Source organism: Anolis sagrei, chromosome 2 (genome assembly GCF_037176765.1).
Source record: "Anolis sagrei isolate rAnoSag1 chromosome 2, rAnoSag1.mat, whole genome shotgun sequence".
Classification (NCBI taxonomy): Eukaryota; Metazoa; Chordata; class Lepidosauria; order Squamata; family Dactyloidae; genus Anolis; species Anolis sagrei.
The window spans coordinates 168,472,664-168,525,312 of NC_090022.1; the positions used below are offsets into that span (position 1 = coordinate 168,472,664).

Here is a 52,649-nt window from a genome sequence, read left to right on the forward strand (position 1 = left end):
TTTAAAAATGCCACTGTATTGTATCATAGGCTGCTTCATCACTTACAGCAATGGTTCTCAACCTGTGGGTCTCCAGATGTTTTGGCCTACAACTCCCAGAAATCCCAGCTAGTCTTCCAGCTGTTAGGATTTCTGGGAGTTGAAGGCCAACACATCTGGGAACCCACAGGTTGAGAACTACTGATTTACAGAAGAGTATGTGAAGGTATGGATGAGCTGTTCAAAATATATACCTTACCTATCACCTGATGATACCTCAAACAATAGTTTTCAGTAGAAAACATTCACACTTTCATTCAAGTGCTAAGATTGCTTTACCTGTTTTGTCTGAACTCGTTGACCCCTTTAATAGCACCTTCGCTTTCTAAGAGAGGATCCTTCCCTGTAAATACATTCCGCTAGTTCACATCAATATACTAGCATCACAACCAGGTACTAATTTCTTATGGCAATCTGATGTGTGCCATGGTAGTGACCCACTTCTTCAGGGAATATTGTAAAATCCCAGGTTGAGCAGGCCATATCTATTACCCTTGTGCTAAGCCATTCAACCTGTGTAAAACTGTGAACATAAATGTCTACACATTACAAGCCAAGAGAATTCCTTTATGTGAGTTGTGAACATGGATTTATAATCCTCCTGCAACGCTCCTGTTTGTCATGAGTCTAATCAGTGGAAAGAAACATCCTAGTAGACTGAGATCCAGCTATACTACAGACATCAAAGTTTCATCTGTTAACTTTCCCGTATTAGCAAGTTCTAACACACTTCTACATTCTGAATGAGATTGAGTGCCCTTCACGCAAATCCCAACCCAGTGACTTATCCATTCCAAGCAGTTCAAATTGGACAACAAAGTTCTACTCGTACAGTAATTCTTTTTACTGTTGTTCAGCTGCTCTCCATTGTTGGCAAGTTGGCAAGTTAGTGCAACGTATCATATATAGATTTAGCTGTCTAGCACCAAATGGCAAGATGGATCAGTTTTGATCCATGTTAGATAGGGATTTGGAAAGGGAGGAAAAGTAAGAAACCATCAAGCAAAACACAGGTGCCTGGATTATCAATGAAAAATTGCAAAAACTACTCTGCTGTACATGTTTAAAGTGTGAGAGAGGAAAAGAGCTTCTGCAAAGGAAATTCTAAGCCTCCAGAGAAATAAATGGAAAGCTTCCCTTTGAGATACATTATGGCTTGAAACAATACACCCCCCCCCCCAAAAAAAAAAACATCTGAAAGTGGTGAGGGGCTGCTATGTAGTAACAGATCATATGATTTTGCCTTTGAAGGCCCAACATTCAGTTTGTGGTGAAAACGGTAGCAAGGTGTTGGGATATAGAGAATGACCCACAACATAAGAATCAGAACAGTAATCACAGAACTGGACGTACCAACAGTCTTGATTCAGGTAATGTGTTCCCGTGATAAAATCAACATTGTGCATGGTAACCTATTGTTATCAGACCAGCTATCCTTTCTTCTTATTCTTTTTTTAATCTAGGCAAAGACAATGAAGGAAAACAGTAAGTGACTGGGAATGTCAGCAGTGAAGGTGCCATGACACCCCTTTCCAACACTTTGGCAAACTATTTCCAGCTACAGGGCATTTGTTATGGTAGCCCACCTCTAGGAGTGTTTCCAGCTAAGGCTTTTCTTCTGCAGTCACCCTACTTAAAACATATTCTCTTCCATTTCCCACCTTCCATTTTTTCCCTCTTTTTCTTGCAACAAAATAATCCATCAAGGACATCAAGTCGCAAAGTGCCTTTAGCACCAGGCTGTGCCATCACTGAGGAAAGAAAGGTCCAGATTGTATCATTCCTGAAAACTGTATCTGCTACAGAAATTATTCTTTGTTTATGTTATTCTTACATATAAAGAGAACTAATTTCGAAACTATTTCCCATGCTGGTTAAAATTAAACGTGTCAGGGTTGGGGGAGAGGGTGCTTTTTTAAAAAAACTTCAGGAACCTATGTATGGGCATATATATATATATATATATATATATCTCAGGACATGAGAGAAGCCTCCCACAAGGATGATAAAAACATCAAATCATCCGGGCGTCCCCTGGGCAATGTCCTTGCAGACGGCCAATTCTCTCACACCAGAAACGACTTGCCGTTTCTCAAGTTGCTCCTGACACGACAATATATATATATATATATATTGTTGTGTGTGTATATATATATATATTGCAGAAACACCAAATTTTAAGATAGAAAATTGTGTTTTGAGCTTAAAACTTCTGTGCAGAATGTTGGATTTTTGCACAATGGGGCATAAAGTCCAATCTACTTGTGCAAACTGAATTGCATTTTCTAGTGAGATATCTTGATGTCTTGTCAAGGACAAGAAAATCTGAAAATATCCTTCATGCCTCTGCACTATGGTTCGATTTTGAGTTTAAAGTTGTGACTGCCACTGCAACCGTCTCATACACCACAAAACAGCAGTAATTGCAATCTGGTTTAAGATATACCTAATGCCTATTTCCCATCTGAGTTTGCAGCATGGTTGGCAGTGTCAATGGTATTTCTGTTTACTCGGCTTCCAGGACTTAAAGATTAGTATACATTTAAAGAATTTTTGTTCTGAAAGCAATGTAGTTTGTTCCCATATTTAAGGGAGACTTAAGAATTTCATAGATTTAGAACTTCAGTTTTTCTGTGTCTTTTTGTGGTTGGGGGAGTAGAATTGTTTAACTATTAGTGTTAAATGCTAGTTATTTGTATTACTTGGACTGGATGGCCCATGAGGTCTCTTCCAACTCTTTGATTCTATGATTCTATGATTCTACTTTAGTAATAGTTGTAGATGTTTAGTATGCAATTTCATGTATCTGTAGTGTGTGGGTATTTTCTGCAAATAAAATAAAAATATATAATTTTTTTTTAAAATGTAGTTCTGCTTACTCTTGACACAGAAATAGGAGTTTTCTTCCCACATTCTAAAAGAAGTATATTATGGTCATTCTCGATGCCTTAAGCAGGGAATCATTGGAGATCAAATTTAATGAATCTATGAAGAGGCATACAGGACCTTAGCATGCATTGTGAGTGACCCATACATACTATCAAACACAGAGCTCAGAATGCATTCCTACTCTTGTTCTCCACATGCAAGTGGAATCTGACCTTGGAAGTCAGCCTCTTCAGTCTCTCCTCAGGAGATCAGAATCATGTGACATTTCTGTGGAGCATCTGTCTTAAACAGATTTAAGTGGATGCTTCTTGTGCTTGCTAAATCTTCAAAATAAGCTGCATTGCCAGTTCTACACAGTTTGGACTGGAAGTGTATGTGTCATTCATGCTCTGTAGGCAAATTAGCTCTAGAAAACAAGTGGAAAACAAGTACTGGGGTAGAGCAGCATGGGCCTCTACTCCTCTAGTTGTGTATACAGGTATGTATGTATTGTATATGTTACGGTAAGTGTAAGAACAGGGCTTATATAAGCAGCCCTGAGGCAAGCGTGATGCAGAAGCGAGAGCACAGGACAATGCTAGCATCCCATCTCAAAGGTGAGGGAGATGCAAGCAAGGAAGCTCTTTGAAATGGAGCGCCTCCCAACACACGAGGCAAACCTATGTTGGGTTGTCAGCAGTGGAACTGTTTAGTGGGTTCTCCTCCTCATGGTCTTCTGTAGAAATTCTTGCTCACTGGGCATCAAGAGCCTTCTGCTGTTGCTTCCGTCGGCAAAGTGGCCCTTGGGGATGACCAGAGCGGCGGAGGCGGCGTGGAGGCAAGCCAGCCATCTGGCGGCAGATCTCCTCTAGAAATAAACCAGAGGGACAGAAGGAAGAGACAAATTTTCAGTGTGTAGTTCTGCTTGCCTGCAAGTAATTTCGAAGTTATAGTAACCTGGGGGGCAGGAACCCATCATGGGTTTTTCTTGTCAAGATTTGTTAAGAGAGAGGTTGCATGACCAAAGTCACCTGGTAGACTTCTATGGCTGACTGGGGATTTGAATCCTGTCTCGAGAAACATAGACTTAGAACATCATCAAATGGGGAGAACTTAGTGTCCTAGAATGCGTTCACCCCGTCTAATGGGCGGAGTCCCATGCTGGCCATCACAGAGGCCCCACCCTCAACCTGGGTGAAAGGGTCATAGAATCATAGAATCCTAGAGTTGGAAGAGACCTCATGGGCCATCCAGTCCAACCCCCTGCCAAGAAGCAGGAATATTGCATTCAAATCACCCCTGACAGATGGCCATCCAGCCTCTGTTTAAAAGCTTCCAAAGAAGGAGCCTCCACCACCTGGATGCATTCCCCACAATATAGGAGGCTTCCCATGTTCTGCTGGCTCCAATGGAGCCAGCACAGGGCCTTGCCAGAAGTATTATGCTTTTCCCAGGTGATGAGGAAAGCATCGCCAAGAGGGAGCTTTGTGCAGGGCAACAGATTTGCCCCGATGCCCCTCGCCTTTCCCCTTGATGTCAGGCAAAGCAGGATGCCCCTATTCTTCAGCTATCAGAATGTGTATGAAGATAATTACATTCAGTCATGAATGGATTAGAGCAGGGGTCCTCAAACTACGGCCCAGGGGCCAGATACGGCCCTCCAAGGTCATTCACCCAGCCCTCACTCAGGGTCAACCTAAGTCTGAAACTACTTGAAAGCACACAACAACAACAACAACAACAACAACAACAACAGCAACAATTCTATCTCATCAGTCAAAAGCAGGCACACACTTCCCATTGAAATACTAATATTTTTTATATTTGTTAACATTGTTCTTTATTTGAATTATTGTATTGTTTTTAAGTGTGTGTTTGTTTTTGCACTACAAATAAGATATGTGCAGTGTGCATAGAAATTCATTCATGTTTTTTCCCAAATTATAATCCGGCCCTCCAACAGTTTGAGGGACTTTGGCCTGGCCCTCTGTTTAAAAGGTTTGGGAACCCCTGGATTAGAGAATGGGGTGGTGGCCATTCCTGGCATGCTTCCTATTTAGTGCTACATTACAATCACACCCGTTGGAATCCTTGCAATGGGAACAGATGGAGTGTAGAAAGAAGGACTTAAATCCCATTGCAAATCCCAAGTAATGTAGACACACTGAATGTAAGGTGTTTTCATTATAACAACTACCAAATCAATGGGCTTGTATTTGTTGGAAGAACGTGCAATTTCACTAAAAACCTGTGAACAGGAGGGAAAGTAAAGGCTTCCTTCCTCCTGTACCACTTTTCCATTTCAAATAATCTCATCCATTTCAAATAATCTCATCCCCAAATCAGTAGTGTGAGCAGTACAAGCAGAAGCCAACTCATATTCTGCAGATTTGCAGGTGCAATTACACTTAAATCCAAGCATGCCCCATAGAGTACAATTAAATTACTACATTATTTGAGAGAAAGCTGTTTTCACACAACACATGTTTATAAGCAAGGGTGTATTTGCCTTACCATTCTCAATATTTAGCAGTAATTGGGCTCATTATCACCCACATAAAGCTTTGCAATGAACTGGTCTCCTCATATCTATGATCCCTGTAATCGTTATCGTTATGCCCCCAACGCACTGTATAAGGACGGTGTCTTAATTTTGCTGAGAACAGATTGGGGTGGCACAGATGAACATTTAACAAGAATTTAATAGTAACAAAGTTCCAAATCCCACCTCCTCCCAGGGCTAATGAAAAGTCTTTGTAGGAAAGAGTATTAGTCTTGCTGAACCAATGCTTTGTTTACTTTGTTCTCTCTTGTGCTTCTTTCTTATTCTTTGCACATCTGTCTCTCATAGAATCATAGAGTTGGAAGAGACCTCATGGGCCATCCAGTCCAACTCCCTGCCAAGAAGCAAGAATATTGCATTCAAAGCACCCCTGACAGATGGCCATCCAAGCCTCTGTTTAAAAGCTTCCAAAGAAGGAGCCTCCACCACACTCCAGGACAGAGAGTTCCACTGCTGAACGGCTCTCACAGCCAGGAAGTTCTTCCTCATGTTCAGATGGAATCTCCTCTCTTGTAGTTTGAAGCCATTGTTCCGTGTCTTAGTCTCCAGGGAAGCATAAAACAAGCTTGCTCCCTCCTCCCTATGACTTCCTCTCACATATTTATACATGGCTATCACGTCTCCTCTCAGACTTCTCTTCTGCAGGCTAAACATGCCCAGCTCTTTAAGCCGCTCTTCATAGGGCTTGTTCTCCAGACCCTTGATCATTTTAGTCGCCCTCTTCTGGACACATTCCAGCTTGTCAATACCAGAATTGGACACAATATTCCAGATGTAGTCTAACCAAGGCAGAATAAAGGGTTACTTTAAAACATTACTTCCCTAGATCTAGACACTATGCTCCTATTGATGCAGGTCAAAATCCCATTGGCTTTTTTTGCCGCCACATTGTTGGCTTATGTTTAACTTGCTGTCCACGAGGACTCCAAGATCTTTTTCACATGTACTGCTCTCTCGCAAAAAGCTCAAATATAATGTGCTGAATGGTCCTTTCTCCCGCCCCTTCAACCCTCCTTGCATGTATGGCTGACTTCAAGGGTGTCAATGGGTCTGGCTACAAGGCTCTGCCTCTGGACATCCACACTTAAAGGACAGCCTTAAAGGAAAGGGGCTAACTTTGGAACCCTCCCACAATAACTATATACAGTGAAGGTGAAACTGTAGAAAATGGGGGGAGGCTCTGTGGTGGCATGATAGTTAAAACAACCTTGCAAGTAGGTTTGTATTATGGATCCACATAGCTGAGGAACTATGGATAATATTTGACTATGGCTTGGAAGTGGATTTGGGTAAGTGAAGCAGAGTAATCATTAGTATATGGCTAGATAAATAGCCACCAGACTGGCAATAGCTAAATGGATCATAAGTATACCATTTAATTTTTATTTTAATGTTCATGGTTTTAATTGTTATTTTTGCTATTGTATTTTATGAAGCGGCAATCAATTGTTGAATGAGTCCCCCTAGGGGTTGAGAAGGACGGGGTAAAAATGTTCGAAATAATAAATAAAATAAACAACTAAGGCTATAAAACACAGGCTGGCCTCTGAATTTATTGAATAAATTTAAACCAGAAGACAGTCTTGAAATTAGTGTTCAATGATGAACACTAGCCATGCAGGGTGTAGCGTTAGCTACTACTTACATCCTTCTGGATTCTGCCTATTTTGGAAAAAGTTACCTTTTTGGCCTACAGTTCCCAGAATCCGCAGCCAGCATGTCTACCACCTTGTCATATTTACTCACCCTGCATGGCTTCATCCTCTTTGCAAACAATGCGGGAGCAGATTTCCTTATTTATCATGTACGTCCGGCGGATGCTGTCAAAAGAAATTGTGGTGTGAGGAAAAGACAGACATGCAGCTGAACCAAACCCATGAAATGCTAAAATGGATATAAGCAAATAACTTCTGAAAAGTTCATTACTGTAAAAGTTGCAAAGCCTTAAGACCCACATAGGAGTTACATACATATTTATGGCTGATTCACACAGTTAGAGGAAAACAAAAACCTACTATTCCTATATGCTGCTGTTGCGGCGGAAAAAAGGAATTGAGGTGTAGGCCTCCACCAGAATATTTCATTTCTAAAGCTTTAGGACAGTGTTTCTCAACCTTCCTAATGCTGCGACCCCTTAATACAGTTGCTCATGTTGTTGTGACCCCCAACCATAAAATTATTTCCATTGCTACTTCATAACTGTAATTTTGCTACTGTTATGAATTGTCATATAAATATCTGATATGTAGGAAGTATTTCCATTCACTGGACCAAATTAGCACAAATACCCAAATATGGCCAAATTTGAATACTGGTGGGTTGTGGGGAGGATTGATTTTGTCATTTGGGAATTGTAGTTGCTGGGATTTATAGTTCACCTACAATCAAAGAGCATTCTGAATTCCATCAGTGCTGAAATTGAACCAAACTTGGCACACATTTCTCCCACGACCAACTGAAAATACTGGAAGGGTTTGGTGGGCAGTGTCCTTTCGTTTTGGAGCACTGTGGACTCAAGCAATGATGGATCTGGACCAAACTTGGCATGAACACTCAATATGTCCAAATGTGAACACTGGTGGAGTTCAGGGAAAATAGACCTTGATATTTGGGAGTTGTAGTTGATGGGATTTATAGTTCACCTATAATCAAAGAGAATTCTGAATCCCACCAAGAAGAGAATTGGGCCAAACTTCCCACACAGAAGCCACATGACCAACAGAAAATACTATGTTTTCTTATGGTCTTTAGTGACCCCTCTGACACCCCCTCACGACCCCCGCAGGGGTCCCGACCCCCAGATTGAGAAGCACTGCTTTAGGATGTTCCGAATAGCTGTGCATGCACAGGGAAACCCATTTGTACAATTTTCACAGATTCCATAAAGAAGAAGCAATATCATTTGATCATAAACTATGTTTTGAGAAGGAATCCACAAGCTAGTTGACTTCTTCTCCCTTACCTGGTAACACACAAATAACTGATGCATTGCTTCACAGGCTTGCGTACAGAGTACAGACGTGTGCATGGAAATTGCTCTTCATGGCAATCTGGAAGAAAGAAGAGATATGCTAATAATATTGATCTTTCAAAGATTTGAAAGATAGATAAATCATTTGGAGAGAGACTCACTAAGTGTGGCTGCCAATCGATTATATTAAAACCAGATGGACATTTTCCTAACTAATAAAAGGTAAAGGTTGTCCCCTGACATTAAGTCCAGTCATGTCTGACTCTGGGGTGCTCATCACCATTTCTAAGCCGAAGAGCCGGCGTTATTTACTTTTATTTATTTATTATTTATTTACTTTATTTCTATACCGCTTTTCTCAGCCCTTAGGCAACTCAAAGCAGTTTACACAACAATGCAAAATATCACAAAACAGTATAATGCAATTAAAACAGATTATAACATCAACAGTTAACAACAGTATAACAATCATAACGCCTCAACAATAAAATCAGAATCCACTCTCATTATCCATTGTTCCATATTCCTATGTTCATTTTCACTGTTTAGTCAAACGCTTGTTCGAATAGCCAGGTCTTCACCTTCCTCCGAAACGCCGATCTGATGTCTGCAGGTAGGGCATTCCACAGCCGAGGGGCCACCACTGAGAAGGCCCTGTCTCTCGTCCCCGCCAGGCACGCCTGCGATGCAAGCGGGACCGAGAACAGGGCCTTCCCAGACAATCTTAGTGTCCTGGTCGGTTCATAGGAGAAGATGCGTTCAGAGAGGTAAGTAGGGCCAGAACCGTTTGGGGCTTTATAGGCTAACGCCAGCACTTTGAATTGTGCCCGGTAGCAAACTGGCAGCCAGTGGAGCTGGCGCAACAGAGGAGTTGTATGCTCCCTGAGTGCCGCTCCAGTTAGCAACCTGGCTGCCGAGCGCTGGACCATTTGAAGCTTCCGAGCAGTCTTCAAAGGCAACCCCACATAGAGAGCGTTGCAGTAGTCTAAGCGGGGTTGTCACCTCCAAGGTCATGTGGCCGGCATGACTGCATGGAGCGCCGTTACCTTCCCGCTGGAGCGGTACCTATTGATCTACTCACTAATACAATTAGTAAAAATGGGAGTAGCTTGTAATAATATCTATAGTTTCCTCTTGCACTCTGAAATTTTATGCTATTACCATTATTTTCTTCAAAGTACTCTACTTAAGCTGTTGAGTTTCCCAAAGGCATGGCAGGGATTTGGACTAGCCCATGTGGTCTCTTCCAGCTCTATGATTCTATCTGGTTGATCAGTGAGAGAAGAGAGACTGGGTCATGGATGGGCAACTTTGGGACCTCTAGACCAGGGGTCCTCAAACTATGGCCCGGGGGCCGGATACAGCCCTCCAAAGTCATTTACCCGGCCCTTGCTCAGGGTCAACCTAAGACTTGAAATAACACAACAACAACAACAACCCTATCTCATCAGCCAAAAGCAGGCCCGCACTTCCCATTGAAATACTAATACATTTATATTTGTTAAAATTGTTCTTCATTTTTATTATTGTATTTTTAAGTGTTTTTGAACTACAAATAAGATATGTGCAGTGTGCATAGGAATTCATTCATGTTTTTTTCAAATTATAATCCGGCCCTCCAACAGTTTGAGGGACTGTGACCTAGCCCTTTGTTTAAAAAGTTTGAGGACCCTGCTCTAGACATTGCTTGACTGCCTGTTGCATCAATCTTAGCCAACATGGTGGGAATAGCAAGTGCTGCAATCAAGCAATATGCAGAGAGTCATAGTATCTGAAACGATAGATAGATTGGTTGGCCAGAGCGAAGACAGAAGGGAGCAGAAGACACTTCCATCTTGTCTTTACTAATAATATAATATAGTATATTGTATATACATATAATATTTATAATATTATAATGTAATACAATATAATACTAGTTATAATAATTCAATATTATAATTATAATTATATATTTACATTACATGTAATATTACTAATAATATTACAATATAATGGTATAGTGCAATATAGTAATAAATACTGATATTGTACTATGCTAATAATATAATATATTGTATGAAAATATATATTGTAAGCCGCTCTGAGTCCCCTTCGGGGTGAGAAGAGCGGCATATAAATGCCGTAAATAAATAGATAGATAGATAGATAGATAGATAGATATCACACTTTTCTCCTATATGACACCCAAAATGGCTTACAATACAGCTAAAGAAGTCTGAAATGCAATTCTTTTTAGAAAGCTTGCAACACAATACACTTAAAACATTAATCTGCAACTGATAAAAATACATTATTAATGATGAAAAATGACAAACAAGATTTAAGATGTGCTTGTCTTCCTTGCATATTAAAAACTGAAACACTCAATTCAGTACCCAAATCATTTAAAAGTTGGAGACCCATTTAAATAATATCTTTGTCAGTTGGTGAAACGACAGCAGGGAGGGGCAACTGACACTCCTTCGGCAGAGACTTCCATATTCTGGGAGCAGACGGTGTGAAGGCCCTTCTTCAAAGACTGTAACATTTTTATAGACTCATATAGGGAGATCCAGTCCTTCAGATAACCTGGACCTGAGCCGTATAGAGTTTTATGGGTCATGACAAGCACTTTGCATTCTGCCTTGAAACAGACTGGTAGTCAGTGAAGCTATCTCAGCAAGAAATTATATGTTACCTATGTTCAGTAGTCTAGCCGCAGTGTTTGGGACTTTCTGATGTTTCTGAAGAGTTCCCAAGGCAGCCAAATAAAGCAATCCTAGCTGGATGTAGCCGGGGAGAGGCAGATGAGCTCCCTCTATTAGCTCCAGCTCCTCATGCGGGGATATGAGAGAAGCCTCCCACAAGGATGATAAAACATCAAAAATCATCCAGGCGTCCCCTGGGCAACGTCCTTGCAGACGGCCAATTCTCTCACAACAGGAACGTTTGCTCCTGACACGACAAAAAAAGCTGGATGTAATCAAGGCACATTGTCTGACATCTCAAGGACATCTCAAAGAATAACTGCACTATTTTTGCCATGTCAGAAGAGTGATGTGATGATAATTAAATTATATTACCACAGCAGTCCAAGACATGCAAGCATCTACATAATGATAGGTGACATGGCACCCTTGAGCAACTACGAATGAGCCTACAGCTCCAGCCTCACTCTGTCTTGTGAATTAATATTCAGAGATGTGAAAGCTTATGAAATATGTTTCAATATGGAACTGTAAGGCACCCCATCAACAAACAGATGAATAATTCATATACTATCTGACAAAGCCTGGAAGGATCCAAGTCATCTCCAGATATATCAGAATTTGCCCTTCCTCTGGATTTTGCTTGCAAGGTCAATAAAGGGATGGCCCATGAGGTCTCTTCCAACTCTATGATGCTATGATTTTATGATTTAGGCTAAACATGTCCAGCTCTTTAAGCTGCTCCTCATAGGGCTTGTTCTCCAGACCTTCCTCTGGACACATTCCAGCTTGTCAACATCTCCCTTCAATTGTGGTGCCCAGAATTGGACACAGTATTCCAGATGTGGTTTAACCAAGGTAGAATAGAGGGGTAGCATGACTTCCCTGGACCTAGACACTATACTCCTATTGATGCAAGCTAAAATCTCATTAGCATTTTTTGCCGCCACATGACATTGTTGGCTCATGAGGACAAGATCTTTTTCACACGTACTGTTCTCAAGCCAGGCGTCCCCCATTCTGTATCTTTGCATTTCATTTTCTCTGCCTAAATGGAGTATCTTGCATTTGTCCCTGTTGAACTTCATTTTGTTAGTTTTGACCCATCTCTCTAATCTGTTAAGATCGTTTTGAATTCTGCTCCTATCCTCTGGAGTATTGGCTATCCCTCCCAATTTGGTGTCATCTGCAAACTTGATGATCATGCCTTCTAACCCTTCATCTAAGTCATTAATAAAGATGTTGAACAGGACCAGGCTCAGGACGAGACCTTGCTTATGGCACTCCACTCGTCACTTCTTTCCAGGATGAAGAGGAAGCATTGGTGAGCACCCTCTGGGTTCATTCACTTAACCAATTACAGATCCACCTAACCATAGTTTTGCCTAGCCCACATTGGACTAGTTTGTCTGCCAGAAGGTCATGGGGGACCTTGTCAAAGGCCTTACTGAAATCCAGATACACTACATCCACGGCATTCCCCGCATCTACCCAGCTTGTAACTCTATCGAAAAAAGAGACCAGATTAGTCTGGCATGACTTGTTTTTGGTAAATCTGTGTTGACTATTAGCGATGACCACATTTGTTTCTAAGTGTTTGCAGATCACTTCCTTAATGATCTTTTCCAGAATCTTGCCTGGTATTGACGTGAGGCTGACCGGGCGGTAATTGTTTGGGTCATCCTTTTTTCCCTTCTTGAAGATTGGGACCACATTGGCCCTCCTCCAGTCTGCTGGGACTATTGTAAGTTATCATAAATATTATAGATAGGAAAGCAATATGGTTTTTATATACAAACAACTTAAATATTCAATCTTGTGTTAAAAACCATCGAGTGCCTGGAATCTGTGAAATTAGACATATAACCAATTAATAAAATCCAGCCATACAAGGGAATTAATATTGATTGAATGGGGATTGCACATTGGGTCAGTAAGAACTAGTAAGCAAAAGAAAACTTACCAGGGGCAGGTGTCATAACATCACCTGTAATTAAAACAGGAAAATGTTTATACAAAATAAGCAATAGCATTGCTATTTACCTTAAGGACAAATGCAGAAAGAAATTAATTGGGTTGCTGTGAGGTTTTTTGGGTTGTATGCCCATGTTCCAGCAGCATTCTCTCCTAACATTTCACCTGCATCTGTGGCTGGCATCTTCAGAGGTTCTGTTGGCAGTGAAGCAAGTGGAGTGTGTGTGTGCGTGTGTGTGTGTTAAGTGTGGGAGAAAGAACCCTTGTCTGTGTAAAGCAATTGTAAATGTTGCTATTAGCAAGCTTGAATTAGCATTTGAGTAGCCATAAAGTTTGCAAAGTCAATTAGTGTAGGTATCTGCATAGAGGTAGCCTGACCTCTGTTGCCTGGAGGCATCCTATGTTTGTGAGGTGTTAACTAGGCCTTTATTGTTTACTGTGTGGAGTTCTCCTGTTTCTGGGTGGTGTTAATTATTTATTGTCTTTATTCTGGTGTTTTTTAATACTTGTAACCAGATTTTGTTCATTTTTATTGTTTCCTCCTTTCTGTTGAAATTGTCCATGTGCTTGTGGCTTCTCTGTGTAGTCTGACATAGTGGTTATCAGAGTGCTCCATAACTTCTGTGTTCAGGTTGGTTTATCATGTGCTCTGCTATAGCTGACTTTTCTGATTGAATTAGTCTGCAGTGTCTTTTATACTCTTTGATTTCTGTTTGGGTGTTGTGTTTGGTGGTCCCTATGTAGACTTGTCCATAGCTGCATGGTATATGGTAGCCTGCAGTAGTTAGAGGATCTCTCCGATCCTTAGCTGAATGTAGCATTTGTTGAGTTTTCTTAGTGGGTCTGTAGATTGTTTGTAGGTTATGTTTTTTTCATCAACTTCCCTATGCGGTCAGTGGTTCCCATGATGTATGATAAGAACACTTTTCCTCTGGGTGGATATTTGTCTTTATTCCCGGCCATACAGCATGGCCACATAACATGGCCATACAGCCCAAAAATCTCACAGCAACCCAGTCATTCCAGCCATGAAAGCCTTCGACAAGAAATTAATTACTCCCATTGGGGTGGGATCCATGTTGGAAGCTGAGAATTACCTCATCCTAAAGGGGGATTGAGGACTTAAAGAAATGATTTTTAGAAATATTTGATTCTAGGAAACTGCTTGAGAAAAACCTGCTTCATTGCTCAACTGGGGAGGTATGTCTCTGGGCAGATCATATAGCATATAATTAATAATCATGAAGACACAAGCTGACTGGACACTTAGAGGTTGTTGTCGTTGTTCATTCATTCAGTCGTTTCCGACTCTTTGTGACCTCATGGACCAGCCCACGCCAGAGCTCCCTGTTGGCCGTCAACACCCCCAGCTCCTTCAAGGTCAATCCAGTCACTTCAAGGATGCCATCCATCCACCTTGCCCTTCGTCGGCCCCTCTTCCTTTTTCCTTCCATTTTCCCCAGCATCATTGTCTTCTCTAGGCTTTACTTTCTTCTCATGATGTGGCCAAAGTACTTCATCTTTGCCTCTAATAGCCTTCCCTCCAATGAGCAGTCGGGCTTGATTTCCTGAAGTATGGACTGGTTGGATCTTCTTGCAGTCTCAGAACTTTCCTCCAGCACTACAATTCAAAGGCATCAATCTTCCTTCACTCAGCCTTCCCTAAGGTCCAGCTTTCACATCCGTAGGTGACTAGGGGGAATACCATTGCTTTTACTCTGTGGATCTTTGTTGCCAGTGTGATGTCTCTACACTTCACTATTTTATCTAGATTGGACATTGCTCTCCTTCCAAAAAGTAAGCATCTCATGATTTCCTGGCTGCTGACTGCGTCTGCAGCAATCTTTGTACCTAGAAATATAAAGTCTGTCACTGCCTCCATGTTTTCTCCCTCTATTTCCCAGTTGTCAATCATTCTTGTTGCCATAATCTTTTTTTATGTTTAACTGCAACCCAGTTTTTGCGCTTTCTTCTTTCACCTTGATTAGAAGGCTCTTCAGCTCCTCCGTGCTTTCGGCCATCAAAGTGGTGTCATCTTCATATCTAAGGTTGTTAATGTTTCTTCCAGCAATTTTCACCCCAGCCTTGCATTCATCAAGCCACGTACATCGCATGATGTGTTCTGCATACAAGTTGAATAGGTTGGGTGAGCGTATATAACCCTGCCGTACGTCTTTCCCAATTTTGAACCAGTCTGTTGTTCCGTGGTCAGTTCTTACTGTTGCTACTTGGTCCTTATACAGATTCCTCAGGAGAGAGAGAAGGTGATTTGTTATGCCCATACCACCAAGAACTTGCCACAATTTATTATGATCCACACAGTCAAAGGCTTTAGAATAGTCAATAAAACAGAAATAGATGTTTTTCTGAAACTCCCTGCCTTTCTCCATTATCCAGCGGATATTGGCAATTTGGTCTCTCGTTCCTCAGCCTTTTCTAAACCCAGCTTGTACATCTGACAACACTCTTAGATGTACTCAGGGTTTATCAGAAATCACCTGATTTCCAAGAAATGAAAGTTAAATAGAAACTTAGCATCACGCATGAGCACACTTCACCCAATCAGCTAGTAAGGATAGAACACCTGATTTATAAGAATTCACATGGTTTGAAGGAAATGGAAAGTTAACTCAGGGTAGCGGTTTCATTTTTACCTGCAGGAGCACGAACTGCCCACCTTTATTTTCCTGGCCAGAAAATAAATCTGGTTTTTTCACCTAATTGAGTTGCATTTGTTTTCTCTTCCTGCGCCTTCTCTGATCCTGTGTCTTCATGAATCCACTACAATTCCACAGTGGTGAAAGAAAACATCCCCCATACACAACATACTTTGAAAATTTGAGCTTGTCTTTAGAATGTTAGCATTTACTTCAGCATTTAAAATTCAAAAAGCATTTGAATTTGTCAGCATCACTTGACTGTAAGCAGTTATGGCTGTGCTGGAAAAACTTGTATCAAATATCAAAACGAAGCATCATTGCATGCCATTTCTTAAATGGCAAATTAAGTTCTGCTAAGTATGAAGAATCAAATATTTTACTAATGAAAGCAAAGGGGCACTAATTGTCACACAAATGTCCTATGACTGTTTAGCTCATATCTGAATCCTCAGAGAATTTGTAGGACATACGAGGGGCATTTTTAAAGTAAGGTCCATTGGAACATAAGTACACAACGAAAGTTTATTTCAAAAAAGTAAATTTATTTTCAGAAAGTACATACTTCACTCTATTTTTCGACATAGTTGCCAAGTTTGTTCAAACGCTTATCATACCTCTGAACCAATTTTAAAATACCCTCTTCATGAAAACTTGCTGCCACCAAAAGCAACCAAATCATCTGTAATCAAAGAAGGGCGACCGGAACGGTCCTCATCATGGACGTTGTCACGGCCATCTTTGAATTGTCGTACCCACTGACGCACTTTGCTTTCACTCATAACAGTATCACCGTACACTTCACAAATCTGTCGATGAATTTCTGCAGCAGGCAGGTTCCTTGCTGACAAAAACCGTATCACTGAGCGAACCTCACATGCGGAGGGTGAGTTGATAGTCGTAAACATTTTTAAAGCAAAGAGCAGAACCGTACAGGTTAGCTACAGAGCTGAAACTGAGCACAGTTGTTCCCGAGGCATGCCGGTACACGATGCACGTGCTCATTGCGGTATGCACGCGAACTACTACTGTCTACAACAAAACAGATCTTACTTAAAAAATACCCCTCGTATTTGATAGTACACAATACTTTGGTGCAGGGATCAGGAGCAAATTCCTGGCAGTGAATTTTGATATGTCTAAATATTCATGTCCACTTAAACTGCAGTCTCTGCAAGATCAAACCCTGGCCAGACATGGAGCTAAGTAATCTTCTGAATTGCGTCTGAGCTAATTCAAAGAAGGCGGCAGCATATCAGAGTGCCTCATACTTCAGAAGCAGCATGTGGGCATGTACTGCAAAATACATGCCCATTGCTTACCTTTTTCATCTGCTGCTGTTTCCCCAGGATCAGCTGCACCTACAGGGAGAAGAAATAATGTTACCACGAAGCATAATAATAAAAAAGGAAATGCTGTGGACAACCAATTGCACATATTGTTTTATTGTGTGCTTTACGTCACAAACCTATAGGTCACCGGTTAACTAGGGAGCTTCTCGCATTGTGTTTTACTCTGTTTCTGAGACCCTTTGAACACAATTCTGAATGGGTCTTATCACATGATGTTTGTGTCATTCCATCAATAATCTGATTCCATTAATCTGCAATACATTGCAGAAATTGAGTAATTTCACATGGGATTCCGATCATGTTTTTAAATTTTAAAATGGTTCTGAGACACTTTTTTTATGTGTGATCATAAAATCAGCATGCATCCCATCAGATAGAACCTCATGAAAATGACCATTTGAGACTTCCAGGCTATGTTACTGCATAATATAAAAGTAACATAAGGAGATATTCAAATGGATTTTTAGGAGCCAGCCTTCCATAAATAAGAATCAATATGCACCTCATCTGAATACAGTATGCATCCAGTCCTTTAAAAGTACGGGATGCATGCTGATATAAACTGAGCATAAACCAATGTGATTAAGTCCTAGGTCTGCCTGGTAACTACATTTGCAAACTCATTATACATATACTTGTGTGTAAGTCACCTCCTGTCATGCAAAAATTTGGGAGTCAAAATTATGGATTTTTATGTGATTCAAGGACAAGTCAAGAGGTCACTGTCATCTCAGAGGGCAAGTAAACCTTGGCCACTGATGCCATTTTCCTGCCAGAAGCGTATTTGCAGTGGAGAAGGCAGACTAGGTCTGTGCTTCTTTTAGATTCTCCCAGGATGGACTAAACTCATGACTTTCTCCATTCTGCTCAGAGAAGGGAATGGTTCCTTTTTTTGACAAGAGTTGAAGTTTGTGAGAAAGTTGACCCATTTTTGGGGGCTGACAAAAATTTCTAAACTTATACCTGAGTACATATAGGCAAGTTTTTTTATTCCTTAAGGTGCAATCTTTTTAAAGAATTTGAACAATACATCTAAATGCATTGTACATGGTCCTAACTATAGAGACAAATGTGGTGAAAAAATAAAGAACTTACCCAAAGTATCTACTGGATCATCTGTTGGATCTTGATTTAACACTCCTGAAAAAAAGAGGCAAGAGGCAGCAGGCTTATTAGGAATTGTTGATCTATGCACAGCTGGCTACTTTGTTGTGAGATCCGTCCAGACCCACAAAGGAGGTGGTCGTCCTCTGTCTCTTTGAGTGTGCTATGTGCCATCAAGTCATTTCTGACTTTCTCTCTCTCACACACACATAGATTGTGTTTCCACAGACAAATTCTCATTTCTACTTTTTTTAAAAATCCAGTGTATTTATGTGAAGAAGGTTACAGCAGCCAAGAGAGCATATCAGAAGAAACTAAGATGAGTGTGCCAGGTTACAACTGGTGTGAACTGCCTCTTTTAGATGTAATGGTTTATTAGTAGAATAAATATTTCCTTTTAGGGGCATTCTCAAGCTGTTTATGAAATAATACAGTCAACAGTATTTTTAATATACTTGACTATAGAGGTTGCATATCCCTTATCCTAAATGTTTGGGACCAGAAGCGTTTTAGATTTCAGTAGTCTCAGATTTTAAAACACCATACCTGTGTGAACATCAACATCCAAATAAGATATCTTGGAGATGGGACCCAAGCCTAAACATGAGATTCATTTATGTTCATTCATATCTTTTATGCATAGCCTAAAAGCAATTTTATACAATGTTGTAACATAATTTTGTGCATAAAACAAAGTGTATATACTTTGAACATCAGAAAGCAAAGCTGTTACTAAGGGCCCTTCCAAACAGGCCCTATATCCAGGATCCCAGGTTTTCTTATTTAAACTTGGTTATGTGAGTCCCCACTGCCAGATAACCTGGATTAAACAGAAAAGTTGGGATTAGAACCTGGGATATAGGACTTGTCTAGAAGGGCCCAAAGTGGTTTTTTGGATTTTGGAATTCCAGAGAAAGGGTGTTCAACCTGCACTTACTAATACAGTAACACTTTCCCCTAATTAATTAATCACGTACTTACAGTCAAGATCAAAGACAACTGTGCTGATGCTAATAATTGTTAAATTGTTTTTTGTTTTTTTAAATAATTTTTATTGCTCATTTTTCAAATATAACAGTGATAGAGCCTTTTATCAGAAAATCAAAAAAGAACAAGACTTTGGAAAAGGACAACAACAAAAAAGACTTAGTTCCTAAGGAAACAACAGACTCAGAAGAAGAGGGTATGGATTTAGCAAGAACCCTGGACCCATTCAAGATGAAAAAAAGTAGAGAAGAGACCTAGGCAGATATCCCCGGAAGACTATAGCAAACAATTCAACAAAACCAAGATGACTAAGGACTTAATTGATTTAGAGTTAGGAGATGGCTACAAAGATAATAACTAATAATGTAAACGGAAATAATGGCCCCAATAAAAGGAAACTGACATGTATCAGACAAAAACACTTCTCACATTTGGTAAACAAACAATTAGGAATATTATTTCATTCGTCCATTCCTGAAAAAAAACAAGGTGTTGCAATTTATATAAAGGACAAGCTTAAACCAGAATTAGCTTTTAAGGATAATGATGGTAGAATGGTGGGGGTCAAAATTAGACTGAATGACTTAAACATACTCATATGCAATATATATGCTCCTACAGGAGCTAAATCTGAATTTATCAAACTACTGAGGAAAACGATGCAAGAACAAAATTATGATAATTTAATTATTTTAGGAGACGTCAACGGGGTGATAGAAAGTGAGATGGATAGATCTAGGAAGAGAAAAAGAGACAGAGACCCCAAAGAGGGCAGGCTACCACGAAATTTCTTATACCTAGTATGGGAGGCCAGCAAGGCAGTTATGCAGGGCCACTTCATTCAGCAGGGGGCAATAAAAAATAAAAAGAGAAAAGAAGAACAACAAAGACTTGAAAAAAAATTAAAAGTCAAGGAAGATCAATTAAAACGCTGCCCAAGAAATCAAAAAATTAAATTAGAGATCGACCTAATCAGGAAATAAATCAATATGACTTTGTCAACTCAAATGGCCAGGACTCTTAAATACCTTAAAGCTCAGCATTTCACAAGTGCAAATAAGCCTGGGAAATTCCTAGCCAGAAGGCTAGAAAATAGAAAACAAAAATCATATATAACACAAATAATAGAAGAGGGGAAAAGCTACACAAGAGAAAAGGATATTGCTGCATAATTCAGAGAATTTTATAAAAAAAATTATACAGGAAAGATCAAGTTAGAAAAAGAGGACATAAATCATTTATTTCTAACCAAAAAATCTCAATAATAACAGATCTAGAGAAAGAATTTTTAAACACCCCGATCACGGAGGAAGAGGTAAAGAAAACTATTAATAAGTGAGCAAGCAACAAAGCGCCGGGCCCAGATGGGATAACAGCACAATACTACAAGATTCTTAAAGAGGAATTGACTAAATATTTGAAGGAGGATATGAATAATATTTTGTTAGGAAGAGGTCTCCCAAAAACGTGGCAAGAAGCCTACATAACATTAATACATAATGAGATCACAGACCCAACAAATATGAAAAACTATCGACCCATTTCTCTGCTAAACTGTGATTATAAAATATTTGCTAATATTTTAGCAGAAATGTTAAAATGATTTTGAATGAAAGAATTAAAAAAGACCAAAGTGGGTTTCTACCAAATAGGCAGATGAAAGACAATATAAGAACAATTTTAGCCATCATAGAATACTATGAAAAACATCCTCAAAAAGAAATAGGACTGCTCTTCCTAGATACTGAAAAGGCTTTCGATAATACAAACTGGGAATTCATGGCTTAAATAGTGAGAGAAATGGATATAGGTCATCAATTTCTAAATGCCATAACAGCCATCTATTCAAATCAATCAGCTAAAATTATAGTCAATGGTCTCCACATGGAAAAGATAGAAATCCAAAAAGGAGTTAGGCAAGGATGCCCCCTTTCCCCACTGTTATTTATATTAATGCTAGAAATCTTACTTGTTGAGATAAGAGCGGATAGAGAGCTACAAGGCACAAAAGTGAGAACAGAGGAGTACAAGGTTAGGGCATTCACATACGATGTGGTCTGTATCATCAAAAAATAGAGAATTTTGGGCTTTAAAATAAACAAAAACAAAAACAAATATTAACCAAAAATATAGGTAATGAAAGGAAAGAGGTCATAACAAAAATTTCCGGGATAGAAGTAGTGAAAAAAGTCAAATACTTGGGTATTTTAATCTCAACTTCCAACAGACATCTTCTAAAGGATAATTATGAAAACACCTGGTAAATTATGAAAACAAAACTAGAAAATTGGAAATATTTAAATTTGTCAATACTGGGTAGAATATCAGCAGTTAAAATGAGCGTACTACCTCGAATGATTTTTCTGTTTCAGATGATACCTATTATTAAGACGAATGCCTTTTTTAAAAAGTGGAACAAAGATATTTTAAATTTCATTTGGAACGGGAAAAAGCCCAGGATCAAATTCAAGACTATAACTGATTCTAAAAGCAGGGGAGGACTGGCACTACCTAACTTGCAATTGTATTTTGAAGTGTGTGCCCTGCCCTGGATAAAAGCTTGGGCCACATTAGATCAAAAGAAAATCCTAACACTCGAAGGATATGATATAAGGTGGGGATGGCATGCCTACTTATGGTACGGCAAAGCCAAGATAGAAAGGAATTTTTCAAATCATTATATTAGAGCGCCCCTGTTAAAAGTATGGAACAAATATAGAGAATTCTTATATGACAAAACGCCAATGTGGCTATCACCAGCAGAGGCTTTTCATAAAAGAGAAATCCCGAGTGAGAGATGGCTTAATTACAAACAAGTTTTAGTAAAGCATGACAATGAATGGTGTTTAAAATCCATGGATGAGTTAAGAGAAATAGATGGGAAGATGAGTTGGTTTCACTTCCTGCAATCCAAAGAACACTTCAAAGAAGACAAAAAATAGGTTTCAACGAAAAAGACACATGCTGGGATGCTATCATGAGCAAAGAAACAAAACTAATTAAGATCATAATTAAGTGGGATACCGAGAAAAGTCTAATTAAGGACAATAGGATCAAGTGGGCCATTGATATAGGGCACTCTATACTTTTAAAGGAATGGGAAAAGGTTTGGAATATCATACCAAGATTCACAAGAGCCATTAATATAATCGAAAACTGGCACAAAATGTTTTATAGATGGCATTATACCCCAGTACAATTAGTTAAGTATTACAAAAATTATAATAGTCTCTGCTGGAAATGTGGAAGGGAACCAGGTACATATTACCATTTATGGTGAGCTGCAAGAAAGTCAGAAAATTCTGGCTGATAATCTACACGCATACCCAAAATATAATCAAGCTAAAATACGAGATGAAGCCAGAATATTATTTGCTGAACATAATAGACCTCGAGATGAGGAAAAATGAGGAAAAGATCCTTCTATATCTTTCAGCGGCTGCAAGAACCCTGATAGCCCAGAAATGGAAAGGTAAAGAAATCCCCACCGCTGAGGGCTGGTTCTCTAAGATAACTGAGTTCATGAATATGGACAGGTTGTCACATATAATCAAGAATCAGAGCAAGAAAAGTCAAGTTAGTTGGGATCAACTCAGATTATATTTGAAGGGAACAATAAAACTAAATATATAAACTTAAATACAAGGAGTCCTCTAGGACAATAGAGACCTTCCGAAGCAAAACATTTCTTAAGAAGAACAAGACTGTACCTCTGTGGAATGAACCAGAAGTCAACCATCTCCCCCCCCCCCCCCCCCGCCAGCACAGGTCCCAGCTCTTCCCACCACTACACAACCTCTCAATCCCCTCCCCATTTCACTTTCTCCCTTCTCTACGACCTATCCAATTTCCCACTTTCATATAAGTCAGATTGTTCCCCCTCTATCACTGTTATATTTGAATAATTGTTAATTTGTTGTTATGCAAATTAAAAAATTGTAAATATATGAATTAGAAAAAAACGAGATACATGTGTGATCTGGTGGTCAGGGAGTCCTAGTAGAAGGGGTCTCAACAGCAGAATTCAAGCTTGCTCCCTCTACAATATGATATTCTTTCAAATAAAAAGAAACAACAAATGTAAGTTGGCAGAGTTTGTTAAAGTTTGCTCTCTAATCTACTTAGGATATTGTAGCATTAGCGTAATTGAGGGCAGTAGCACCAGAAGATTAAACTTCCAGGTCAGATGGCAATCAGTGAGCTGCTGGGAGGATGGGTAGTGCAGTGGCTAATGACACAACTGGATGTTCAGTTGCTGACATGCTCAAAAGGGAAATAAAAAATCCAAAAGTGCACAATACATATTTATAGGAACATCTAATGTGAAAACCTGACACAGGAAAAGCTAGGTGTCATACATTAAAAGGATGATAAAAACATCAAAATCATCCAGGCGTCCCCTGGGCAACGTCCTTTCAGACGGCCAATTCTCTCACACCAGGAGTCACTCCTGACACGACAAAAAAAAATACATTAAAAGGAGTATATAAACATTGCAGCACTTTGGGTGAATGATCTAATGTAGACATGAGTCAGAAAATTAAAAACTAAGAAGGAATGGGGCGGTGTTTATAGTGAGGAGAGATGTAGCAAAAGCAGTCAAAGAGATATGCAAAGTTTGACTGAAGTATATCAATTAGACTCAGGCCAAGTTTGGGTTGTTCGTAAGTTGAATTTGTATGTCAGTCAGAACAAGTACATTTTTAAAGTGTAACTCCAGCCAAAAATATATATTTTCAGCTTTGGAAAACACCCCTGTGACATTAGCTTTGCTATCTGTGCCTCTGGTCAAAAGATTTCACCTCACTTTCTGTTCCTGTGACAATTAGATGTTGAAAAAAATGGCTTGTTGTGAAAACAAGGATTGATTATAAAGCTTCAATTGAGACCCCTTTTCCCCATGATAACTCTCCCAGGGGTGAATTTCCCTTCTTAGGGGTAGATTTCTCTCATTTCCTGTTGTCCAATGAGATGTATTAGTCCCATATCTTCTTCTTCTTTCCTGCTCCTGCTCCTCTTCCTTTGTCTATGTCATCATATTCCCCATTTCTGTGTATGGTTGTGAAAGCTGGATTGTGAAGAAAACCAATAAGTAGGAGACAAACTCCTTTGAAATGTGGTGCTTGAGATCAGTTCAACAGATAAAATGTAAAAATAAATGAAACCTAGAACAAATCAAATCTAAACTCTTCTAGGACCTTATTATATTATGAAAACCACCATTTCTGAGACAGAATGATTTCGAACAGGTCCCATCACATGACATTTGCCCCATCCTGCCTGTATTCTGTTGGAATCTCTCTGCAAAGTGTCGCAAAAATGAATTATTTCCAGACAAAATTCTAATCGTGTTTTTTGAAATACTATCGATTTTTCTATTGCTGAAGTACTGTTTTTGTGTGTGACAGGAAAATCTGTTTCCCATCAGCAATGATACTTTTTACAAGTTCATAGAGTGATGTAGGGGGTATTTTGAATGGATTGGGAGGAGCCAGCCTTCTGTGGTATGATGAGTCAGAGCACAGTATTTCAAATCATCTGAATTGTAACAATCAGTTATGACGAGGAAAGTATATTCCCCCATCTCAATACAGTATGTATCCAGTCCTTAAAGATATGGAAGGATACTGATAAAAACAGATAATATCCCAATGTGATAAGGTCCCTAGATGCCAAAATGACTAAACTAAGACTGTTGTACTTTGGCCATATCATGAGTAGACAAGACTCGTTAGAAAATGTGATGTGGCGGCAAAAAAAGCCAATGGGATTTTGGCCTGCATCAATAGGAGCATAGTGTCTAGATCTAGGGAAGTCCTGCTACCCCTCTATTCCGCTTTGGTTAGACCACATCTGGAATATTGTGTCCAGTTCTGGGCACCACAATTCAAGAGAGATATTGACAAGCTGGAATGTGTCCAGAGGAGAGCGACTAAAATGATAAAAGGTCTGGAGAACAAGCCCTATGAGGAGCGGCTTAAGGAGCTGGTCATGTTTAGCCTGAAGAAGAGAAGGCTGAGAGGGGATATGATAGCCATGTATAAATATGTGAGAGGAAGCCACAGGAAGGAGGGAGCAAGCTTGTTTTCTGCTTCCCTGGAGACTAGGACGCGGAACAATGGCTTCAAACTACAAGAGAGGAGATTCCATCTGAACATGAGGAAGAACTTCCTGACTGTGAGAGCCGTTCAGCAGTGGAACTCTCTGCCCCGGAGTGTGGTGGAGGCTCCTTCTTTGGAAGCTTTTAAACAGAGGCTGGATGGCCATCTGTCAGGGATGATTTGAATGCAATATTCCTGCTTCTTGGCAGGGGGTTGGACTGGATGGCCCATGAGGTCTCTTCCAACTCTTTGATTCTATGATTCTATTCTAAAAGGGTTTGTTAAAATGGAGGACGATGGGGAAAAAGGAAGACCACATTCCAGATGGATGGACTCAATCAGGAAACACAGCCTCGCATCTGCAAGACATGAGTAATTTCTGAATGCTGATTATCTAGTTTAAACTGGATTATTTCACTTGTAGACTCACATAATTGCGGTTAATCAGATAATATGCATTCAGAAAATTGATTTTATGGCCTGAGAGTATATTTACATTGGTCTCTTGGTATCCACTGGGGTTTAGTTCCAGCTCCCCTCCCCCTTCTCCCTGTAGATATCAAAATCTGTAGATCTCAAGTCCCGTTATATATAGTGAATGGTTGAAGTGAATGGCTGAATTTGGATGGCCAACTGCACTCTTCCCTTCTGTATGCAAACTGAGAGGGAAAGTACAAAGCCAGGTGTTTCATGACCTGCCATAACACAAGAGATCATTTCACATTACATAATGATAGCACTGTGGTTTTGTTTTAACTGCTATGGCATACCTCCTGTGGAATGCAATTGGCATTTTAGGAAGGAATAATTAGACTCTTAAAGCAGTGCTTCTGATCAAACAATTACAAACCCCACAATTCCACAGAATCATGCCATAGCATTAAAAGGGAATCATAGTGGTGTATTGCTGTGAAAAGTCTAGGGCAAAGGACTCAGTCCTGAAATAAATGCAAAAAGTGGTTGCATCTCTATGCCTTCATGGCTAAATGGAACCTCCATGTCCAGCAACTCTTTATCCCAATGAAAGATACTCTTTGAATCTAATTAGTAACATTGGTAGGAGTGGAGAAGTCATCATCTTCCCCTCATGATATTTCCCCACAGCTGCTTGGAAATGTTGAAGGGAGAACATACATGGATGATTGGCATTATGTGCACTCAATCCATAGCCAATTCTGAAATTAACAATGAAGCATATGGGTGCTAAATTTTGCAATTGGCTGGGAGAAGATTTGATGCTTTAAAGGGGATGTTAAACTGTCTAATGAAAAGTCTTCCTTGACCTAAAATAACCCAGCAGGGTTCAAAATGTAGCAGACCTGCTCCCCAGCACTTGAAAACATAGAGAACACTGAGGGATCTGGAGGAACCCCGGTGCTATCATGTAGAGAATGTAGACAACCATCTCACATGGCATGATCATCAAGTCTGCAGATGACACCAAATTGGGAGGGATAGCCAATACTCTAGAGGAGAGGAGCAGAATTCAAAACGATCTTGACAGATTAACAAAATGAAGTTCAACAGGGACAAATGCAAGATACTCCACTTAGGCAGGAAAAAAAACGAAATGCAAAGATACAGAATGCGGGACGCCTGGCTCGAGAGCAGTATGTGTGAAAAAGATCTTGGAGTCCTCGTGGACAGCAAGTTAAAAATGAGCCAACAATGCCATGTGGCGGCAAAAAAAGCCAATGGGATTTTGGCCTGCATCAATAGGAGTATAGTGTCTAGAGCTAGGGAAGTAATGCTACCCCTCTATTCTGCCTGGGTTAGACCACACCTAGAATATTGTGTCCAATTCTGGGCACTGCAATTGAATGTGTCCAGAGGAGGGCAACTAAAATGATCAAGGGTCTGGAGAACAAGCCCTATGAGGAGCGACTTAAAGAGCTGGGCATGTTTAGCTTGAAGAAGAGAAGGCTGAGAGGAGACATGATAGCCATGGTCGCCTTAGTGGGCTCCATCAGTGGCAGTTTCTTAGATGTGTAGAAACACTTATTTTATTGTGTGTGATGAGGTTTTGTCTGTACTGGCAAACTAACCTGTAGTGTTGTGCTAATGAAAAATTCAGGAGCTCCATGTTGGGGTGGTGGTCAACACCCATAGAAAATACCCCACGACTAAATATGATTTTAATATTGACTAAATTAAAAAAAACACACACAAGCTCTTCAAAAGTATCTCAAAGCAGATTTATCTGCAAAAAGCAGTCTACTTCATCTGAAGCTGAACTGAACCAGAAGACTGCGAGAGACTTGCCTACATTTTGAAAGGAAGCCCTATCTCAATTTAACAGAATTAAGCTTTTCCCTACATTTATGTCTGATAATGAGAAATAGTACACCAGAGACCACAAAGATAGTCCTTAAATCATTTAATTCAAGTGGATAGATTGACTATAAAATAGTTCTCTCTTTCTCTCTCTCTCTCTCCTTCCCTCCCTCCCTCTCTTTACATACATATATTGCAGCAGGTCATCCCAACCTAGTTAAAAGCCTTGCTCATGTCCACATTATTTCTTTAGTCTATTTTTTGCCAAGTCTATGGAAGTTATTTTTGCATACTAAAACTCACAGGACCTCCAGCCAGCATGGTCCATGGCAGAACAGTAGCTTCCCAGCATACACACTGCAAGGGGAAAAAAACACTGATATGACTTCCGTGGAGTAGACTCACCAAATGGCAGGACAGCAAGGGCTATGAGACACAGCAACATCTGACCTCCACAGACCCTCATGCCTAGAAAGGGCAAAGAATCAGAAAATGAAGAGGAGCTTTCTGCACTTTTTCTGCTCCACCTGAAACAGCATTACATTTCTTCATATCTCCCTTTCCAACCCAAACATCTGTCTATCCACTCTCATTCACCAACTGAACCAATTGTACCCTTCAAAAAGTCATTTTAAGGGATCCAGCACTTTCCACTCACTGTTATCCAGGCGTTCTGTTTCTTCCTGCTGCAAATACTGTCTCTTCCCCCTTCAACTGGTCCCCTGCTTTGGCCGGAGTATGCAGCCGCTCCCAATCCCAGCAAATGTTCCACTTTGGCTTGTCTTCAACACTGAACTTCAAGAAAGAAGTAGTAGGATTTGCTGCCATCATACAAATGGAATGAAGAGAAAGAAGGGGGGGAAGTGTCCCATGACCTCATTTCAAAATGTATTGTAACTCCAGAAGAATCAACTCCTCCTATTCCCTCTGGATGGAGGATGGCCAGAGATGGAGTCCCACTGTCTGCCCTACATGTTTGTCCTGTTCCATCCTGTCCATAGGATGATGGAGGGTCACTTATTTTTCTACATGAATCCTGAAGGCCATGGCTTCTTCTTGGGATGGAAAAGAGTTTAAATAAAACCAGAGCTTCCTTTCAGTCCAGTGGACAGTTTGTCCCCAGATGCGAGAATACTAATTTACAGTGTTATTGACTTTTGTCATCAAAACAGTCTCCACTAGGATAGAACCAAAATGCATCTAAGGGCTGTTAAGGGCTGAAAAATGCGGTATAGAAATAAAGCAAATAAATAAATAAATAAATCTATGGTCACATCTGAACTGCAGTGAGATGGTCACGTCCAATGGTGGGGTTTGAGAACCATTAGCATGGCCAGTTCTTGAAATACAATAGTCTGACACCTGGAGTACTGTAGAGTAGGTCTGGGCGGTTTTGTTCGTTAATTTCGTAATTCGTTATTAATTCGTTATTTTTTTTATAACGAAGCGATATTGAACCATTCAGGAGCAACTAAAAAACGAAACGAATTTTTTCAGTTCGTTTCGTAATTGTCCGTATTTGTTTCAGAATCAATTCGTAATTGATTCGAAATCGTTTCGTTATTATTTCTGCATGTCTAGTGCAAGTTTTATAGTCGTTTGTTTTCTCAGTGAAAAAAAAATAAATTATCACACCAACAGTCAACAACAGAGGGAGAGGGAAGCTTCCTGTCCCATTTGGAGGTTTTTTTTTAGCGTATTGCGCGATCGCGCCCGCCATTAACGAATCGATTCGTAATTGTTTCGAAATCGATTCGTAATTGATTCGTAATTTACGAAATTTCGTAAATATCGAAAAACTTTTAAGGAAAATTTCGGAATTAATTTAAAAATCGAAACGCAAAAACCCCCTAAAAACGAATCGAGTTTAGAAACAAATTTTTCCGTGGTTGCCCAGCCCTACTGTAGAGGTGTGTCCCCAGTTAGTGACACTTGTAAAGATGTGGTGATGAAGCTCATATTCAGGAGTGAAATCTAAAGGCAAGATAAAACAGATTCCTCAGAAAGGTGAAACAGATTCCTCTCCAGTTTGAATGGTTTACTCTCAAATCTGGCTCAGTTTAATCTCAAATCAGACTCTCTGCGATCGCATATCCTTTTATGAACTGGTGCAAACGCTAAGATCTTCTGGGAAGGCCCTCCTTACACTCCCAACCCCGTCACAAGTACGGTTGGTGGGAACGAGAGAGAGAGCCTTCTCGGTGGTGGCCCCCCCACTTCTGGAATGCCCTCCCCAAGGAAATTAGGCAGGCCCCATCCTTTCCCTCCATTCATAAGAGCTTGAAGACCTGGTGGTTTCAACAAGCCTTTGAGAATCACCAGTTCTAGCTCAGCCCCAAACCATAATTGAATATGGCCTTACACTTCCTACCGATTACCCCAGTCATCCCTCTAATAGGCCCCAGAAATGAGCAGCCACAGACCCGTACTTGCTATTGTTGTTAGCCTGTTATAGCACTGTACTTAATTCCTGGTCCCCTCATATTTTGAGTTTGCACTCCCCTCGTCCCAGCCTTTTAATTGCTCTGAACAGGCAGGATTATTTTATATATGTGTGTGTTTTTGTGATAATTTTATGCTTGTGTTATTTTGTTAATTTTATGTCATGTAATTTTATGTCAAGTAAACAGCATGACGTAATCATAGAATCTATGATTTTATGATTCTATGATTATGTCATGCTGTTTACTTTGTATGTTTTAGTGATGTTACTTGGAAACCGTCCTGAGTCCCCCTCAGGGTGATAGAGCGGTATATAAATTATTATTATTATTATTATTATTATTATTATTATTATTATTAGAAACACAACAAGATGAGTCCACAGCAGACACTCTGCTGGCTGTTGAATTGGATCACACGTCGGACACTTCCCAAGTGTCTAGGACTGTGTGATGTATCGGCAAATGATGTGTGCAGATTCCAGTATGGTGGCCTTCCGCAGCTGGCACATGGTAATTTTGTCAACGCCAATTGTGTTTAAGTGCAGGCCAAGGTCTTTAGGCACTGCAACCAGTGTGCCGATCACCACTGGGACCACCTTTACTGGCTTGTGCCAGAGTCTTTGCAGTTCGATCTTTAAATCCTCATATCGTGTCAGCTTTTCCAGTTGTTTCTCTGCAATCCTTTTGTTACCTGGAATTGCGACATCGACGATCCATATTTTGTTTTTTAACACGATTGTGAGATCAGGAGTATTATGCTCCAAAACTCTGTCTTAATCCAGAAGTCCCAGGGGAGTTTGACGTGTTCGTTCTCGTGTTCATTATTATTATTATTATTATTATTATTATTATTATTATTATTCCATGCAAAGCAGGGATGACATTCTTCTGCTATAGTGTTAACTTTAAAAAATAACTTCTTACCTCTAATCAAAGTATTTACATTGTAAACGCCTTACATAAAATTGAGCTGTACTTTGCAAGTCAGAAATTTTCGCATGAACTGTTAGAAGGCAGGGAAGATGATGCACTGGGGCTTATTCATAGGTTGAAAGATAAACATAAAATTGTACTATGTTTCATATGATTGCTGTTAAAAGGTCAGAGGTACTTTGATTGTGCTTTTCCTGCATGGCAGGGGTTTGGACTAGATGGCCCATCTGGTCTCTTCCAACTCTACAATTCTATGATTCTGTGTCTAAACTACTTAATTACAAGTGCCCTACTGAGTCATTAGTGCTGGAATATCCCCTCTAAAACCTTTCCCAAACTTGGAATTTTGTCCAATGATTCTAAAAGATTCCATAAATTTAAATTGGGAAGTTACAAGTACTGCATAGAGCAGTGGTTCTCAACCTTGCTAATTCTGTGACCCCTTAATGCAGTTCCATATGTTGTGGTGACCCCCAACCATAAGATTGTTTTCGTTGCTACTGGATACCTGTCATTTTACTACTGTTATAAGTCGTAATGTAAATCTCCAATATGCAGGATTTATATTCATTCACTGGATTAAATTGAGCACCAATACCCAATATGCCCAAATGTGAATGCTAGCGGGGTTGGGGGGGGGGGGGGAGGATTGATTTTGTCATTTGGGAGTTGTAGGTGCTGGGATTTATAGTTCACTTATAACCAAAGAGCATTCTGAACTCCACCAGCAATGGATTTAAACCAAACTTGGAACACAGAACTCCTATGACCAACAGAAAACACTGGAAGGTTTTTGTGAGCATTGACCTTGAGTTTGGGAGTTGTAGTTCACCTATACCCAGAGGAGTGCTGTGGATTCATGCAATGATGGATCTGGAGCAAACTTAGCATAAATACTCAATATGCCCAAATGTGAACACTGGTGGAGTCCAGAGGAAATAGACCTTGACATTTGGGAGTTGTCGTCGGGATTTATAGTTCACCTACAATCAAAGAGCATTCTGAATTCGACCAACAATAGAATTGGGTCAAACTTCCCACACAGAATCCCAATGATCAACAGAAAATACTGTTTTCTGATGGTCTTTGGCGACCCCTTTGACACCCCCTCACGACCCCCTCAGGGGTCCCGACCCCCAGGTTGAGAAACACTGGCATAGAGGGTCTTCAAGGCCAAATTGTCTTGAGCAGCTCAGAAACTATTTTCACGCACATGAACCCATTGTGGTACTTCGCTTGTTTTGCTTTTTCTTTCTGCATTTTCTTGCTCAATAAACATTAACATACACTGGCTAATAAGGACCAGAAAAAGCGTGTTTCCATTTGTTCACCCAGAATATGGAATGACAAAGAAGTGCGTTTGGCTCTCTTGACACCATCTTGAAGAGAACTTTGCCCACCGCGCTAACACTCTACAGTTATTGGAAGATTTATTTTGCTATGTTTAAATCTATTTAGGATCTGGGATTTTCTTTTTGTCCTTGCAATTTTTATTAGTTAAAAATTTTAATGTATTGTTTTTCTAAACTAACATAAAGTGACTCATGCTTATTTGTCAGGATGTTAATGAAGTGAGAGAGAGATGCAATGGCCTTATTTTCCGCTGCCCAAAACCAAGGGATTCAAATCACAAGAAAATAAATTCCACCTACAGATTATGAAGAATTCCTTTACTGTAAGAATTGTTTAACTGTGGAACTGGCTGACCAAGTGAGGGTGGTCTCTCCTTCTTTGAATGTTTTTAAACAGAGGTTGTGTATTTTTGCTCTTGCAAGGAGTTGGACTAGATGGTTCTTGGGGTTCTTTCCACCTCTATTTTTTTTGGTTGTGTCAGGAGCAACTTGAGAAACTGCAAGTTGCTTCTGGTGTGAGAGAATTGACCGTCTGCAAGGATGTTGCCCAGGGGATGCCCGAATGTTTTTGATGGGAGGTGTGCTGTCGCACGCTGGGCCTGTGCATAAGGCTGTAGACAGGACATAAATCCTGTGTGCCCAACAGGACGCCGGGCCTGCCTCAGATTAAAAGCCCTTGGATTTCCCCAAAACAGAGTCTTTAGATTGCTGAAAGGTTCAATACAGTTCTTTATTAATGAAAACAAACAGGTACTTTAAGGCTTTCTTAACAGTCTATTGGCTCTCTCTCAATCTTGTCCACAGGGAACAGGCACTATCTTCATAACTATAACTAATGGGGAAATCCTTAACTTCTAATCTGGACAGTCTTTGCCTCTGTTGGCCTGGAGCACCCAGTACCAACTGCTTCCGGCTTCCGCGAGTGACCCTTACCAAGCAGAGCTTTGTAGACTTCCAGGGGAAAAAGAACTCAGGTTTCCGTGATGGCTGACTGAAGTCCTTCAGTGAAGGAGCTGTAGGGCTGTATAACCCCTGCCAAGCTACGGGACCTTCCTCCCCGGCCAAGCGGTAGGGCTGTATATCTCCCCAGCCAAGCTGTAGCCTTTTCTCCCTGGCCAAGCTGTAGAAGACGAAGCTTTCTACAGAAGCTCTTAGTTTTATGTCCTGCATGAAAGGCTTCTCTGTGTGGACTAACCTAAAATGGCTCCTATTCCCTCCAAAACCCAAAAAGGGGCGGGACCAGGGAACCTAACGATAATTGACAGGTGGCTTGCCCTATGATTGCAGCCAAAAGAAGCCACCTATCTGCAGAGTCCCTGAAACTTAGGACTACAACAAACATTCAATGCAAAGCAAACAAAATTGGAGCTCCTGGTACAGCTGTACCTGCACAGGAGGCTTCTTTCATGTCCTCCCGAATTCTCTCATGTCCCCGCATGGAGAGCTGGAGCTGATAGAGGGAGCTCATCCACGCTCTCCCTGAATTCGAACCTGCGACCTGTCGGTCTTCAGTCCTGTCGGCATAGGGGTTTAACCCACTGCGCCACCGGGGGCTCCACCTCTATGATTCTATTAAATAAATACACGTTAATCTTTCATTGCCACCAAGCAATACCATCCAGGCATGATGTCAACAATTACATGCAGAGTAGGCAACTAGAGTATGTGAGCAAAACCACTATTTCCAGTGGGTGTCTCCAACAGGTGACCACATACCCTTTCTTACTGAGGCTAGTCCTCAGGTAGAAGGGAACATCAGGGACAATCTTTCTTTTGAATGGTGTACTTTCTTTGAAGAGTTGTCTGACCCAGATCCAGTTTAAAAATAAAAACCCATAAGGAGATATGACAGGAGCCTTGAAGCTCTCTCGCCCACATTTAACACTTGGACAGCAGGTTCAAGCTGGCACATAGGTCCTGTGGCCACAGTCTTTCCTCCTCAAGTAAGGGCTACTGCAGTTCTTTTAAAAAATCAATTATAACTTTGTACACAGAACTTAACATATATAATTTATGCAAATCAGCACCCCTTTTATCCTGCTTTTGTGTTACATGTTCTTTTTAAAATTTCAGTGGCCTCCCCAATCTGTATATGTCTTCAACTTACTTAACAGACACGTGATTAACCCTCTATGCCATTTTCCAGCCACTTTTTAAGATTCTCAGTTTTTTATTTTTGGCACACCATTTCCCCCTGCTTACTACAAACACTGCGAATAGAGTTCAACATACAAAAGTAGTTTGCACTCAATTCATCAGCAGGATAAGGAAGGGGCAGAATCTTGCTCTTCTCCAGTGGCTCACCCAAAACTAAGCTGCTGTAGCCTCTCCTGGCTTGTGTTTTCTTTTTCATTAATAAAGTTTACCATCTTGAACACATTCTGTTATTGGTTGTCCAGGTTTTCATCTGCGAAATGTTGGAGGGTATGGTAGTGGCAAGGCAGTGCGTCCAGGAAGACTTTTTTGTCCTGTGACCAGGGTGGCTCAACCCATTACGCAAAGTAAACATTTGCAGTATAGTTGATTTTGCCCAGGGGAGCTCTTGGGGGAAAATAGACCTTGACATATGTGAGTTATAGTTACTGGGATGTATAGTTCACCTACAATCAAAGAGCATTCTGAACTCCACCAATGATGGAATTGAACCAAATATGGCACACAGAACTCCCACAACGAACAGAAAATATGTATCAGTGATTGGTTGGGGGGGGGGGATACTGTTTGCTTACCGTTGAAAATTATCTAGGGCCGCCTCTGCCTGTGACCAATTTCACCTGCCATTTGGTTCCTCAGGCCTAATTGGACTTGTTGTTGTTGTTCATTCATTCAGTCGTTTCCGACTCTTCGTGACCTCATGGACCAGCCCACACCAGAGCTCCCTGTTGGCCGTCACCACCCGCAGCTCCTTCAAGGTCAATCCAGTCACTTCAAGGATGCCATCCATCCATCTTGCCCTTGGTCGACCCCTCTTCCTTCTTTCTTCCATTTTCCCCAGCATCATTATCTTCTCTAAGCTTTCCTGTCTTCTCCTGATGTGGCCAAAGTACTTCATCTTTGCCTCTACTATCCTTCCCTCTAGTGAGCAGTCGGGCTTTATTTCCTGAAATATGGACTGGTTGGATCTTCTCGTGGTCCAAGGCATTCTCAGAACTATCCTCCAACACCACAATTCAAAAGCATCTATCTTCCTTTCCTATGGTCCAGCTCTCACATCTGTAAGTTACTACAGGAAATACCATTGCTTCAACTATACGGATCTTCATTGCCAGTGTGGTGTCTCTACTCTTGACTATTTTATCGAGATTGGTCATTGCTCTCCTCCCAAGAAGTAAGCGTCTTCAAATTTCCTGGCTGCAGTTTGCATCTGCCGTAATCTTTGCACCTAGAAATACAAAGTCTGTCACTGCCTCCACGTATTCTCCCTCTATTTCCCAGTTATCAACCAATGCGGTTGCCAGAATCTTGTTTTTTTTTTTTAATGTTTAGCTGTAACTCAGCTTATGCACTTTCTTCTTTCACCTTGATTAGAAGGCTCCTCAGCTACTCCTTGCTTTTGACCATCAAAGTGGTATCATCTGCATATCTAAGGTTGTTAATGTTTCTTCCAGCAATTTTCATCCCAGCCTTGCATTCGTCAAGCCCCACACATCGAATGATGTGTTCTGCATACACGTTGAATAGGTTAAGTGAGAGTATACAACCCTGCCGTACGCCTTTCCCAATCTTGAACCAGTCTGTTGTTCCATGGTCACTTCTTACTGTTGCTACTTAGTCATTATACAGATTCCTCAGTAGAATGACAAGGTGATTTGGTATGCCCATCCCACCAAGAACTTGCCACAATTTATTATGATCCACACAGTCAAAAGCTTTAGAATAGTCAATAAAACAGAAATAGATGTTTTTCTGAAACTCCCTGCCTTTCTCCATTATTTTATTTATTTATTTATTTATTTATTATTCGAACTTATATGCCGCCACTCCCCTGGGGCTCGGAGCAGTTTACAAGAATGACTAAAATCTAACACAATTTAAAACAATTTACAAACAATTTAAAAACAGCAAACAACAATCAAAGGCCTGTCGAAACAGGTATGTCTTGCATGCCCTGCGGAAAGCTAATAAGTCCCGTAAGGCACGGACTTCAGGTGGCAAAGTATTCCAGAGTGATGGTGCCACTGCTGTAAAGGCTCTGCGTCTGGTTGCTGTTAGACGCAAGGTCTTGACACTGGGAATTTCCAATAGATCTTGGTCCTCAGAACGGAGGGATCACTGGGGTTGGTAGGGGGTGGGGCGGTCCCTCAGGTACATCGGTCCCAGACCATGCAAGGCCTTAAAGGTGAGTACCATCAATTTGAAAGTGATCTGGTCCTCAATTGGTAACCAATGCAGCTGCCGTAAGATTGGTGTTATGTGGCATCTCATCAGAATTCCCGCAAGAAGCCAAGCAGCTGCATTTTGTACCAACTTGAGCTTCCGGATCACCGACAGAGGAAGGCCAATGTAGAGGGCGTTACAGTAGTCCAGTCTTGAGATGACCATAGCCTGGATCACCGTAGCTAGGTCATCCCTGGACAGGTAGGGGGCCAGCCGTCTAGCTAGCTGCAGATGAAGGAAAGCGGTTCTGCTAACGGCGGAGACCTGGGCCTCCATCGTCAGCAGAGGGTCCAAAAGGACTCCCAGACTCTTTACCAATGATAACGGGCGGATATTGGCAATTTGGTCTCTATTTGGGCTATTAGCATAAAAATGGGGCATTCACTGGGATATCCACAGTCAGTCACTACCATGAGTGTTAAGATTTCTGCCTTTCTGTCAAACTCTCCTCCTCCTCCTCCTCCTCCTCCTCCAGAGGGAGCAAGTTCTATTATATAACAAATACGTAGGAAGACAGTGGCTGGGACAGAAGGTTCAACCTCAGTTGAGAGTAACTGCTTCCTTTAGAATAAAAACAGAGAGGGGAAGAGAGTTGGAGAGGGAATCAAAGCATGTGAGTGGATAACCGCAAGTAAAAGAAGGAAAGAGTGAATGCATTTCAAAGAGTCAAGAAGAAGAAACCATTGACCACTGAGAACAATAAGACATTTAGATGAGTACTGCAGCCTTTCTCAATATGTTTGTCCTGGAGGAACCTTTGACATAATGTTCATGTATCACATGTTGTTGTTGTTGTTGTTGTTGTTGTTGTTGTTGTATCAATACTTAAAAAGAAAGGTGTTTCCGCCTTCCTTATTCTTCAAGGATCTCCTACCAACTTCTTGCAGAACCCTTGAATTCCAAGAAACTATTAAATTTCTAACTACTAGGATTTCCTGTAGGAGGGGAGGTGATGCTGCTTGGATGTTCCTGAGGGTGTGACCTATTCCCATAAATGAATCCAGTTTAAATATAACTGCAAAAAAGATTGTTGGAGGTCATCCTTTTCTTATTTTGCTAGCCGTAGTGTTTGCTTTATACCAGTACTGTGGCACAGCTGGCTGGGAGTCAGCTGCATTAAGATCACTATTGACTGAAAGGTCATGAGTTTGAAGCTAGCCCAGGTCGGAGTGAGCTTCTGACCATTTGTGTAGCTTGCCGTCTACCTTTGCAGCCTGAAAGACAGTTGCATCTGTCAAGTAGGAAATTTAGGTACCGCTTATGTGGAGAGGCTAATTTAACGAATTTACGACACCATAAAATCTCCAGCAAGAAAGCAGAAGAATGAGGAAGTACTCCATTAGTGACACAAATAGAACGTGAAGCGACAGCTCCCCTGGTGGCCAGAATACCTTCATGAAGCTAGAATGTTAAGTAGCCTCTATATATATTGTGTGTCTATGGCACTGAATGTTTGCCATGTATATGTACATTGTAATCCACCCTGAGTCTCCTGTGGGGTGAGCAGGGTGGAATATAAATACTGTAAATAATAAATAAATGAATAAATAAATATTACTGAGTGTAGATTTTTGTGTAAGAATGTCATAACATGTTTTGTAGTTTTGGTTTGTTTTTGTTGTATAAGCCATTCAATGTCTATTATAAGTGGATTTTATTCAGTGAAAATAAATTGCAAATTTTTAATATTACAGCATTGTAGGATCTTTGGTTTTAAAAGAAAGTTACAAATTCACTCATAAGAAGCAGCATGGGAACGGTGCCTTCCTGAACCTTCAAATCAAATAAGTTGCAAGAATATTTTAGAACAGATTCCCATGCATTCATACTTCATCATCATCATCATTTAATAATTTATTAATCGCCCTCCATCCGAGAATGCTCCAGGCAATTTACAGCTAAATTATACTTCCCTTTGGTCCTTCTCACAATCTCTTATTCTGCAGGTTGGGAGCAAAACTAAACGGAAAGGAATGAGCAAATGAATTGATAATGAAAAAAAAGAGAAATGCCAATGTGCATCAAAAATACTTGCGCTAATTTGTATTAATAGACGCAAACTTGGAAATAATCACTGTAATTTGAACAGAAATAGTATTTGCCAAAGTGGAAAACAAGGTGAAGAGGTCTTCTTCCAGATGCAGCTTTTATAGTGTAAACCCTATCCCAATTATAGCGGGTCCAGATGCAATTCTCTTCCATTTGTAATCCATCAGTGTTTCTCCAATGTGTCTTCTTTATATTTGTTTTATTAACAAAGAAGTAACGTCAATACCAGACAATTTCACCTTATGCCTGGAGGCTCTATCAAACTGGCTACATGCTAGTAGTCTGAAGGTGAATCCGGCGAAGACTGAGATCCTATGGCTTGGCCACCCTATAGGTCTGACCCATCCGTTACCTACCTTTGATGGCGCTGCTCTATCTCCATCGCCGACCGTTAAGAGCCTCGGTGTCGTTTTGGATTCGCAGCTGACGATGGAAGTTCAGGTCGCTGCTGCCAGCAAACAGACCTTTTTCCATCTACGACAAGAGAGGAAATTGGCACCTTACCTGTCGGATGAGGCTCTGGCAACAGTCATCCATGCCACGGTCACGTCTAGGATGGACTATTGCAACGCCTTATATGTCGACCTTCCTATGTCTATGACCCAAAAGCTCCGTATTGTTCAGAATTCTGTAGCCAGGTTACTCACAAAAATGCCCATAAAATGCCATATAACGCCGGTGCTGCGGCATCTACACTGGCTTCCAATTGATTATCATGGTTTGTATAAGATGATGGTCCTGATCTTTAAAACTTTATATGGACAGGGTCCATTGTATCTTAGAGACTGTCTCTCCTCCTATCATTGGAGGTCGCCACGACAATCTCAACGCAACTTACTCTATATACCGGGTCCTAGAGAAGTGCACTTGGAAAACACCAGACGCAGGGCTTTTTCTATTTCCGCCCCTGCCTTGTGGAATTCCTTGCCTCCCTATTTGAGAGCCATGTGTGACTTAGGGCATTTTATCCTAGCACTTAAGACCTGGCTTTTTACTAGAGCATTTGACTCATGTTAATTTATTAATATTTGTATGTATGTGTTTTATCCTGTATAATTTCTGCTATGTAAATCACCTAGAGCATCTCGGATGCAGGGCGATTAATAAGTAATTAAAGATGATGATGATTATGATGATGATGTCACTGCCTTGGTCCTTTCACTACTGGTTGCTACTCCCCGGTGGATGTCAGGTGGTGCAATACCGGCTAAACAGTGTAATTTCTCCAGTGGTGTAGGGCGCAGACACCCCATGTCTCATTAAGAGCCACATTTACTGTTTTAGAGTGGTGAGATGTGTTCCACACTGGGCATGCGTACTCAGCAGCAGAGTAGCAAAGCGCAAGGGCAAATGTCTTCTGGTTGTGATCCCCAGGTTGTGCCAGTCAGCTTTTGTATGATATTGTTTCTAGTGCCCACTTTTTGCTTGCTATTCAGTCAGTGGTTCTTGTAGGTCAGAGCACGGTCCAGAGTGACTCCCAGGTATTTGGGTGCGCTGCAATGCTCCAGTGGGATTCCTTCCCAGGTAATCCTCAGAGCTCATGATGCTTGTCTGTTCTTAAGATGAAAAGCACATGTCTGTGTTTTAGATGTGTCTCAGATGAGCAGCACTCACAGCCTCCTCTTTCTCTTCCTAATGCACACAGTGGAGTAGCAGCCAAGCCCTAGGGTCAGGAATGTAGGTAAATTCTGATCTCACAGAGACACAATTAAAGTCCAAAGTCCATTACCCTGGGCTTACTATCTATTACTTAATCAAGGAGTGTTCCTCTTCCCAGATCTGATACCCATCAGCAAACATTGTTTTCCCTGAAACAATCACTTCCTATGTTAATGAGCTCCCACAGAAGGCAGAGTCAAGAATTCTTCCAATGATTAAGTTTCCCACCACACACTTTACATCAATAAAACTGTGAATTGTCATCTGTACCTATCAGAGCAATGTTTATTATTTCCAAATGTCTATAAAATGTCAGTGTCTGTACATTTGAGGGATGCCTGATCTGGGAAAATTCCCATTGCATCCTTCATTGGCCAAAGGAACAATATTTATTTTATTTATTTCCTATATTTATACCCTGCTCTCAGGGGCGGATCAACCCATTACGCAAAGTAAGCATTTGCAGTATAGTTCATTTTGCCCAGGGGTGCTCTTGAGGCGCTCTTGGGGGAAAACAGACCTTGACATATGCGAGTTGTAGTTACTGGGATATATAGTTCACCTAAAATCAAAGAGCATTCTGAACCCCACCAATGATGGAACCAATGATGGAATTGAACCAAATTGAACCCAGGTTGTGCCAGTCAGCTTTTGTATGATATTGTTTCTAGTGCCCACTTTTTGCTTGCTATTCAGTCAGTGGTTCTTGTAGGTCAGAGCACGGTCCAGAGTGACTCCCAGGTATTTGGGTGTGCTGCAATGCTCCAGTGGGATTCCTTCCCAGGTAATCCTCCCATGACGAACAGAAAATATATATCAGTGATTGGTTGGGGGGGGGGGGGGGGCGACGCCGAAATACTGTTTACTTACCGTTGAAAATTACCTAGGGCCACCTCTGTCTGCTCTTCTCCCCCCGAAAGAGGACTCAGGGCGGCCTAACAAAAGCATCATACAATGCTAGCATCATAAAAACAACCACAGTACAATCAAAATATTAAAAATTAAAACAACAATTAACACAATTAATTGAGACACATCCATTAAAATCAAAATCCAAAAACCAGACCGGGTCAATTCATTGCCATAAGTTGTGTGATCTTCTTCCACTTGCTGCTCACTGATCAAACACTTGCTCCCATTACCAGGTCTTAATTTTCCTTCTAAAAGACAAGAGGGAGGTGGCCAGTCTGATATCTCTAGGGAGGGCGTTCCATAGGCAGGGGGGCCACTGCCGAGAAGGCCCTGTCTCTCGTCCCCATCATCAATAAATGATCTCTGACTCTGCTCTCTTCCCCGTATGTCTTCACTGGATACTCCACTTTGGCAGGAAAAATGAAATGCAAAGATACAGAATGGGGGACAATTCCTGGCTCGAGAGCACTACGTATGAAAAAGATCTTGGAGTCCTCGTGGACAACAAGTTAAACATGAGCCAACAATGTGATGTGGCGGCAAAAAAAGCCAGTGGGATTTTGGCCTGCATCAATAGGAGCATAGTCTTTAGATCTAGGGAAGTCATGCTACCCCTCTATTCTGCTTTGGTTAGACCACACGTGGAATATTGTGACCAATTCTGGGCACCACAATTGAAGAGAGATACTGACAAGCTGGAATGTGTCCAGAGGAGAGCGACTAAAATGATCAAGGGTCTGGAGAACAAGCCCTATGAGGAGCGGCTTAAGGAGCTGGGCATGTTTAGTCTGAAGAAGTGAAGGCTGAGAGGAGATATGATAGCCATGTATAAATATGTGAGAGGAAGCCACAGGGAGGAGGGAGCAAGCTTGTTTTCTGCTTCCCTGGAGACTAGGACGCAAAACAATGGCTTCAAACTACAAGAAAGGAAATTCCATCTGAACATGAGGAAGAACTTCCTGACTGTGAGAGCCATTCAGCAGTGGAACTCTCTGCCCAGGAGTGTGGTGGAGGCTCCTTCTTTGGAAGCTTTTAAACAGAGGCTGGATAGCCATCTGTCAGGGGTGCTTTGAATGCAATATTCCTGCTTCTTGGCAGGGGGTTGGACTGGATGGCCCATGAGGTCTCTTCCAACTCTTTGATTCTATTTATTTATTTATTTATTTACTGCGCTTATATACCGCAATTCTCAGCCCTTTAAGGGCGACTCATTGAAAAACATGAAAAAACAAGTGCAAATTACAAAATAATCCACATCATTATCAGAAAAACATCTTATCAAAACATCAACATTACTACAAAATTTCTACTACATTCCGAATCGTCTCATCGTCAACCCACAATCCAATATCATTTCCGTTGTTCCATTCCTATGGTCAAATTACCAGTCATTGCACTTCTTGGTCAAATGCCTTCTTAAATAGCCAGGTCTTTAACTTCCTGCGGAATATCAACAGGGAGGGGGCTAGCCTGATGTCCACGGGAAGGGTGTTCCACAGCCGAGGAGCCACCACCGAGAAGGCCCTATCTCTCGTCCCCGCCAGCCATGCCTGTGACGCAGGCAGGATCGAGAGCAGGGCCTCCCCGGAAGATCTCAAAGTCCTCGTGGGCTCATAGGCCGAGAGGCGGTCAGTCAGGTATCTTGGGCCGGAACCGTTTAGGGCTTTATAGGCCAAAGCCAGCACCTTGAATTGAGCCCGGTAGCAGATCGGCAGCCAGTGGAGTTGGTACAGCAGAGGAGTTCTATGATTCTATGAATTGATCACAGCTTGGCATACTGGGCTGAACCCTTAGATTTCAGATTTTGGAATTCACCAGTGGAGAATGCAGCTAGGCTAACCCAACTTTGACATGCATTTAAATTTTACATTCTAGAACTTAGTGCTTAATTTTTGTGACTTTCTTCCATGGATGACTGCATTGATAAACATCTTAACTGTTGCCATCTTTGTTCTGGAATTTGGTGCCAGAACACACATGTCCGCTAGATGGATACTCCTTCCTCCCGGGTCAGAGAAAGTATAGGCCTGAAAAACACACACAGGAGAGGGATAAAAAAAAAAATCTTGACCACTCTAGAGACCTCTGGAAGACACAAAGCCTAGAAGTCAGCCAATCAGCTGGCAAAGGCTATAATGACATCAGTCCAGAGTCCACAAGCCAGATGCTTCGAAAGCTAAACATCCTCCCTTTTGCTGGCTCCCTGGCCCTGGGTGGGAGCAAGCCCTGAGGACTTGGACTGTATGCTAGAGTCAGAGAGAGGAAAGGACAGAATGTGCAGGTTGGGCGGGGAACAGAGCCTTCTGTGTTTAATTTTGCTTCTCTCGCATCTAAGCACAATAGAAAACATGCATATGCAGCCGAGAGAAGAGAGAGAAGAGCATGCCAGAGATTGCATTTCTCCACTTAGCTTGTTCCTTGAATCTGAGGCACCCCACAACAGGAGGAACTGCATTAAGGGGTCACGGCATTAGGAAGGTTGAGAACCACTGTCCTAGAATATAGCCTACAACCCCTGATAGGCACTAACCTGGCCTGACCCTACTTAGCTTCCAAGATCAAGCAAAATTGGGTATCTTCAGGGAATTTGGGTCTTTGTATGAGCACTGGTATTGTGGCATGCTTTCAGGTCATTTCTGGCTTAGGGCAACCCTAAGGGTTTTCTTAGCAGAACTTGTTCACAGATGGTTTCCATTGCCTTCCTCTGAGGCTGAGAGAATGTGATGTACTCAAGCTTATCCAGTGGGTTTCCATGACCAAGTAGGAATTCAAACCCAGGGGCGGTTCAACCCATTACGCAAAGTAAGCATTCGCAGTATAGTTGATTTTGCCCAGGGGCGCTCTTGAGGCGCTCTTGGGGGAAAATAGACATTGACATATGTGAGTTGTAGTTACTGGGATGTATAGTTCACCTACAATCAAAGAGCATTCTGAACTCCACCAATGATGGAATTGAACCAAATATGGCACACAGAACTCCCACAACGAACAGAAAATATATATCAGTGATTGGGGGGGGGGGGCACTAAAATAATGTTTGCTTACCGTTGAAAATTACCTAGGGCCGCCTCTGTTCAAACCCCAAATCACAGACCAATGCTCAAGCCACTATGCCACGCGGATGTGTTTTGTATCTTGACTAAAATGTACACAATGATGTCATTACCCACAGCAAACACTGGAAGGCGCTGCATCACAACAACAAAAACAAGACACACTTTCAATCAACCTCCATTTAAATTGCTTGGTTCTTAATATGAAAGAAGTCTAGCTTCCATTACTGAAAATTCTAAGTAATTCAAAGGTTTCAAGTCAGGATCCCTGACCAGTGTGCCTCAAAGTGGTAACCTTGGCACTGATGCTAATCTGTGAGCCATCAAGTGTCAGACTTTAAGAGTTTCTGGGAAAGAAAGAGGCAGTTGTAACCAATAGGCACAAATCTGGAATCATATATGGACCCTGGAATGTGAGCTAGGGAAATGAACATTAAATAGCCTACCTGCCATATGTTGATGGTGGTATTAAACAGAAGTTTTTGATTTCTCCCATCTTACAAGTTTTCCATTTGTAAGTTATATATTATGTATAGTTTAGGGGTTTCAAAATTGGCATTTTAAATGACTTCAAGATCAATGTCTAAAATAGTTGCATTTTTGGACTGCAATTCACAATCATGAACAGCGGAATGGGTTCAAGAAAAGCCTGTTTTTTACCCATTCAGAACATTATTAATGCAAGACAGGCATGTAGCCGGGGGGGGGGGGGGGAGGGGTTGGGTGCTTCAGCCCCCCCCCCCCCCCCCCAAATTCTCATGGTGGTCTGCGAGAAGGCCTTACTGGTACATTATTTAAACTGTTATGTTTATTAATATCATGATCTGATCACCATGCTCAATATATCCCATATGCATGGGGGTATTGGGGTAGACCCTCTTTCACCCAGACTCAGCCCCCCCCCCCCCCCATCCCCGAATCAAAATCCTGGCTACGGACCTGATGCAAGAGACTTCATTTCCACTCCCCACCCTTTGTATGTTAGCAGCCAATAGTGAAAGGACCAAGGCAGTGACATCTCCAGCTCATCCCTTGTTTGGGTATCAGCCAGCACGTCAACGATTTAAATCAAGAAATAATTTTCTAAGATCTACAGAGACATGGAACACTTCGCTGGAACACCTCAGCAAGCGAGAGCCCAAAAGTGGCAGGCTCAAACCCAGAACCTCAACCAATGGCTGATACCAAATGAGAGACTCCCTCCTGGGCACACAGAAGACTGGGCGACTTGGAAGGCTCTGAACAGACTGCGCTCTGGCACCATGAGATGCAGAGCCAATCTTAAGAAATGGGGCTACAAAGTGGAATCCACGACATGCGAATGCGGAGAGGAGCAAACCACTGACCACCTGCTGCAATGCAACCTGAGCCCTGCTACATGCACCAAGGAGGACCTTCTTGCGGCAACATCAGAGGCACTCCAAGTGGCCAGATACTGGTCAAAGGACATTTAATCAACTACCAAGCTTGCAATTTTTGTGTATTGTCTGTCTGTCTGTTTGTTTGTTTTGTTAGAAATGTAATACAATTGTCTGGTTTTGTTAGAAATGTAATACAATTCTCTGGTTGCCCCTGGCACGATAAATAAATGTCATTGTGATTGTGTATATTGTATTTTTTTATATTACTCACTGTATTCATATGTTTCTATGTTGTTATTATGCTGTTGTTTGTGTTTTTGATTTTATTTTGCTGTAATTTGTTGTTCAGACTTGGCCTCATGTAAGCCGCCCCGAATTCCCATTGGGGGAGATGGTAAAAAATATTATTATTATAATTATTATTATTATTATTATCATTATTTTTATATAAAACTTGTACCATTTTGCACTTTCTGAATTTCAGCTGTTCAGATGAAAGGAAAAAAGCTATCAATTATGCACTTAACTCCAATGGAAGGAGGATAAGCTTTCCTGATCTGATAAAAAACTTGATGCCACTTCAGCATTATATTTCAGCATTTAGAACACTAGTCCTTAATTCCTCAGGTTACTGGCTAGGCCAAGGGTCTCTGTTACTCTGCAATAGTCTCCCAGAAACCTCAACTTCTTTTTAAAAAGAAAACACAGTAGTGACCCAATGCAGTTCGGGGATGTTTTTGTCATTAATGGGTTTAATTTAATGTTATGTCCAAAATTAAAAGTTTTAATTTTGTATCTATGGGCATTCAGTAACAATTAGACAAATAACAGCCGATTTTGTATTTTCTGTGTTTTTCATTGTCCCTCACTCATAAGGAAACCTGAATTAAGTTATACAGGTAATCCACAAGTTACAAACATCTGACTTACAAATGACTCATGGTGAAGAATAGTGGTGAGAGAAGAGGAAGTGAGAGAAATATACCTCTAGGAAGGGAAGTTCACTCCTCAAAGAGTTATCATAGAGTAAAGGGGTCTCCACTGAAGCTTTATCGCCAGTCATTACTTCCGCAGCAAACCACGTTTTTCAAAATTCAATTATCACAGGGACAGAAAATTAGGCCAAATCTTCTGAACAGGGGCACAGATAGCAAAACAAACACAACAAGAGGTGCTAACCCTTCCCAACGATAGCCAAAGTTTGTGTGTATGTGTGTATTTGGCTGGAGTTACAACTAAAAAAAATGTACCTGTTCCGACTGACATACAAATTCAGCTTAAGAACAAGTCTACAGAACCTATTTTGTTTGTAACTTGGGGACTGCCATATATCAATAACTAGACATTGTGGTTTGCTGCTGTACCATGTCTGAATGATTGGTGTTGAGTACCTTTGTGCACAGCTAACACTTTTATTGGACCAAAATAATATGAGAAGTTATTGTCCTATGTCTTCCAATTATATCCGAGTTATGGCAATCCTATTACAGGATTTTCTTGAAAAGATCTGTTCAGAGGAGGGTTGCCTTTGCTTTCCCCTGGGACTAAGTGACTTAGAATCATAGAGTTGGAAGAGACCTCATGGCCCATCCAGTCCAACCCCCTGCCAAGAAGCAGGAAAATCACATTCAAAGCACCCCCGACAGATGGCCACCCAGCCTCTGTTTAAAAGCTTCCAAAGAAGGAGCCTCCACCACACTCCAGGGCAGAGGCTGTGATTGGTGGGTTGTCTTTGACGGCAGGCCCGTAGGCAGGATTTCGATTCGGGGGGACAGGGCTGAGTTTGTAAAGGGGGCTTTCGGGGGGGGGGGGGCTGAGTTGGGGGGGGGCTGAGTCTGAGTGAAAGAGGGTGTACCCTAGCAAACCTTTTGTATCATTACCCCAATACCCCCATGCATATGGGATATATTGAGTATGGTGATCAGATCATGATATGAATAACAGTTTAAATAATGCACCAGTAAGGCCTTTTCGCGAACCACCATGAGAATTTCGGGGGGGGGCTGAAGCCCCTCAAGCCCCCCCCCCCCCCGGGCTACATGCCTGTTTGACGGGAACTTTAATAAAAGCACATTGGAGAAAACCTGTACTGGTATTCACCCTTTTTGTGCAGACAGTGGCCTCCTGGGTGAGGAATTGGTCTTGGTCTAAGAAAATAGTTGCTTATGGGTTATCTGAGTGGAATGGACCTTGGGTGATGAGATTTCCTGGTCCCTCTTGATGGGAGCTGGGCACTGATGATAAGCTTTCAGATCACCTTAAATGGGATTTATTATGTCGCTGTCAGCTGATTTATCTTCCAATCTATTGTGCTCAGTCTGGTGACTTGGCTGATGAAGGAGTTCCTGTGCCTTACTAATGACCTGGGTCTATTGTGAGTTGGTGAGAAAGTGAGGTTTCCCCGGCAGGGGGCTTCTTGTTTCTGATGTCAAGCGGTGAGTATTGGGAGATCACCCCTCCTAGCCCCATATTCAAAGCTCCAACTTTTAGGATCTGGGCTTTCAGGCAACAGGAAGAAGAGGAGGAGGAAGAACAAGAGGAGCAGGAGCAGGAGCAGGAGGAGGAGGAGGAGGAGGAGGAGGAGGAGGAGGAGGAGGAGTTCATGATTTATTTATTTATTTATTTACTTTATTTATATACCACTTTTCTCAGCCCTCAGGCGACGCAAAGCAGTGAACAACATCAAGACAAAACATCACAAGACAAGTATAGGGCAATTAAAAACAATTGTAACATAAATCATTAAACATCCGTATATCAATCATTAGCGCCTCAACAGTAAAATCAGAATCCAGGCTCATCATGCATTATTCCGAATTCCTATGTTCAATTACACTGTTTAATCAAATGCTTGTTCGAATAGCCAGGTCTTCACTTTCCTCCGAAACGCCAGCAGGAAGGGGGCCGGTCTGATATCTGCAGGCAGGGCATTCCACAGCCGAGGGGCCACCACTGAGAAGGCCCTGTCTCTCGTCCCTGCCAAGCACGCCTGTGATGCAGCCGGGACAGAGAGCAGGGCCTCCCCAGATGATCTTAGTGTTCTAGCCGGTTCATAGGAGGAGATGCGTTCGGAGAGGTAAGTAGGGCCAGAACCGTTTAGGGCTTTATAGGCTAATGCCAGCACTTTGAATTGTGCCCGGTAGCAAACTGGCAGCCAGTGGAGCTGGCGCAACAGAGGAGTAGTATGCTCCCTGAGTGCCACTCCTGTTAGCAACCTGGCTGCCAAGTGCTGGACCATTTGAAGCTTCCGAGCATTCTTCAAAGGCAACCCCACGTAGAGAGTGTTGAAGTAGTCTATACGGGATGTAACCAGAACGTGGACTACCGTGGCCAAGTCAGACTTCCCAAGGTACGAGCGCAGCTGGCACACAAGTTTTAACTGTGCGAATGCTCCCATGGTCACAGCTGATTATAAAATAGGTTTCAATATCTGATCTGCTATTTCTCTTATGTTTGAAAGCCCTTGAAAACCATCCATTTCAATTCCCCTTTTCCCGCTGTGCCAGAGCATGCCACAACCACAGACCTCCTCCAAAGCGATTGCTTTGCAGATATGAAAGAAGAAACTCCAAGAGAAGCCTTCACTAATCTGAAGCCTTCAAAATGTATTGGGCTACAACTATGATTACTCCCAACTATGCGATCCTGGATGATGGGAATTTAACATTTCTGAAACATGTTGAGTTGGAGAAGGCTGCATCAGAACATAAATTGTACCACATCCAACCTAGATAAAAAAAAAGTTCCAGCAGGCTATTGCTCTTACCTGCACATAGCACCATACTCTACAGTAGGCTTTATTTTGAGCACCCTGTCCCAGGCTTCGTACTGCACAGATGCCTGGGTTAGCTTTCAGACATTACAGTAACAGAATGTAAGGGTCTAGTATGAGAAGCAACTCACTCCTCCCATTGCCTGGGAACAAGCTATTAAGAGAGAGGGGAGAGACAACCTTATTCCAGAAATGTTCAGTCTGTGGTTTGAAGCACTAAAGCTGCTTTCTTGCTGTAATCCTTTCCACAACCTATTGTGCCACTGCATCTTGTGACACCGCCTGTTATGAACAAGAACGTGGGGCTCCGGCTGAGAATGGCTTTCCAAAGACTATCCAATCAATTCAGATTCCATTGAACAGTTTCAGTATTAATAGCTCAGTTTATTTTTATTTCGTATCAAAAGCATTGCATAAATTAGTATAAAACTGATAAAAATAGAAGGTGTGCAGGCGGCTAAATACCTTTTGACCAAAAACGGGCAACAGCAATGGCATTGTTTGTGTTCTGGTACGGCCGTACCAGGAGCTCCAACCTCCCTTTCCATTTGTTGAGTGTTTTATGTATTTTGGGGTTCTGTGCATTTGCAGTTAGCTAGCTTTCCTTAATTTACATTTCTTGGATCTATGACCTGTTAATTATCATTAGGTTCCCTAGTCCCGCCCCCTTTTTGGGTTTTGGAGGGAATAGGAGCCATTTTGGGTCGGTCCACACAGAGAAGTCTTTCATACAGGACATAAAACCAGGAGCTCCTGTAGAAAGCTTCATTGTTTACAGCTTGGCCGGGGAGATACAGTCTCAGCACAGCTTTTGCTGAGGATTTTACAGCCTTACAGTTCCTTCGCTGAGGGAATCCAGTCCCACAGCACTTCAGCCAGCCATCACTGAATCCTGAACACCTTACCTTCTTTTCCCCTGGAAGTCTACAAAGGACTCTGGTAAGGGCCACTCGCGGCAGCCAGAAGCAGTTGGTACCGGGTGTAGGGGCTCCACACCAACAGAGGCAAAGACAGACTGCCCAGATAAGAGGTTAAGGATTTCCCCATTAGTCAAAATACAGTCATGAAGATAGTGCCTGTCCCCTGTGGGCAAGATTGAGAGAGCCAATAGACTATTAAGAAAGCCTTGAAGTACCTGTTTGATTTCAATAATAAAGAACTTTGTTGAACCTTTAAGCAATCTAAAGACTTTGTTTAAGGAAATCCAAAGGCCTTTAATCTGAGGCAGCCCCGGCATCCCGTTGGGCACACAGAATTTATGTCCTGTCTGCAGTCTTTTATGCAGGCCCAGCATGCGACAGCACAGTCTGTAGCCTCCAACAATTCCTCCTCTGTACATGAGGCAGGGTATAATGGACAAGCATACAGATGCAGAGTTGTCTGTTCTGCTCCACAGTCACACAGGGCCGGGATTCTTTTAGGTAGTGCCATTTTGCCAGGTTGTCTTTTGATCAGCCCACTCTGCTTCTGGGTCTATTCAGGGACTTCCAGGTTACCCATTCTTGGTTTGCCCTGGAGGAAGACCCTCATGGGGGGCCATCCAGTTGGGATTTCCTGGTCTAGCTGCCCAGAGGGATACCCTTGCTGTTGTTGGGGGGATGCCGAGAGGAGTGGTAGTTCTCATAAAGATTTTCCTTGATTTGAGTCTACTGGGAGGAGGCTGGTAGCCATGTAGTGGGTTGCTTTCACAGTGTTCAGCCTTATTTCTCTCACATTTAGCAGCAACTTCCTGTCGCACATCAGGGGAGGCAATGCCAGCTACCTTGTAGAGCTTATCAACAACTGTAGGTTTAAGACACCCTGTGATTATTCTGCAGATTTCATTCAATGCTATGTTCACCTGCTTTGCATGGACAGACCTATGCCAAACAGGGCAGGCATACTCAGCACTTGAGTAAGACAAGGCCAGGATGATGTTCTTATTAATTTTGGGTCTGCACCCCATGTGCTGCCAGTAAGTTCTCGCAGGATGTTATTGCATGCAGCTACTTTGTGCATGGTGTTCAAGCAGTGTTTCCTATATGCTAGTGTTCGATCTAAGGTGACACCGAGATATTTAGGATGGAAACAATGTTCAAGTTCTTGACCTTCCCAGGTGACTTTCAATTTCCTGTTGGCTTCCTAGTTGCGTAGATGGAAAGCACACACTTGTGCTTTGGCAGGGTTAGGCTTCAGGTGGTTATCTTTGAAGTAGCTGGAGAGATCTTTCAAAGCATTAGTAAGTTGGATTTCAACTGTTTCAAAGTCTTTTGCTTGTGTTGTTAGGCCAAGGTCATCATCATATATAAAGCTCTTTGTGAGTGGTGGTTGTGGCTGATCGTTAGTCAAGAGATTAAACAAGGTCGGTGCGAACGCTGCCTTGGGGAAAGCCATTCTTTTGCTTCCTCCATCTACTTTTCCTGCCCTGAGACTCCACATAGAAGCTACAGTTTTCTAGGAGAGTCTGGATAGTTTTTGTGAAATCATATCACGGGTAATATGGTAGACTTTCTGCAGCATTTTCCAGAAGCACTTTATTAGAACTAAGATTGTCGCACACTGCATACTGCACTTACCCAATAAGCCTTATATACCACCTGTCACATCAGCACTTTTAATTTCTGTACCCATTACTCTGGCCTGGCCCAGTTTTTATTGTGTCTTGGTGTATTGTTTATTGTTTGTTGTTTATATTGCTTTAATTGTTTTTAATTTGCTTTAGGTTTTGTATTGTTTGTTGTGTGTTGAGGCCTTGGCATTTGTAAGCCGCATCGAGTCCTTCGGGAGATGCTAGCAGGGTACAAATAAAGTTTAATAATAATAATAATAATAATATGTTGTCATAGGCTGCTGTAAATTTTTAAATAGCTCAGTTACTTTACTCCTATGCAATAAGTGTTCATCATTTACTTACTGTATTTATATGTTATATTTTCCTTCAGCCAAAGAAAATAAAATAATTCAAATTTAAAGATAAATTTCAGAACTGAATATAGGCAGATGGTCTAGCTAAAGAGTAGCAAAGTGGGGTGATCAAAACAGCATGAGCACAAGGAAAAAAGAAGCAGGAACCAAAGAAAAAGTGATTCTGCTATCTTCCAGTGGAATAGAGTTCCAAAGAACAAGGGCCACCATAGAAAAATAATTGACCCTTGTTAGGTGTGATGTAGCATTCACA

The 52,649-nt window shown here is 41.5% G+C and overlaps 1 protein-coding gene across 1 annotated transcript; it reads right to left on the reverse strand.

The window, feature by feature from the left end:
• Positions 1–2,806: 2,806 nt before the first annotated feature.
• On the reverse strand, positions 2,807–28,397 carry MFAP5 (microfibril associated protein 5). The gene is made up of 8 exons (XM_060760895.2): positions 28,239–28,397; positions 27,986–28,048; positions 18,210–18,254; positions 17,085–17,123; positions 13,095–13,118; positions 8,433–8,520; positions 7,217–7,290; positions 2,807–3,775 (listed from the first exon to the last, which is right to left on the reverse strand). The coding sequence occupies exons 2-8, from the start codon at positions 28,044–28,046 to the stop codon at positions 3,660–3,662; spliced, it is 447 nt and encodes a 148-aa protein (XP_060616878.2). The 5' UTR covers positions 28,047–28,048; positions 28,239–28,397; the 3' UTR covers positions 2,807–3,659.
• Positions 28,398–52,649: the final 24,252 nt, after the last annotated feature.

Excerpts from the sequence above, each read along its gene's own strand:
- MFAP5 (XM_060760895.2), bottom strand. The coding sequence starts at position 28,046 with ATGAGGGTCTGTGGAGGTCAGATGTTGCTGTGTCTCATAGCCCTTGCT. Across the intron at positions 7,291-8,432 it reads AGTTATTTGTGTGTTACCAG|CATCCGCCGGACGTACATGA; the intron begins GTAAGGGAGAAG and ends TTCTTTTGACAG. Across the intron at positions 3,776-7,216 it reads AGAGGATGAAGCCATGCAGG|AGGAGATCTGCCGCCAGATG; the intron begins GTGAGTAAATAT and ends GTTTATTTCTAG.